Genomic DNA, 68,369 nt, shown 5'->3' with positions numbered 1-68,369 from the left:
CCGACGCGACTTCACCACCGTCCATCGACCAAAAGGTACCGTCCGTTTTCCACCCTGTCTCTTTTAGATTCAGCTTCGATCCACCATGCGACCCCGCTTCGGTGAGCGCTTTCGCAAGGGCATACCCTGACCTTCCAGGGTATCGTATGTGGTCATCTTGGGACCGACTGACGGTCGTCTCAACCTCCGGACTCGCGGGTTTCGAGGAAGACGACGACTCCGACTGCGGTTGGGATTTCTCCGGACTCAGTGATCCCAGTGCCATGCGAGACTTCATGTCCGCATGTGACTATTTCCTCTCCGGCTGCTCTAACGATGGCCACAGCCTCGGCGACGAGGGTTACGACCCAAGGAGCGAGTGTCTCCACATCGATCAGGGGGATCACTGCGAAGACAACCCCCTCGGCATGCTGCAAGATGACAACGCCCCATTGCCTGCGTCTCGCGTTGATATCCCGCGGGAGCTAGTTGTGGTCCCAGTCCCTGTAGGGGTCAGGACACACAACTCGAGCAATTCCGTGAGATGCAGGCCAAGCTCGACGAAGAAGCGGGGCGGCTTGTGCAACTCCGACAAAATATCGAGCAGGAGTGGGCAGGTCGAGCACTTGCCGGAGGAGCGCGTCATCGGGCCCGAGACGTCCAGCGCCGTATCGTTGATGATGCCAGGGCAGGGCTGCCCCCGGCCTTCAGCGGGGTCGACCAAAATCTAGCTGCAGCGGCGATGCTACTCCGAGCAATGCCGGAGCCATCCACTACCGAGGGCGACGTATCCAGGGCGAACTCAAGGGTCTCCTGGAAGACACAGCGGTCCGACGAGCCGAGAGCTCTGCCTCCCAAAGGCAAGGGTGCCCCTCGAAGCATCGCGCAACGACCTCCCGACACGTGCGAGAGGCCTTGGTCCGCACCGAGCGCACACGGGACGGGGCGCCCGCAGCACCGGATCGCCTCGGCGACGAGCAGCACCGCCGTGACCGTCGAGCCCGCCTCGAAGAGAAGGTGCGCCGAGGCTACCACCCCAGGCGCGGAGGATGCTACGACAGTGAGGAGGACCGGAGCCCCTCGCCCGAACCGCCAGGTCCGAGGGTCTTCAGCCGGGCCATACGACGGGCGCCGTTCCCGACCCGGTTCCGAGCCTCGACTTCCATCACCAAGTACTCAGGGCAGACAAGGCCGGAGTTGTGGCTTGCGTATTACCGACTGGCATGCCAGTTGGGAGGGACGAATGACGACAACCTCATCATTCGCAACCTCCCCCTTTTCCTCTTCGATGCTGCCCGGGCATGGCTGGAGCATCTGCCTCCTACGCAGATCTTCGACTGGGGTGACCTGGTCAAGGCCTTCGCGGGAAACTTCCAAGGTACGTACATGCGCCCTGGTAACTCATGGGATCTCTGAATCTGCCGACAGCAGCCACGGGAATCCCTGCGAGAGTACATCCGGCGGTTTTCGAAGCAGCGCACCGAGTTGCCTAACATCACCGACTCAGATGTCATCGGGGCGTTCCTCGCCGGCACCACGTGCCAGGACCTGGTGAGCAAACTGGGGCGCAAGACTCCCACCAAGGCGAGCGAATTGATGGACATCGCCACCAAGTTCGGCTCTGGTCAGGAGGCGGTCGAAGCCATCTTCTGGAAGGACAAGCAGCCTCAGGGAAGACATAAGGAAGATGCCCCCGAGGCATCCATCCAGCGTGGCCCGATAAAGAAGGCCAAGAAGAAGGCGCGAGCAAAGCGCGACGCCGTTGACGCGGATCTCGTCGCTGATGCCGAGCACAGGAATCCTCGGAAGCCTCCTAGAGGAGTCAACACGTTTGACAAGATGCTCAAGGAGTCGTGCCCCTATCAAAGTGCGACATGCTCTGGCGTTACTTCATTAAGGCGGGACCCACGACAGAAGGTGGGAAGGACCAAGGCAACAACAAGAAGGGGGGCGACAGGGAAGAGGAGTTCCCAGAGGTCCGTGATTGCTTCATGATCTACGGTGGACAGGTGGCGAACGCCTCGGCTCGGCACCGGGAGGTCTGCTCGGTGAAGGTAGCGGCGCCAGTCTACCTAGACTGGTCCGACAAGCCCATCACCTTCAACCAAGGCGACCACCTCGACTATGTGTCGAGCCCAGGAAGGTAACCGTTCATCGTCGACCCCGTCATCGGCAACGCTAGGCTCATCAAGATCCTCATGGCCGGAGGCAGCAGCCTCAACATCATCTATGCCGAGACCCTAGGGCTCTTGGGGATAGATCTATCCATGATCCAGGCCGGTGCAGCACCCTTTCACGGGATCATCCCCGGTAAGCACGTCCTGCCCCTTGGGCAACTTGATTTGCCCGTCTGCTTCGGACCTCCCTCCAACTTCCGCAAGGAAACCCTCATGTTCGAGGTGATCGGGTTCCGAGGAACCTATCACGCGGTGCTGGGAAGACCATGCTACGCCAAGTTCATGGTCGTCCCCAACTACACGTACCTCAAGCTCAAGATGTCGGGCCCCAAGGGAATCATCACCGTCGGATCCACGTACCGCCACACTTACGAGTGCGACATGGAATGCGTGGAGTATGCAGAGGCCATCGCCGAGTCCAAGGCCCTCATCGCCGACCTGGATTGCCTCTCCAAGGAGGCGCCTGATGCGAAGCGCCACGCCGGCAACTTCGAACTAGCCGAGGCGGTTAAGACCGTCGCCCTCGACCCCAGCAACGACGCCTGCAAGCAAGTCAGGATCGGCTTCGAGCTCGACCCCAAATAGGAAGCAGTGCTCGTCGACTTTCTCCGCGCAAATGCCGAAATCTTTGCGTGGAGTCCCTCGGACATGCCAAGCATACCGAGGGATGTCGCCGAGCACTCGCTGGATATCCGAGTCGGTGCCCGACCCGTGAAGCAGCACCTGCGTCGCTTTGATGAAGAGAAGCCCAGGGCCATAGGCGAGGAGGTCCACAAGCTGATGGCTGCAGGGTTCATCAAAGAGGTATTCCATCCCGAATGGCTAGCTAACCCTGTGCTTGTAAATAAAAAGGGTGGGAAATGGAGGATGTGCGTAGACTACACTGGTTTAAACAAAGCATGTCTGAAGGTTCCCTACCCTCTGCCTCGCATCGATCAAATTGAGGACTCCACTGCTGGGTGCGAAACCCTGTCATTCCTCGACGCCTATTCAGATTATCACCAAATCAAGATGAAAGAATCCGAGCAGCTCGCGACTTCTTTCATCACACCCTTTGGCATGTATTGTTATATTACTATGCCATTTGGCTTCAGGAATGCAGGTGCACCCTACCAAAGGTGCATGAACCATGTGTTCGGAGAGCACATCGGCAGAATGGTCGAGGCTTACGTCGATGACATCGTTGTCAAGACAAGAAAAGCCTCCGATCTCCTCTCCGACCTCGAAGTAACTTTCGGGTGCCTGCGTGCAAAAGGCGTAAAACTCAATCCTGAGAAGTGTGTCTTCAGAGTCCCCCGAGGCATGCTCCTAGGGTTCATCGTCTCCGAGCGAGGCATCGAGGCCAACCCGGAGAAGATTGCAGCCATCACCAACATGGGACCCATCAAGGATTTAAAAGGAGTACAAAGGGTCATGGGATGCCTTGCGGCTCTGAGCCGCTTCATCTCGCACCTTGGCGAGAAAGGATTACCCTTGTACCGCCTCTTAAGGAAGGCCGAGCGCTTCACTTAGACCCCGAGGCCGAGGAAGCCCTCGGAAACTTAAAGGCACTCCTTACTAACGCGCCCATCTTGGTGCCCCCCGCTGCGGGAGAAGCCCTCTTGATCTACGTAGCCGCAACCACTCAGGTGGTCAGCGCCGCGATCGTAGTCGAGAGACGAGAAGAGGGGCATGCACTGCTCGTCCAGAGGCCGGTCTACTTCATCAGTGAGGTGCTATCCGAGACCAAGATCCGCTACCCACAAATCCAGAAGCTACTGTACGCAGTAATTCTGACGCGGCGAAAGTTGCGACACTACTTCGAGTCTCATCCGGTGACTGTGGTGTCATCCTTCCCCCTGGGAGAGATCATCCAGTGCCGAGAGGCCTCGGGTAGGATAGCAAAATGGGCAGTGGAACTCATGGGCGAAACAATTTCATTTGCCCCTCGGAAGGCCATAAAGTCCCAAGTCTTGGCGGACTTCCTGGCTGAATGGGTCGACACCCAATTGCCGACAGCTCCAATCCAGCCCGAACTTTGGACCATGTACTTCGATGGGTCGCTGATGAAAACAGGAGCAGGTGCTGGCTTGCTCTTCATCTCACCCCTCGGGAGACATGTGCGCTACGTGCTGCGCCTCCATTTTCCGGCGTCAAACAACATGGCCGAGTATGAGGCTTTGATTAATGGGTTGCGCATCGCCGTCGAGCTAGGGGTTCGGCACCTCGACGCTCGGGGCGACTCGCAGCTCGTCATTGACCAAGTCATGAAGAACTCCCATTGTCGCGATAAAAAAATGGAGGCCTATTGCGATGAAGTTCGGCGCTTGGAAGATAAGTTCCACAGGCTGGAACTCAACCATGTTGCTCGACGGTACAACGAGACCGCAGATGAGCTGGCTAAAATAGCCTCGGGGCGAACGACAGTTCCCCCGGATGTCTTCTCCAGGGACATATATCAACCATCCGTGAAACTCGACGACACGCTCGAACCCAACGAGACCTCGGCCCAGCCCGAGGTACCCTCGGTCGCCGAGGGTGAGGCCTTGCGCATCGAGGGAGAGCGGAATGGGGTTGCGCCAAACCAAAATTGGCAGACCTCGTACCTGCAATATCTCCTCCGAGGAGAGCTGCCCCTCAACAAGGCCGAAGCTCGGTGACTGGCTCGGCGCGCCAAGTCGTTCGTTTTACTGGGTGATGAAAAAGAGTTGTACCACCGCAGCCCCTCGGGCATTCTCCAACGATGCATATCCATCGCCCAAGGACAAGAGTTGTTACAAGAAATACACTCGAGGGCTTGCGGTCAAGATGCAGCACCTCAGACCCTCGTCGAAAACGCTTTCCGACAAGGTTTCTACTGGCCGACCGCAGTGGCCGACGCCACTAGGATTATACGCTCATGCCGAGGGTGTCAATTCTACATGAGACAGACGCACCTGCCCGCTCAGACCGTGCAAACAATACCCATCACTTGGCCGTTTGCCGTATGGGGTCTGGACCTTGTTGGTCCCTTGCAGAAGGCATCTGGGGGCTTCAAGCACCTGTTGGTCGCCATCGACAAATTCTCCAAGTGGATCGAGGTCCGACCCTTAACCAGCATCGGGTCCGAGCAGGCGGTGACGTTCTTCACAAATATCATCCATCGCTTTGGGGTCCCAAACTCCATCATCATCGACAATGGCACGCAGTTCACTGGGAAGAAGTTCCTAGACTTCTGCGAAGACCACCACATCCGTGTGGACTGGGCCGACGTAGCTCACCTAATGACAAATGGGCAGGTGGAGCGCGCCAACGGTATGATTTTGCAGGGACTAAAGCCGAGGATCTACAACGACCTCAATAAGTTCGGCAAGTGGTGGATAAAAGAGCTACCCTCGGTGGTTTGGAGTCTGAGGACGACGCCGAGCCGGGCCACGAGTTTCTCGCCGTTCTTTCTAGTCTATGGGGCCGAGGCCATCCTACCCACGGACTTAGAATACGGTTCCCCAAGGACAAAGGCTTACAACGACCAAAGCAACCAGACCAGCCGAGAAGATTCGTTGGACCAGCTGGAAGAGGCTCGGGACGTGGCCTTACTACACTTGGCGCAATATCAGCAGTCTCTGCGACGCTACCACGCCCGAAGGGTTCGGCCCCGAGGCTTCCAAGTGGGAGACTTGGTACTTCGGCTGCGACAAGACGCCCGAGGGCGCCACAAGCTTACTCCTCCCTGGGAAGGGCCCTTCATCATCGCCAAGATTTTGAAGCCCGAGACATACAAGCTGGCCAACGATCAAAGCGAGGTCTACAGCAACACTTGGAACATTGAACATCTATGTCACTTTTACCCTTAAAATGTTTCAAGTCATTCATGTATCTCGCTTTCTTTACATGCATAAATAAAGTCTAACCATCAAGGAAGGATCAGCCTTGCCTCGGCAAAGCCCGACCCTCCCTCGGGGGCTAGAAGGGGGGGAACCCCCTCCGCGTCAAATTTTCCTCGGAAAAGTCTTTTGCCAGAACGTCTTTCGCGCTTTTCGACTGCGTCGATAACAAAATCCTAAAGACGAGCGAGAGAGACCTTGAACGGCAAGGCCGACCGAGCCGAGGGACTCCTACGCCTCCGGGATACGGATACCTCACTCATCACCTTCCGCGAAAAGTAACTCACGCTCAGATAAGCGATTCTGCTATCGAACAAGTCCTAACGCTCGAAAACTTTTTTGCCAGAACGACTTTTGTGCCTTTTTCGACTGCGTCGATAACAGAATCCTAAAAACGACGGGGGGCCACGTAAGCGGCAAGGCCGACCGAGTCGAGGGACTCCTATGCCTCCGGGATACGGATACCTCACTCATCACCTTCCGCGAAAAGTGACTCACGCTCGGACAAGGGATTCTGCTACCGGACAAGTCTTAACGCTCGAAACGAGAGGAAACAAAACGCAACTTTATAATCCGACGTTAAAATGTCTAGGCATCAGCAGCCGCAAAAAACATACGCATACTTCAAAGCAAACTGTTCTTGCAGGCTCAGACATCGGCAGGGGGAGGAGCAGCACCCTAGGCGTCATTTCCACCCTCGGCAGAATCTGGCCCGACCCCAGACGGCGACACGGGCGAAAAGACCTCCACCTCGAAGGAGGAAGCCAGCGCCGCACTTGGGCCCTCGACAGTCGCGTCAAGCCTCTGGACCTCGGCTAAGGCAGCCTCCTCATCGTCAGGTAAGCAGTACCCCTCGCTAACCCGCTCCAGATCCACGTCGTAGTGGGAAGCGAGCACGGCGAAGGCCCGCCTAACGCCGTGGTGCAGCGCCCCGCGGAGTCTGCTGCGCACATGGTCGCCCAAGGCCCGTAGATGACTCTGTGGGGAGCTACCCGAGGGGATGCCGTCGAGGCCGAAGGCCTGGTAGAGAGCCAAGATGTCCTCGGACATGGCCACACGATCGACCCTCCTTCTGCTCAGCCGCCTCGACAAGCGCCTTGCACTTCTTGACGGCCTCGTTAAGAGCCGTCTCGAACCCTGCAAACAGCAGGACAACATTCTTCAGACCCAAACACGCTGCTGCAAGGCCTCGGCACAAAGTGGGCAAAGCATACCTTCGGCCCGGGCACGCTGCTGCAAGGCCTCGGCTTGGGCAGACCGGGCAGATCCGACGACCACAGCCAGGCCCTCCGCAAGGGCCCCGACCCAAACGGTCGCCTCGGGTCTAGAAAGAGGGAAGCCCCCTCTACGTGAAATATTTCCTCGGAAAAGTTTTCCGCCAAAACGACTTTCGTGCCTTTCGACTGCATCGATAGTGGAATCCTAATGATGAGCAAGAGAGACCTTGAACGACAAGGCCGACCGAGCCGAGGGACTCCTACGCCTCCGGGATATGGATACCTCACTCGTCACCTTCCGTGAAAGGTAGCTCAAGCTCGGATAAGTGATTCTGCTACCGACAAACAAGTCCTAATGCTCGAAACAAGAGGAAAGAAACACAGCTTTATACCCAAAATGTTCAGGCCTCAGCAGCCACAAAGAACAAACACACGTACTTGGGATAGCAGTGGTACCTAGACTTAGACGTCGACAGCGCCCTCAGCGGTTGTCCCGACCTACGGTACATGTCTTAGTACTTAAAGCTATTACATCTCACTCTCAAGAGGGTACCATTACAAATGGGACTCCGGGTCCATTCCCGCAGGAATGAACAACCTCCACACCGGAAGGCCTGTGGGATAACAAACTCCATGTGGCTCGGCAGCGACCACTGCACCAGCAGCGCGACAACGACCTCCGTCTCGGGCGGCTAGACAGCAGCAGCGATGGCCTCAGGGCAAATGCTACTGCTGAAAGGCCCTCATTCGCGTCCCCTCACGGGGGACGAGAACCAGCCATTAAAGCCAAAGAGTCGGAGGTCTGGAGCGCAAGTGGCACTGATGGTCTCGCCGGCGGAAGCAACCACCGCTGCGGTGGGAAGCCTCACCAGCGACAGCCACCACTTCAGCACCGGCGACAGCAGCCACCTGCGCACGGCACGACCATCAACCGGATGGAGGACGGACAGCTGCACCCTGACCAGGCAGCAGCAGTTCGCCTTCCCCCGTAGGGCTGCAGGATGCCCTTCTCCCCGAATGTTGGAGGAAGAAGCGGGCCACCGACCCACGCGGAGGCAGGACCCAACTCAGCGCGCCCTCCTCCCCAGCCCGGATGATGAACATCCTTGAAGCTGAGGGCGGGGCAGAGGCCGCAGCCCGGCTTGCTTCTCCCCCACCATAAGGCTGGTAATCATCCCTACGGATGACCATTGGTGAGGGACTGCAGCCGGGCTGCGTGATGAAAATCCTTGAAGCCGAGTGGTGACCGGAGAGCGCCAACCCCCACGAGGTCGCGCTCCTCCAACAGCAGCAAAAAGAAGGCAACACAGGTGCACCCCATCTGGGGGTCGGAAGGTGGAAGGGCACGATGAATGCGAGAAGTGTGAAGGCATGGCTACTGCCCGGGAGATCGACCCCTTTTTAAAAGGCATATCTCCTCACTCGCACCCCAAGCGTCACGGGCAAAGTCTCCACCGACACGCTCCAGGGTTCTCACCCTCCGACGCGGGGGCCAGGTCCCACACGTCATGTGAGCTGACCCGAAACAGAAGAAGCCAAATCGCCGCACACGAAGCATGTAACCGCCCCGTGGTTATAAGCATTCCCCCATCCTCGCCGAAACCAGTGGTCGAAAGGGCGGGCCGCTACGCCAGAAGCATGCAACCGCACCACGGTTGTGCACCCTTTCGACTTCGTCGCATCCGGCGGTCTAGCATGGAGGCCCGGGCCCACATGTCATGTAACCGGCGCAACGGTTACTACGTGCAAGGAAACCGCACCGCCACTCTCGCCAATGCTGCGTCTTCTCGACTACAAAACCAGTTTCGCGACTCGAGGCAGCCCTGCGCGTGACCCAACAGTGGCAATTGAGTGCAACGATCACGGGTCAGTCAGCCGCAGGGTGAGGCACGACAGTTGATATGGCCAGAGGCGGGCCGACAGTAATTGAAGCAACAGGCGTGTGGAAGCAGCGGTCCAATCACCTATAGGCTCGCATCCTCTTCTAAAACAGCAGGGGAGCCCTCTCCCGCGGAGTAAAGACGACGCGCCCGTGTTCCGTTCCTCGAACGGCTCGCGCACGCGCAACAGACGCCCCGCGAATCGCCCGTCCCGTCGCATTTACTCCTTGGCAGGGCAAGCGACGCCTCCGGCAGGAGAAGCGGGCGTCGTTTCGCCTCCGTCATAATGACCGCGTCAAAAAAGGTGCGCCACCTTATTTAAATTCATGTCCTTTTCCTCTCTCTCTCTCTCTCTCTTGCCAAAGGGACCGGGAAAGGGGATATTCCGAAAAGGATCCTTCCCACGAAGGAAACGGGCCCTGAGCCCTCCTACTGATCAGGGGTTCGAAGGTTGCGCCCTTCGGGGTCCGGCAACCGCCCCACAGCACTCGGACTCCGTGCCCTTTACTGATCATGGGTTCGAAGGCTGGCCCCTCGGAAGGGTTCGACAGCCGCCCCAAAGCACGCAGAGCCAGGGATGACCCTGGGTACGTCCGAGGCTCGGGCTACGCTCTCGAGGTACCCTAGGACATTTCCGACACCAGCGGGAACGATTTTGTAACGGAATCCCACTGGAGGGAGTTATCGAGCCCTCGGACCCTATCGAATGGGTCCGGGTCCGGCAAATCACCTGCAGCTACTTTTGGAGCGTGCCTCCGGGCCACTAGCCGACCCTTATCGAACGGGGCTCGGGCGTTGAAAGGGAATTAGGCTTACACCTAGTTCCTATATAATTTTGGTGGTTGAATTGCCCAACACAAATCTTTGGACTAACTAGTTTGTTCTAGTGTATAAGTTATACAGGTGTCAAAGGTTCACAACATAGCCAATAAAATGACCAAGTGTTGGGTTCAACAAAAGGGCAAAGAGCCAACCGTAGGCCCTCTGGTCTGGGCGCACCGGACTGTCCGGTGTGCCACCGGACAGTGTCCGGTGCACCACCGGATAGTGTCCGGTGCACCAGGGGACTCCAGCTCGAACTCGCCACCTTCGGGAATTTTCAGGGGCTCTCGCGCTATAATTCACCGGACTGTCCGGTGTACACCGGACAGTGTCCGGTGCGCCATGGAGAAGCGGCCTCAGGAACTCTTCAGCTTCGGGAAAAGCCAACGGCTCGTCCGCTATAATTCACCGGACATGTCCGGTGTGCACCGGACTGTCCGGTGTGACTCCAGCGCAACGGCTATCCCGCGCCAACGGCTACCTGCAGAAGCATTAAATGCGCCGCAGCGCGCGCAGACGTCAGGTTTGCCCATACTGGCGCACCGGACAATGAACAGGAGCTGTCCGGTGCGCCACCGGACATCAAGGGTGGCCCAAAAGTCAGAACTCCAACGGTCAGATTCCAACGGCATTGATGACGTGGCAGGGGCACCGGACATGTCCGGTGTGCACCGGACTGTCCGGTGCGCCATCGAGCAGACTGGCTCCCCAACGGCCACATTTGGTGGTTGGGGCTATAAATACCCCAACCACCCCACATTCATAGCCATCCAAGTTTTCCCACTTCTCAACCACTTACAAGAGCTAGGCATTCAATTCTAGACACATACAAAGAGATCAAATCCTCTCCAATTCCACTCAAGCCTTTAGTGACTAGCGAGAGAGATTTGCCGTGTTTCTTTTGAGCTCTTGCGCTTGGATCGCATTCTTTCTTTCTCTTGTGCTCTTGTGATCAACACTCAAGTGTAACCAAGGCAAGAGGCACCGATTGTGTGGTGGCCCTTGCGGGGAAGTTTTGTTCCCGGTTGATTGAGAAGAAGGAAAGCTCACTCGGTCCGAGGGACCGTTTGGGAGAGGGAAGGGTTGAAAGAGACCCGGCCTTTGTGGCCTCCTCAACGGGGAGTAGGTTTGCAAGAACCGAACCTCGGTAAAACAAATCCACGTGTCACTCTCCTTATTTGCTTGCGATTTGTTTTGCGCCCTCTCTTGCGGACTCGTTTATTATTACTAACGCTAACCCCGGCTTGTAGTTGTGATTATTTTTGTAAATTTCAGTTTCGCCCTATTCACCCCCCCCTCTAGGCGACTATCAATTGGTATCAGAGCCCGGTGCTTCATTAGAGCCTAACCGCTCGAAGTGATGTCGGGAGATCACGCCAAGAAGGAGATGGAGACCGGCGAAAAGCCCACTACAAGCTACGGGAGCACTTCATCGGAAGAGTCCCGCACCAAAAGGAGGGAGAAGAAGAAGAGCTCCTCCAACAAAGGGAAGGAGAAGAAATCTTCCTCTCACCACAAAGAGAAGAAGGAAAAATCTTCTTCCCACAAGCCGCATCGGAAAGGCGACAAGCACAAGAGGATGAGGAAGGTGGTCTACTACGAGACCGACACTTCATCAACATCGACCTCCGACTCCGATGCGCCCTCCGTCACTTCTAAGCGCCAAGAGCGCAAGAAGTATAGTAAGATCCCCCTACGCTACCCTCGCATTCCAAAACATACACCTTTACTTTCCGTCCCATTAGGCAAACCACCAACTTTTAATGGTGAAGATTATGCTATGTGGAGTAATTTGATGCGATTTCATCTAACCTCTCTCCACAAAAGAATATGGGATGTTGTTGAGTATGGTGTACAGGTACCATCAATAGGGGATGAGGACTATGACACGGACGAAGCGGCCCAAATCGAGCACTTCAACTCCCAAGCCGCAACTATCCTCCTTGCCTCCCTAAGCAAGGAGGAATACAACAAAGTACAAGGATTGAAGAACGCCAAGGAGATTTGGGACCTACTCAAGACGGCGCACGAGGGTGATGAACTCACCAAGATCACCAAGCGGGAAACGATCGAGGGGGAGCTCGGTCGCTTCCGTCTTCGCCAAGGGGAGGAGCCACAAGACATGTACAACCGGCTCAAGACCTTGGTGAACCAAGTGCGCAACCTCGGGAGCACAAAATGGGATGACCACGAAGTGGTTAAGGTTATTCTAAGAGCTCTTATTTTCCTTAACCCCACTCAAGTACAATTAATTCGTGGGAATCCTAGATATCCACTAATGACCCCCGAGGAAGTTATCGGGAATTTTGTGAGTTTTGAATGCATGATTAAGGGCTCCAAGAAAATCAACGAGCTTGACGAGCCTTCCACCTCCGAGGCGCAACCGGTGGCCTTCAAGGCAACGGAGGAGAAGAAGGAGGAGTCTACAAGTAGACAACCAATTGACGCCTCCAAGCTCGACAACGAGGAGATGGCCCTAATCATCAAAAGCTTTCGGCAAATTCTCAAGCAACGAAAGGGGAAGGACTACAAACCCCGTTCCAAGAAGGTTTGCTACAAGTGTGGTAAGCCCGGTCACTTCATTGCAAAATGTCCTATGTCTAGTGACAGTGACAGGGGCGACGACAAGAAGGGAAGAAGAAAGGAGAAGAAGAAATACTACAAGAAGAAGGGCGGCGATGCCCATGTTTGTCGGGAGTGGGACTCCGACGAAAGCTCAAGCGACTCCTCCGACGACGAGGACGCCGCCAACATCGCCGTCACCAAGGGCCTTCTCTTCCCCAACGTCGGCCACAAGTGTCTCATGGCCAAGGACGGCAAAAAGAAGGTAAAATCAAGGTCCTCCACTAAATATGAAACATCTAGTGATGAGGATGATGATAAAAATGAGGAGGATAACTTGCGCATTCTTTTTGCTAACCTTAACAAGGAACAAAAGGAAAAATTAAATGAACTAATTAGTGCCATCCATGAAAAGGATGATCTTTTGGACTCCCAAGAGGACTTCCTAATCAAGGAGAATAAGAAACATGTTAAGGTTAAAAATGCTTACGCTCTACAAGTTGAAAAATGTGAAAAACTGTCTAGTGAGCTAAGCACTTGCCGTGAGATGATTGACAACCTTAGAAATGAAAATGCTACTTTAAACGCTAAGGTTGATTCACATGTTTGTAATGTTTCAATTACCAATCTTAGAGATGATAACGTTGACTTGCTTGCTAAGATTGATGAATTGAATGCATCTCTTGCTAGCCTTAGATTAGAGAATGAAAATTTAATTGCTAAGGCTAAAGATTTTAATGTTTGCAATGCTACTATTTCCGACCTTAGAACTAAAAATGATATGTTGCATGCTAAGGTTGTTGAGCTAAAATCTTGCAAACCCTCTACATCTAATGTTGAGCATATTTCCATTTGTACTAGATGTAGAGATATTAATGTTGATGCTATCCATGATCACCTAGCCTTAATTAAAAAACAAAATGATCACATAGCTCAACTAAATGCTAAGATTAGAGAGCATGACTTAGAAGATGAAAAATTTAAATTGGCTAGAAGCATGCTCTATAATGGGAGACACCCTGGCATCAAGGATGGCATTGGTTTCCAAAGGGGAGACAATGTCAAACTTAATGCCCCACCTAAAAATTTGTCTAACTTTGTTAAGGGCAAGGCTCCCATGCCTCAGGATAACGAGGGTTACATTTTGTACCCTGCCGGTTATCCCGAGAGCAAAATTAGGAGAATTCACTCTAGGAAGTCTCACTCTGGCCCTAACCATGCTTTTATGTATAAGGGTGAGACATCTAACTCTAGGCAACCAACCCGTGCCAAGTTGCCTAGAAAGAAAACTCCTAATGCATCAAATGATCATGCCATTTCATTTAAAACTTTTGATGCATCTTATGTGCTTACTAGCAAATCCGGCAAGGTAGTTGCCAAATTTGTTGGGGGCAAGCACAAGGGTTCCAAGACTTGTGTTTGGGTACCCAAAGTTCTTGTATCTAATGCCAAAGGACCCAAAACAGTTTGGGTACCTAAAGTCAAGAACTAAATTTGTTTTGTAGGTTTATGCATCCGGGGGCTCAAGTTGGATACTCGACAGCGGGTGCACAAACCACATGACCGGGGAGAAAAGGATGTTCTCCTCATATGAGAAAAACAAAGATCCCCAACGAGCTATCACATTTGGGGATGGAAATCAAGGGTTGGTCAAAGGTTTGGGTAAAATTGCTATTTCACCTGACCATTCCATTTCCAATGTTTTTCTTGTTGATTCATTAGATTACAACTTGCTTTCTGTTTCCCAATTATGTCAAATGGGCTACAACTGTCTTTTTACTGATATAGGTGTCACTGTCTTTAGAAGAAGTGATGATTCAATAGCATTTAAGGGTGTGTTAGAGGGTCAGCTATACTTAGTAGATTTTGATAAAGCTGAGCTCGACACATGTTTAATTGCCAAGACTAACATGGGTTGGCTCTGGCACCGCCGACTAGCCCATGTTGGGATGAAGAATCTTCATAAGCTTCTAAAGGGAGAGCACATTTTAGGACTAACCAATGTTCATTTTGAGAAAGACAGGATTTGTAGCGCATGCCAAGCAAGGAAGCAAGTTGGCACTCATCATCCACACAAGAACATAATGACGACTGACAGGCCACTGGAGCTCCTACACATGGATCTATTCGGCCCGATCGCTTACATAAGCATCGGCGGGAGTAAGTACTGTCTAGTTATTGTGGATGATTATTCTCGCTTCACTTGGGTATTCTTTTTACAGGAAAAATCTCAAACCCAAGAAACTTTAAAAGGATTCTTGAGACGGGCTCAAAATGAGTTTGGCTTAAGGATCAAGAAAATAAGAAGCGACAATGGGACGGAGTTCAAGAACTCTCAAATTGAAAGCTTCCTTGAGGAGGAGGGCATCAAGCATGAGTTCTCTTCTCCCTACACGCCACAACAAAACGGTGTAGTGGAGAGGAAGAATCGAACTCTATTGGACATGGCAAGAACCATGCTTGATGAGTACAAGACACCGGACCGGTTTTGGGCCGAAGCGGTCAACACCGCCTGCTACGCCATCAACCGGTTATATCTTCACCGAATCCTCAAGAAGACATCATATGAACTCCTAACCGGTAAAAAGCCCAACATTTCATATTTTAGAGTTTTTGGTAGCAAATGCTTCATTCTTATTAAAAGAGGTAGAAAATCTAAATTTGCTCCTAAAACTGTAGAAGGCTTTTTACTTGGTTATGACTCAAACACAAGGGCATATAGGGTCTTTAACAAGTCCACTGGACTAGTTGAAGTCTCATGTGACGTTGTGTTTGATGAAACTAACGGCTCTCAAGTAGAGCAAGTTGATCTTGATGAGATAGGTGAAGAACAGGCTCCATGTATCGCACTAAGGAACATGTCCATCGGGGATGTGTGTCCTAAGGAATCCGAAGAGCCTCCAAGTACACAAGATCAACCATCCTCCTCCATGCAAGCATCTCCACCAACTCAAAATGAGGATGAGGCTCAAAATGATGAAGAGCAAAATCAAGAAGACGAGCCACCTCAAGATGATAGCAATGATCAAGGGGGAGATACAAATGATCAAGAAAAGGAGGATGAGGAAGAACCAAGACCGCCACACCCAAGAGTCCACCAAGCAATCCAACGAGATCACCCCGTCGACACCATCCTCGGCGACATTCATAAGGGGGTAACTACTCGATCTCGGGTTGCTCATTTTTGTGAACATTACTCTTTTGTTTCCTCCATTGAGCCACACAGGGTAGAGGAAGCTCTCCAAGATTCGGATTGGGTGGTGGCGATGCAAGAGGAGCTCAACAATTTCACGAGGAACGAGGTATGGCATTTAGTTCCACGTCCTAACCAAAATGTTGTAGGAACCAAATGGGTCTTCCGCAACAAGCAAGATGAGCATGGTGTGGTGACAAGGAACAAAGCTCGACTCGTGGCCAAAGGGTATTCACAAGTCGAAGGTTTGGATTTTGGTGAAACCTATGCACCCGTAGCTAGGCTTGAGTCAATTCGCATATTATTGGCCTATGCTACTTACCATGGCTTTAAGCTCTATCAAATGGACGTGAAAAGTGCCTTCCTCAACGGACCAATCAAGGAAGAGGTCTATGTTGAGCAACCTCCCGGCTTTGAAGACAGTGAGTACCCTAACCATGTCTATAGGCTCTCTAAGGCGCTTTATGGGCTCAAGCAAGCCCCAAGAGCATGGTATGAATGCCTAAGAGATTTCCTTATTGCTAATGGCTTCAAAGTTGGCAAGGCCGATCCTACACTCTTTACTAAAACTCTTGAAAATGACTTGTTTGTATGCCAAATTTATGTTGATGATATTATATTTGGGTCTACTAACAAGTCTACATGTGAAGAGTTTAGTAGGATCATGACACAGAAATTCGAGATGTCAATGATGGGGGAGTTGAAGTATTTTCTAGGATTCCAAGTCAAGCAACTCCAAGAGGGCACCTTCATTAGCCAAACGAAGTACACTCAAGACATTCTTGCTAAGTTTGGGATGAAGGATGCCAAACCCATCAAGACACCCATGGGAACTAATGGGCATCTCGACCTCGACACGGGAGGTAAGTCCGTGGATCAAAAGGTATACCGGTCGATGATTGGTTCATTGCTTTATTTATGTGCATCTCGACCGGACATTATGCTTTCCGTTTGCATGTGTGCAAGATTCCAATCCGACCCTAAGGAATCACACCTTACGGCCGTAAAACGAATCTTGAGATATTTGACTTATACTCCTAAGTTTGGGCTTTGGTACCCTCGGGGATCCACCTTTGATTTAATTGGCTATTCGGATGCCGATTGGGCAGGGTGCAAAATCAATAGGAAGAGCACATCGGGGACTTGCCAGTTCTTAGGAAGATCCTTGGTGTCTTGGGCTTCAAAGAAGCAAAATTCGGTCGCTCTTTCCACCGCCGAAGCCGAGTACATTGCCGCAGGACATTGTTGCGCGCAATTGCTTTGGATGAGGCAAACCCTGCGGGACTACGGTTACAAATTAACCAAAGTTCCTTTGCTATGTGATAATGAGAGTGCAATCAAAATGGCCGACAATCCCGTCGAGCATAGCCGCACTAAGCACATAGCCATTCGGTATCATTTTCTTAGGGATCACCAACAAAAGGGGGATATCGAGATTTCTTACATTAATACTAAAGATCAATTAGCCGATATCTTTACCAAGCCACTTGATGAACAATCTTTTACCAGACTTAGGCATGAGCTCAATATTCTTGATTCTAGAAATTTCTTTTGCTAAGCTTGCACACATAGCTCATTTAAATACCTTTGATCATATCTCTTTTATATGCTATGACTAATGTGTTTTCAAGTCAATTTCAAACCAAGTCATAGGTATATTGAAAGGGAATTGGAGTCTTCGGCGAAGACAAAGGCTTCCACTCCGTAACTCATACTTCGCCACCACTCCGAGCAACTCTCTCTTCTTTGGGGGAGAAATGAGCATCAAGGAAAAGGACTCCATCCTTGGGGGAGAGAGTAAAAGCTCAAAAGCAAAAGGACTGGACCTCGTCTTTGGTATAATCTTAACTCATTTACTTATAACCAAAGGGGAGGAACTTACTTCAAGGGCTCTAATGATTCCGTTTTTGGCGATTCATGCCAAAAAGGGGGAGAAATGAGCCCAAAGCAAAAGGACCGCACCACCACCACCAAATTCAAAAACTTAGTGCTTTCCAAAAGTCTTTATCATTTGGTATCCTATTGTGTTCAAAAGGGGGAGAAAGTAGTATTTCAGAAATGGTATATCAAAACCCTCTTGAACACTAAGAGGTGGATCTCTTTTAGGGGGAGTTTTGTTTAGTCAAAGGAAAAGCATTTGAAATAGGGGGAGACAATTTCAAATCTTGAAAATGCTTTGCAAACTCTTATTCATGTACCTTTGACTATTTGCAAAAGATCTTTGAAATGGATTTACAAAAAGAATTTGCAAAAACAAAACATGTGGTGCAAACGTGGTCCAAAATGTTATATAAGAAAGAAACATTCCTTGCATATCTTATGAAGTAGTTACATTGGCTAAATTCCAAGCAACCTTTGCACTTATTTTATGCAAACTAGTTCAATTATGCACTTCTATATTTGCTTTGGTTTGTGTTGGCATCAATCACCAAAAAGGGGGAGATTGAAAGGGAATTAGGCTTACACCTAGTTCCTATATAATTTTGGTGGTTGAATTGCCCAACACAAATCTTTGGACTAACTAGTTTGTTCTAGTGTATAAGTTATACAGGTGTCAAAGGTTCACAACATAGCCAATAAAATGACCAAGTGTTGGGTTCAACAAAAGGGCAAAGAGCCAACCGTAGGCCCTCTGGTCTGGGCGCACCGGACTGTCCGGTGTGCCACCGGACAGTGTCCGGTGCACCACCGGACAGTGTCCGGTGCACCAGGGGACTCCAGCTCGAACTCGCCACCTTCGGGAATTTCCAGGGGCTCTCGCGCTATAATTCACCGGACTGTCCGGTGTACACCGGACAGTGTCCGGTGCGCCATGGAGAAGCGGCCTCAGGAACTCTTCAGCTTCGGGAAAAGCCAACGGCTCGTCCGCTATAATTCACCGGACATGTCCGGTGTGCACCGGACTGTCCGGTGTGACTCCAGCGCAACGGCTATCCCGCGCCAACGGCTACCTGCAGAAGCATTAAATGCGCCGCAGCGCGCGCAGACGTCAGGTTTGCCCATACTGGCGCACCGGACATCAAGGGTGGCCCAAAAGTCAGAACTCCAACGGTCAGATTCCAACGGCATTGATGACGTGGCAGGGGCACCGGACATGTCCGGTGTGCACCGGACTGTCCGGTGCGCCATCGAGCAGACTGGCTCCCCAACGGCCACATTTGGTGGTTGGGGCTATAAATACCCCAACCACCCCACATTCATAGCCATCCAAGTTTTCCCACTTCTCAACCACTTACAAGAGCTAGGCATTCAATTCTAGACACATACAAAGAGATCAAATCCTCTCCAATTCCACTCAAGCCTTTAGTGACTAGCGAGAGAGATTTGCCGTGTTTCTTTTGAGCTCTTGCGCTTGGATCGCATTCTTTCTTTCTCTTGTGCTCTTGTGATCAACACTCAAGTGTAACCAAGGCAAGAGGCACCGATTGTGTGGTGGCCCTTGCGGGGAAGTTTTGTTCCCGGATGATTGAGAAGAAGGAAAGCTCACTCGGTCCGAGGGACCGTTTGGGAGAGGGAAGGGTTGAAAGAGACCCGGCCTTTGTGGCCTCCTCAACGGGGAGTAGGTTTGCAAGAACCGAACCTCGGTAAAACAAATCCACGTGTCACTCTCCTTATTTGCTTGCGATTTGTTTTGCGCCCTCTCTTGCGGACTCGTTTATTATTACTAACGCTAACCCCGGCTTGTAGTTGTGATTATTTTTGTAAATTTCAGTTTCGCCCTATTCACCCCCCCCCCTCTAGGCGACTATCAGGCGTTCACTCGGATCACCCGTTAGCAACTCACTGGAAACACCATGTTCGGTGCCCCCCGAGGGTAACATGGCGCTTTCCCCCCTTCCTCCTTGCGGAAAGGCGACGAAGGGGCATACAATAAAAGTCGAGACAGTCCTTGATCGTCCTCTCGCTCCATGCAGAGGCTCGAAGGCTGCTCTCGCACCAGGCTACGGCCGAACCGTTGACCACGTCAACAAACCAGCGTGAAAACTCGGAGCCTGACCGTGCACCCGGGCCACGGCCAGGCCGCATGAGGGAACAACAAGGCCGACTGAGGCATAGCAAAGAGAATTAAGACCTCAGAGGTGTCAAACCACTCCTCCGAGGCCTCGGGGGCTACACCCGACGGGTGCGCTCGCGCGCACCCACCGGAACAAAATATAACCGAGAAGGGTCGGTCCCCTTGCAAAAATCCGGCAGAACCTCTAAGCGAGTGCCCACACTCCCTTAGAGGCTCGGGGGCTACTGTCGGGCACCGTAGTTAGGGGTACCCCCAATGCTCCTTAATCCGGCTGGAAAACATCTTCAGAACAAACCATACACGGCTGATAAAGCGCGGTTCAAATCAAGGCCACGTCTACCGAGGGACGCGACCTCATCCGAGCCCAGCCTCGGGCGGGAACAGTAGTCCCAGACGGATTCACGCCTCGCCCGAGGGTCCCCTCAGTCAGCATACGCACCCTCGGCTCGCCCGCAGCCCAGCTCGGGCAGCCTTTGTCGTGCAGCGACCTTGGCCAAATCGCCTTACCAGCCGACCGTATCGCATGCGCATTTAATGCGGGGATCGCCTGACACCTTATCCTGACACGCGTGCCTCAGTCGGCAAGGTCGAAGTGACCGCAGTCACTTCGCCCCTTTACTGACCGATCTGACACGAAAACAGCGTTGTTCGCCCCGCTCCGGCTACTGTGCCAACCACCAGGGTAAAACTGAGTCATGATCTCCCACGAGTTCGGCCTCGGGCGCAACAGGGAGCTCCGCCTCGCCCGACCTCAGGCCTCAGCCTCAGCCTCGGCCTCGGGAGAAGGTCTCCGCCTCGCCCGACCCCGGGCCTCGGCCTCAGCCTCAGCCTCGGGAGGAGTCACAACCTCGCCTTACCTCAGCCTCGGCCTCAGGAGAAGTCTCCGCCTCGCCCGACCTGGGCCTCGGACCGACTACGCTACAGGGGATACATCATTACCCTACTCCTAGCTAGTTGCCTCAGGCTACGTAGGAACAAGACAGATGTCCCATCTAAGGTTACTCCGGCAACAGGTAATGATGGTTCCCCGCGTGCGCCCATGACGTCGGATTGCTCTCAACCCCCTACGGAAGCAAGGAAACGTCAGCAGGATCCATGCCGCACCGACAGCTGTGCTTCTACAGGGCTCAAGGCACTTCTCCGACGGCCACGTTAGCTTGTGTACAGGGCTCAAGGCGCTTCTCCGCCAGCCACGTTAGCACATAACTACACCCCATTGTACAGCTGGGCATCTCCTTGTATCTATAAAAGGGGATGTCCAGGGCCTTCCTAAGGCACACGACGACACGCGAGGCGACGCGACGTTGAGGGGGTTCACGTTCAGGTTCACGCTGAGATACATTCACGTTGACACAGGACGTGGACATAGGGGGGACGCAGAGACTCTCTCTCTCTCGCTCTCGCCCTCGCTCTCTCGCGACGCTTGTAACCCCTAATACGAGCACCCCGGTGCAAGATAACATAAATCTCATTTCCCTCTTGTGTTCCATCTTGCATCAACCCATCTGGGCAGGGACATGTAACAACAAATTTACTGGTCGGTTGACGGTCCGATATAATGGAACATTAATGTGATATATAGTACTATCATATTGTTACTACTTTATCCAATTATCTTTGGTGTGTTCAATGGATAGTTAAATGATGCTAGAAATTTTACAATGGTATTTAGATGGATATACTTGACATTTGTATAATATAATATTTTGATAGATGTTTAATTTTTGTGGGTACGGGTGACCCATACCCACGTGGGTATGGGTATGGGGGTAAATCCATACCCACCAGCGTATATGGGTGACCCGATGGAGTTATTTTTTTGTCGTGGGTATGGGTATGGGGTGGTAATACCCAGTGGGTATTTATCCATTGTCATCTCTATTCGAGTGTGCAGCACAGTCGCAACAGCAAGACGAAAAATGTGATAGATGTCGCGCTATAGATCGATAACATATTCCGTTGGCTTTAATCCATATCATATTGTACTATTTGTACAATATTTTTGTCTTTATAAATTATAATTGCAACAATCTAAACAACCAATTTTAATTCAAAGCGAGAATTCGCGATAATCTCCGTCATATGCGCCTTTTGTTCTTAACTAGTTTCGCTTTTGCAGATCCGATGCTGATGGTTTTCAACCGCTTTGTCCCCAACCACTTGACTATAAAGTGAAGACATTGCGCCGTATAGGGGGTATCGGCTTGTATTGTTGCCAAGTTTCATAAGCTGGTCGTGTCGCACAATCATAATTCCTTGTAGTTTCCTACTATTACGACTTTATGAGCCACAAAGAGCGGCAAAGACACGAAAGGTCTGTTTGTTTCAGTTTTTTCAACTTATGACCACAAGCTGTAGACTGTTAAATGTTCAATATTTTAGTCCGTTATTATGAGAATTGATTTAGTTAAAACCATATAAAATCATATAATCGATTAAGTTGTTGCGATAGTATAAGGGACTATTTGATTCGTGGATAACTGTGTCACACTTTGTCTAAGGTTAGTCGTTTAAATTAAATAACTAACTTTAGACAGAAAAGTTAGACAAAATATGACAAGTTAGTCAGCGAACCAAACATACTATTAAACCGTCACTTTCTAAACCCTATAAACTCTTTTAACTTTCTTCACACATAATATTCATGATACTTAAATTGTCTTCATAAGCCATATTATAAAAAAAAATCGTCAAAAGCAACCGAAACAAACAGGTCCGAATAACGGCGAAAGGAAGGTGAAAAAAAAGGAGATCGCTGTAATTATTGGAAAAAAGACCACTGATACACAGCACAGTAGCACCATGCCCCTTTTCCGTGCTCGACAAAGTGGTACCGAAACGGCTGCAAAAAGCGAAAGGCAGGCGCACTCTCGCCTCTAGTCTAGAACCCGCAGTAGTAGAGTTATGGGCCACTGTTGCGGTGTTGCCACAGTACGCACTAGACAGGGACAGGATCTGCGAGATTAGAAGAAAGCATTTTATAGCGGTACTTTGTTCTCTGAATGAAATTTCAAAGAATAAATTATCTATATGAATGATAATCGAGATAATAAAACTTACCTATAAAATTATATTAAAACCGTGCTCATCAGTTTACTTATAGTTTGTCTAAAATACTGTTTATACACTGTTCTGCACTGTAGACTGTAATATTCGTAAACTATAATTTAAATATAGGTATAAATATATGTGAGATGTTAGAGATAGTTTAACAATGAAGGATACAAAATTATAAACGGCAGTAACGAGAGAAATCTATAGTTTTAAAGGGATTATTATAAATTTATATGGCAGCGAGGGAATTCTCTCGGGATGTAAATGGTTGGAAAAAATCCACACCGATTAAATTTGTCTCGCTCGATTTCATATTTTTGGACAAATGTCAAAACAGTACGAAAAATGGGAAGAGAAAAACAAAAACGGAACAAAAACAGTTTAGGCCATATCTTGATCATTTTCGTATATCTCATATTAATACACGATTATATCGTATACAAATACGGTATACCTCATTTTTATGTTGTTACAGGTCCACTGCCCTGTCCACACGATGTATCCTATATTTCCATATGCAAAATGATACTCCCACCATTCCAATGTATATTCATAATAATTATTATTTTTTCATGTGATATTGTTTAACATATAATATACTTTAAATATGGCTTCATAGTTTTCATTTTTTTCTAAAAAAATTAAATAAGACAAGTCATTCAAACTTAACAAAAAAAGACAAACGAATTATAAATTGGGACGGAGGGAATATCCCATAATTCTGTATGCAAAACTAAAGAATGACAAGGACATAGAGTGCAAAAACCATAACCACTATGATTGAGAAAACAAATATATTGACAGTGATCCTAGTGGTATGGACGACCATATTGATCTTTGAGCTGTAGTAGGGGATTATTTTCAGCTTGAGTATTTGTATCATGCGCGGTTGATTTTTATAAATTGTCAGTGTGCTTGTGCAATTGTGCATGCCTACTTAATGAATTATACATTGATATTAACTTGTTACATGTTTTTATAGACATATTGTCAATTTATTGCTATGTGATTATGTTACTCATATTAATATAGTTATTATCATGTAATTGTTGTTTATTGATGATATTATATATGGTATGGACGGTACTTCCATTTCATATTTCCGATTTTCAATTGTTACTGATGCATCACTGTTCGAATTAGTTTGTTTTCATCATTCCACATATTTCGTGATCAATCCCGTTTCCAACCATTCTGAATCCAAATCCGTTTCCAAATCAAAAATATAAAAATAAAAACGAGAAATGATTTATTCTGACCGTATATATCCTAGTCTCTACTAATCATTAAGACGATAGTGTAGACCAGGCACAACCGTGCCCCTGCCTGTATCCCAACCGTCCGATTGCGTCTATCCCCACCGTCCAATCCCACTCCCGCAACCGCAGTCGCCCCCGCTTCCATCCCCGACATGCGCGCAGCCGCCCCCACGCAGCCGCCCCCACCTCCTTCCCCGCGCAACGCACAGCCGCCCGCGCCCCCGCCTCCTTCCCCGCGCCGCCGCCCGCGCAGCGCAGCCGCCCGCGCTGTCGCCCCCATATCTGCTCTGTGCGTGTTAATAGTATCTGCTCTGTGCGTGTGGTGGGGAAAACCGCATCTGCTCCAAGGTACTACGAGCATCGCCTCCCCTCTTCTCCCCACCCCCAACTCCTTCGGTTTCTCGTATTCTCCGCGACTCCGTGACTCCGCGAAACGTCCCTCTATGAATCGTGGATTTGTGCTGGTTTCTGTTCGATCCGGTAGGTGGTTTTCTGAAAATCCGGGAATCTTTCTATAGGGGAGTTGATCGAGAAGCGTTGGTGGACATGGGTCAAATCCAGTACTCTGAGAAGTACTTCGACGACACCTACGAGTACAGGTAAGCACGAAACCCTCGCCGCCACGATGTGCACCTTTTCCCGTATCTTCCGTCCGCTGTGGGTGGCAAACCCTAACCCCTTTCTCCGCGTTGGCACGTCGTCCTCCCGCCCGAGGTCACCAAGCTCCTCCTCAAGAACCGCCTCCTATCTGAGGTAAACGCCTGCAGTTCCACCTGCATTTCTATTGATTGCGTTATTGCCCTGTTGGTTTGGTTATCTGATGCCTAGATGATTTTTTTGGTGTGGGAATTTTCCCCCTTCTCTTCTTTGCAGAACGAGTGGCACGCAATCAGAGTGCAGCAGAGCCGCGGGTGGGTGCACTACGTGATCCACCGCCCGGAGCTGCACATCATGCTGTTCCGCCGCCGGATCAACTACCAGCAGCAGCAGGAGGCGGTTGCCGCGCAGATGCTGGCCAAGTGAGCCCCCGGTGGCCAGTGCGGCGACCAGGAACGTTTAAACCCTAACCCCCTTTCCATCTCTAAAAGGGGCGTCGCTGTTTTGTTGATCAATTCCTCTATGCTGTTAGTTGGAAACTTCGGGTGTAGTTGGTCGATTTGCTGGTGTGTGCCTTGTGTTCGTGGAAATTCCTGTGAAGGAACTGTCATGTGTTAGGCTATTGTCGTGCCCATTTTCTTAATACTATGTGTTGACTGTGATCAAGATGGCACTCCTGCAATGATTATATTTAATCTGTTTAATGTGATCTTTGTAATGGTGTGATCTGGTTAGTAGCACTGATATCATGTTTAATCTGTTATGTGTGATGATCAGTATGGTCATGGTGATTTTGCCCAGTGTGTTAGGAAAGAGTAGATTAAATGATTGAAATCGTACATGAACGAGTTCTGTTTATTTAGTGTCTTATTATTATAGCACGTGATGCCAATGAATTTCGATGTTTGCAGGTCTCGAGGTCAAGCCTGGTTCCACTGTTAAGTGTGAGCCTGGATATGGTTTTATGCTGCACCTTTTCCAGGTAAAACTTGTTGCTACTGTACTTACTTTCATCTGTACTTATTGTGAAACCAATTTAATGGTCTATGTTATCATTCAAAATTGCCTTATGTTGACACTATGTAGTGTCAACATATCATGTTTCAGTTGTTTGATATAATGCTAAAGTGTTAGCATTATATCAAACAACTGAAACATGGTAAACTTCACTGCCTTGTGTTTGTTTGACCTATTTACCTTATGTTGTTTTACTGCACATATAGATTATAAACACAACATCCCGCTATGGCGCTATTAAGTATTAACTGTTCATTGGCTCAGCTGGAAATAAAATCTAAACCAACGGACACTCAGGGATGGGACACTATGATTACATAACTAATGCTAACACTTTATCATGGTCAATTAACACATAAATCACATACAAGTTATTCTTGAGTTTAAATGGGTTCAAATTTACAATGCTGTTATCTATCTGCAATCAACAAAATATTTATTACATGAAACTTTAATCAGCTTGACCTTATAACTGGAGACTGGAAATTTCAGATATGTTTTGTGGTCCTAAAAATTATTAATTTACCATAGTCTACATTGTTACTCCTGTTGTTGGCATGTCCCTTTATTTGTGCTCATTATAGTTATGTATGACTTATATAAATTAGTGTTTATGCTTCATAAGGGTTAGTTTGTTAACGTTCACTCGTATTTATGGATCTGAACTTTAATGAGTGGTTTTATTAGACATTCGGATGCTTGATCTTTCAGTTATTCTTGAGTTTAAATGGGTTCAAATTTACAATGTTGTTATCTATCTGCAATCAACAAAATATTTATTGCATGAAAGTTTAATCAACTTGACCTTATAACTTTGGTGTTCATTAAACTGCTATCTATCTGCTATCTATAGTGTGTTTTTCCTGATCACAATGATTTGTATATATAATCATCGTTCTTATTGGTACATAGCCATATTCATACTACTTGTAAAATGTATATGCTCATAGAGTATATACATGAATGACCGGAGTATCTGATTGCCTAATACTTGTTGCAGGAGAACCGATTGAAGCAAGTGCAAGAAATGCAATCGAATTGTGATAAAGGCCTCAAACACATGAGCTGTGAAGCTCCTCTGCTAGGACCTATGGCTGAGCTATGGTTAGTTCATCATGACATTTTGACCAAAAATTGGTTTGCCTTTCCTTGCTTTATCCATTCCACTCAATGCTTGAGCAAGTGTCTAACTGAAATATGTCATCAGGAAGCTGAAGAACCCAGATATTTCTGAGAGCGAGTGGGCGGTGTAAGCCGCCGCTGCATCAATCTACTCGACCTGCAACATGGCCATGAGAACGGAGAACGTGTCTTGCTTCTGACCTCACACTTATAGTTGTAGTTTAGTTTCTTGCTTTTGCTGATTTTTACCTCAAAAGTTAGGCCTCTTTTATTACCTTTAGTCTTTGTGAATTGTGACCCCTTGTCCATTACACTAGCGACACATAAGTTTGGAGGGATCTATCATTATTTTTTCTTTTGCACATTTACGTCTGCAAATATGGTTCTATTTGTCACTTCCTGTTGTCCTGATTGGTCAGACCTTTTGGTTTCATAACTAATCATTTGGTTGAGTTAAACTGTCATTGACATCCTATAGGTCATTCTGTTCTGTTTCCATTATGTTCCAGAAGGATATAGAAACCACCAACAGGAAGCTCACTCGAATCAAATCACACTTCATCTTGCAATATATACCATGTCGAAGCTTGCCATTTGCAGTATATCAAGGATATATAAAGATAGAGATATTTTCAGTCAACTTTGTTGGTACATAGAAATACTTAAAAACATTTGTGGTGATACACATCCTGGAGCCCATCAAACTGATTATGCTGATATACAATTACCTTGGACGAGAAGTTCAAAAAAATGCAACACATGGGCACCTAACTATGCTTAACAATTCACAAGTACTCAAAAGAGCTAGGCACATATGTATTCTCCATTTGTCTCATCCTCATGTGCCCGTGTTTTAGACATTTCGGAGTGAGATGATCCTGAAAGTAATGAATAAACATGTTGTATTTTGTCAGCATCAGTTCAAGCGATTCATGGGACAAATACATGATAAAAGTGATAACACTTCCTATCTCTATGTTATTCCTTTTAATATTAGTAGAGATAGATATATTTACTTTTACCATCAATTGTGTTGTGATAGCTATTTTCTGCCAATGTGTATGATAGGATATGTCATACGTGAGTTGATATATGTTAACTGAATTGGCAAAACACTTGATATATGATAAAATATGTTGACCCCAATGATCCTACCAAGATCTTCCTTTAGCATGATATATGTTTTATATAATTTTTTTACTTCCCGTCGTAACGGACGGTCACTTATCTAGTCTCGATATAGAATATTAGCAGAGAGAGTGGCAAAGGAAAAGGGAATCGCCACCACCACCAGGGCCCAGGCACCAGCGTATGACCCCAAAATAAAAAGCAGGGCGTGGGCGTGGGACGGGCAGAGCAGAGCTGCCTCCAGACGAGACGAGGAGGACGCGGCGCCGTTCGGGCTTGGCAGCAACCAGCGTCTAGCGCAGTGCCCTTCTGTCTCCTATCTCCCCGGAGTCCCCGCTGCCCAGCCCGGTCTCACTTTCCAGTCTCCGAGACTCCGAGTCTCGCTCGCACCCCGTCCCCTGCAGCCTGTGCTCTGGGTTGGAGGGAGGTGAGCTGCGAGGGAGCGCGGAGGGGGCGAGGAGATGGAGGCAGATTCGGCGAGGAAGAGACTTGCATTGCTGGCCCTGCTTCTCCTGGCGGCGCCCGTCCGCCCGGCCTCGGCGGCTCCGGTGGAGGATGGTATGCTTGCTTCACCGATGTTTTGCTCTTAAATGTGTTATTTGCTGCCGCAACCGCTCATTTGGAGCCGGCTCGATTCGCATCGTTGCGCAATCTTCAGCCAGAGCTTCGAGGGCGGTTGTCTTCTGCCTGCCTCCGCGCCAGATCTCACCGGCTGAGAAAAATGGGGGTTTCAGCTCCGTTCTCTTGACAGACTGTTGAGCTTACGAGCATACTCTGCAAAAAAACAATTTAGGAGGGTAGCGGAAAAGTAGTGTTGGCACTAGTGTTTGCCTGTCTGATGTAGTACAAGAACGTTACTTTGTGCACTTGGTTGGGTTTAGGCCTTAGGGGGGAGGCGCTCCGCAAACTGCAAAGCGATGATCCTCCTCCTTTCCTAAGCACAGTAACATCTTTCTAAATGGTTGTTCACAGGCAGCGAGGATCAACCAGATACTAGGTAGCTTCAAACACAGTGCAGTTATGGGCATACTGAGTTCAGACAAAAAATGTGAACCGCTGAGCTGTAAAAATTTCGCGCCCTGTTGCTTGTGCCAGCTCTGCCCCAAAACGGAAGTGGACCAAATCTTTCATCTCTCTCTGCTATATACTGCATGAGCTCGCTCTTGCAGTTCATCCACTTATTAAGGCTCGCACTTGCTGATGCGAATCATGTGATGTATTTTTGTGTTTCAAAATGGGTGGTGACAGTAAAGTGAGCTGCCTTGCAAGCTGAGAAAGACGTTCTGCTGGATGTGAAACAATGCAACACACACATACAAACGTAGTTTACACAAATAAATCCATGGTTTTTTTAATTATTTTAAAGTTGAAACACGCGCCTACTCACTTTCAATAGGTGTTTTATTTATGGCACCACCGCTAAAGGGCGAGATCAAAGTCAAAAGGAAATCCGGGCTGCTGTAGTAAACTCAGATCTAGAGGGAGCAGCAAGGCACAGCTGACCTTTGCATACTGCTGCAGAGCGCTCATTGAACCCTGTTCGCGAGGGTCAAATAACTTGTTCAGAGGATGGCCCAGTGCCGTGGAGGTCCATGCCTATCTTTTTATGTCGTACCTTCATCACCACACATCCACGCCATGATCTATAGTGCTCTGGACTTTGGACCACTACATGGGGTACCCAGTTGGAGGACAGTTGGTAGATGTTTCACTTTCACGGCCTCACCACATAAGATCGATGGGCATAGTCACATGGCCGTCCTTGTGAGAACAATGAAGCATGGTAAAGTGGTCTAGTAGTAGTACTACCCCGATGAACTGCGTTGGAGGTACAATAGAAAAAAATCGATGTGTTTTCCTAGTGCTTTGTCAGTAGGCACTGCTGAATTTGGCGTTGAAAAAAATGATTACTCGGGGAGGGGGGTAGTTTAACTGTTTTTCTCCATTTGCCTGAGACTGTACTTTTCTCATTCATGTTTAAGGCTATGGCCAGCAGACCATGCAAAACACTGTTTTGCTGTTTACAGTGTGGAGTTTGAAATGAGAGATGAAATGACCTTCTCAAACTCTACTGTGATTGTTTGTTCCATCTGAATTTGCATAGTGAGCACAAAATAGTCCCAGTAAGAATTACTCTAGATGAGATCCGTGTTGGGTTTCCTCACTGTGATACTACCATGCAGTAGTAAGAATACCCTAGATGAGATCCGTGTTGGCTTTCCTCACTGTGATACTACCATGCACTTGGCTGGGTCTATTCAGTGTCATTTAATTCTTTATGGACTGTAAAACCGTTTACCACCTACTATGCCATAAAGGGAGTTTATCACTTAGCGTACTAGATTTCACTGGTCAAAATTAATATTCATCCTATGCAACAAATGCAAAGCTAGTATCTTATTATAATTTCTTCTACCAGCATAGTATCTTGATCGCAAAGTTACACAAATCATGGAGCAGATATTAAGTAGATAATATTGTTTTTTATGTTAAGCAGAGAAGTGAGCAGTATCGTGATTGTAGTGAAATTATTACTAAATTTACACTTACAATGATTAGTGATCTCTTGGCTTCTTGCACTACAGGCCTGCTCAGCAATGGTGACTTTGAGACAGCACCAAGTGGTGGTTTTGTAAAATCTGCTTCTGTTGCTGAGGGTGCATCGTCAATCCCTGGTTGGACGATCAACGGCACGGTTGAACTCATTTCAGCAGGCCAACACCAGGGTGGCATGATCCTGATTGTTCCACAGGGTACCCCTCCAGAGCTCCCCCACCCACCCACCACACACACACACAGTAGTTGTGCTTAAACATCTGTATTTCCGTGGCAGGGGACCATGCAGTAAGGCTAGGGAATGATGCTAGCGTTGGGCAGGTGGTGGACGTTGAGAAGGGTTCGGAGTATGCTATCACATTCAGTGCTGCCCGGACATGTGCACAACTGGAGGCACTGAATGTTTCCGTGCTAGGTGGCGTGTCTCAGACAGTAGACTTGCAGACGTTGTACAACATAGAAGGCTGGGATGCGTACGCGTTGGCTTTTCAGGCGACGGAAGAGCAGGCACATCTTCAATTCATGAACCCTGGCATGGAGGATGATCCAACTTGTGGTCCTATCCTAGACAACGTTGCCGTCAAGAAGCTCTTCACCCCAGACAAACCAAAGGGTATGAGACTTATTAGAAGTTAACACAAAATTGCAATTTCATTCCAGCTGTGTGTTATGGTTGATTTCAGCAAAGTCTTGCACAATCTGAAGTGTTCTAGCTCATTTCTTAGGCTATGAGATGTTGTTTCTGTTGTCAACAGATAACGTGGTGCTGAATGGAGACTTTGAGGAGGGTCCATGGATGTTCCCCAACACGAGCTTCGGCGTGCTGCTCCCAACTAACCTTGACGAGCAAACGTCTGCCATACCTGGTTGGATGATCGAGTCAAACCGCGCCGTCCGCTACATAGACTCTGATGAGTACAAGGTTCCCCAGGGAAAGCGTGCCATTGAGCTTCTGTCAGGCAAGGAAGGTATCATCTCCCAGATGGTTGAGACCACCCCTCAGAAGGTTTACAGCCTGACGTTCACACTGGGCACGGCGGGGGACTCGTGCCAACCACCAATGGCCGTCATGGCATTCGCGGGGGATCAGGCCCAGAACTTCCACTACTCCCCAATGGGCAACGCCACCAGCCAGGCTGCGAATGTGACGTTCACTGCACGCGCTGAGAGAACACGTGTGGCGTTCTATAGCGTGTATTACAACACGAGGAGTGACGACCACAGCTCGCTGTGTGGCCCGGTGATTGACGATGTCCGGGTATGGGCATTGAACGCCGCGGCTGGGTTGAAGGCAAGTATTGGGCTGGTTCTTGGCATTGTTGGTGTCGTTGGCATGGTGTTGTTCTGAAATCTGAATCTCTCGGTGCCAGTGGTCTTGGGAAGTATGGATGTATAACTTCTTCTGTTAGTTGGAGGCTTACTAGTTTTGGTAGTAAGCTTGAAGTTTGTTGAGTGATATGAGCTTAGGTTAAAAAGCTACGAGAACCTACATGGTATTGCTTGTGTTACTTCATTGGTGACATGCAGTTGTATGGTATTGTGTGGCTTGTTTGCCCTAGCTTGTAATATGAGATGTCAGAATTATTCGAAGATCATCTCTTCAATATATTAGAAAAGAGTAAAGTGCAACATCAATTGTCCAATGTTTATCTTAATATATACCGTACCCCCCCCCCCCTCAGTATACTCCATCTGTTCTTAAATATAAATAAAACAATTTTTGGGGTTGTATTAAGTTATTTTTTAAAAAATAATTAAAACTATAGGACAAGGCATTAAGATTCGTAACACCAGGTTTTTAGCTTATGTCTTTGTCTTGAGGCTTTGTATTTTGTTTTTTTCCTTCAATGTTGAACACTTGTTCTCCTTTGCGATCCTCGTCATCCTTATATAGTTGTCACCTTCCTCAACCTTTGGGTATAGACTTAACATGTCTCATTCACAATATTTAGAGTAGATTTAGTATATCAGTTGTTTCAATTATTAAAACAATATATTCAACATTTCACTAGGCTCACGGGTCTCAAGATTTCATATTGGCTGAAGAAGACAAAGCTCAAAACTTCAGACCAAAACTAGATTTCTAGTCCATTGCCTTGGCCACCACATTGCCGCGCGTGGTGGTGGTAAAGGGAACATATAAGTGCAAATGAGATTTTGGTACATAGAGTGCACATTAACTGACAAAGTTTACAAAAAATCTAAAAAAAAGCATACATATTTTTTGCATCCTATTTCAATTATATACAAAATATCAAGTTTAAATTCGTTATACTTTAGCAGTAATAAAAAGATAAAATTTCTGATAATTTTAAATTAGAAAATTGGCTAAAATGATCTCTTTTTTATTACAGCTAAAGTATAACGAATTCGTACTTAAAATTTTGTATATACTTGGAGTGGGATGTAAAGAATATGTATGATTTTTTTTAGATTTTTTTTGAACTTTGTTAGTTTATTAGCATCATATCTACACCAAAGTATTATATGCACCACATATGTTCTCAATCCCTTTCTATGGTTTTCCATAAAGCCGGCGGTCTATCATTGTCGACACAATGAGCTTTGCCTTTTGATGATCCAAAGTGAAAGAATCAAAGAAGTATTACCTACCGATTACGACAAAGAAGCCTCTGCATGAACCAAAACAATGAAGCAGAAATAGGTTTGCTCTGCTTCCTTCATGAATCCAGTCTTTGATGGTCCTTCGTCGTCCTTGAATTCTTCATCAAAATCACCTCGTGCTTAATGTTAGATAGGTGTTATCTGGCTCAGTCAAGAAGAAGACCAAGCCTGAGAATATCCCTAACCCTAACACGCAGGGAAAATAAGGAGAAGATGGAGGATGTCCAGACACCGGCGTTCCCCGTACCGGATCCCGCAGCGACAACGAGTGTTGCTCTCAACCTCTGCACCGAAGATACGACTCCTACCAAAGACTAGATATAGTTAAACTTCATCTATTATCAAGATTTTGATGGACGATGGGGACCGGGAGCTTCATTAGACCTTAAGAACTAGTTTGGAAGTCCAAAAACTGGAGGGGATTAAATGGCTTAAATCATCTCATTCAAATTGAATAAGAAAGATATTTTAGCTCCTTCAATCTCATCCGGTTTTGTAGCTCCCAAATTAGCCCTAAGTGTATTAACAATCTATCACTCAGAGTTTGTTTAGAAGCAAGGATACCGAAAGAGATTGAATAGGCTAAAATCTCCTTACTATTCCATCTCCGTCCTACTTACTCAAATTCTTCCGCACTACCATAGAGAACATCAAACTTCCCTGGTTGCTAAGCACCTCAAACTGTTGTCGCGACTCTCCACCGCTAGCCCCTATGAAAACATCGGGGCAAGAGAACAACCGAGAGAGAGGAGGAAACACTGTCGTCGACGATGCGTGGTTGAACAGGAGAGGGAGAGGAGGCGGCGCTCCGGATCACGACTTTAGATTTGTATTGGTTATTGGTAATAATTTGTGACATAATAATAAATAATTTATGAGATATTAAGATTGATGCTAATATATTACTCATTTTCATATAATTGTTGTGCACTAATATTTTATCAAATTAATGTATCGTCCCAAGGAGTAGACATTGTGTTATTTTTTAAAAGTTAGGAGCTTCAAATACTCTAAAAACATCATCGTGCTTCTTCAATGTGCGGAAACTCCGCGTGGAGCAACGACTGTACGTTGCAGCGCATCAATACGATCCGGTCCCTTCATTAGAACGGAGGACGGATCCCAGTACACCGGAGCGAGTAAGACAGGAAGGGCAGAAATTACTGCCAGTTCCGGCTCCTCAGCCCAGGAATATTGAACGGGCTCGATTTGTCAGACACTGGGCCTTCGGCAGTTTATATCGTAAAGCAGGCAACGCTGATTGCCTTCTAGCATTGCTGCTTCTGGGCTAGGCCCATCTTAAATCTATTTTTGTTTTATGTTAATTACGTTTCTTATTATAGGGTAACAAGATCAAAATCAGGCTGTTGTGGACGTGTGGTGGCGGCGTTGGCGTCTCACAGATCCCAGAAATCCTCATGCAGTACACGGCACAACAGCGTTCATCAAATATATGTGGCCATGGAGAAAGACGATCTGACCTGCTTAACATAACATCGAAATAGCATAAATTTCGTCCAGAGGTAATAAAACAAGCATTCGAAACTAGTTCGTCGTACTTCGTACCATATACACCGTTTGCTTGGCAAGCACTACTGCATGCATGATTGTGCCCGGTGCGGAAGGGAACACGTTTGAAAACGATGGAGCCCGGATCGTAGAACGCGCGCACTCGAAACCGAACAGAAAAACAAGTCAAGAAGCATGCGCGGACACGGACGATGGTCCCAGGCTCCCAGCTCGGCAAAGCATGTCGCCTGTGTCTGTGTGGCTGTCTCCTGTGTGCCATGCGCCCGTGGCCGTCCCTTGGATTCCTTTCCGCCGGCACGCGTGACCGCTCCGGCCTCAACGGCTAGCTGCTGCTGCTGCTACGGCTGACCGCTGGCCCGGGCCGTGCATGCGCCTTCAACTTTTAACGGCTACTCCACTCAACGACCACCAGTCTGTCTGGGGCTGGGCTTGGTTTGGTCCCCACCGCCCGCCCCGCCGAATTCGAACGTTTCCGAAGCTGCCCTCGCGTCACCTGAGCCCCCACACCCAACGGCTACATTCCTCTCGTCCCACAGTCCCACTCCCACCCCCACCTATAAATCCGCGTCCCCGCCTTCACTCACTCCCCCACAAGCAGCATCCGCACACTCCCAATTCCCCTCGAGCGCCGCAGCGAGCCCAAGAAGCCGACCGCCGAGCCCCCTCTCCAGTCCAGTCCGCGGTCTCGGTTTCTTGCTTGCCCGGCGCCCAATCTTCAGAGAGAGCTCCTTCTCGTCGTCTGTCTCCATGGCCGCCTCGACCAAGACCGTCGCCGTCCTCCTCGCCGCGGTGCTCCTCGCGCTGGTCGCGTCCGCGGCAGCCAGCAGGAAGCTGGAGGAGGACGCACTTCTGGGAAGCCTGGCCCCAGCCCCCGCGCCGGCCGTTGGCGGTGCCGCGGGGCTGCCTGGCGGCAAGCCGGGGGCGTGGGCCGTCGCCGCTCTGGTCTCTCTCGTCGCCTTCCTCGTGATCTGAGGGCGTGGGGATCGTGCTGCGCATCGCGGGAGATGGAGGGACGAATCCTGCGATCTGGATCGCAGAGAGAGAGGAGAGGGGGATATTTATGTTCGTTCTGTTTGTTCTAGGGTGCCTCTCTTTTGCCTGTATAAGAGAGGATCATGATTTTTTTTATATAATAATACCGTTTATTTGTCATTCTTTTTATAATATATGTATTCCTTCTGGGTTGAGCTAGCAAATTTTATTATGCGCGACAGAATCTGGTAGTGGCAATTTTGTGTCCTAGTGATTTTTATTTTGTCAACCGGCTAAAACATTGGGACGGGTCCCTTCCTAGATTCCTGCACTGTACAGACGTTCTTTCTAGGCGAAATTTCGGTCGACCGACCATTACCAAAAGGCAAATGTTTTTCTACGCTTGTAATGTAGCCCAATAAGTGCCTGATCCAACCGGCCCAGAATTTGTTTGCCTTTTAATGGCAGCCCAACTGGGCCAATGCAGGACCCAAATTGTCTTCTAAGCCCACAGAAGCTTTTGAATCCAGCTGAAGCTGATTATCTCGTGCTGAGATCATTCGGCGTTCGATTGGGCGATCTGAATTCATCAGGCTGCTATCCTGTCGTCCCTCGGGACCATTCCCACGCCACCGCGGTCCACGGGACACGTCGCGCGTTCCCGCCGCGGCGCTCTCCAAACGTCCGGGCACCTGGCTGGCTGGGTCGCTCGTCCGCGGCAGCCTTTTCGGTTTCTCGTCTCGGATTGAGAAAGCTGGCTGTGGCGCCCCTGTGAACCAGCCTGATGAATTCCTGTGAACCAGCCTGATGAATTCAGATCCAGGCGTAGATAGATAAGGACGCACGTGTTTTAAATCCCGGGGGGGGGGGACTACTATGGGGGAGTGGCAGAGAACATTCGAGGTGATGGATGGGTACCACTAGCGGCCTAGCACGTGATGCGTAGTAGCAGTAATGAGTCTCACGATTTCATCTCATCTCCGTCTCCATCCTCTGCCTGGCCGCGCATTATCGCCACCTTAGCTTGCCCACGCTGCCGGTTGTTGAAGAGACACAGACACCTCATGTTGAAGAGCCACTTTGGCAAACTTCTTTCGTCGCACAAAACAACCGGGAAACCTTAATTTGCAGACGGACTTGATTTCCCGAGCGAGAAGCAATCGCCAATTCTCCGTAGCTGAGCAAGTAGTCTACTAATTAAGCGATAGTATCAGCCTGCATCCGACGTCCAACCAGATAGCAACAAGCGTCCCCAACCTACCTACCTACCTACGGCAGAAGCACGCCGATCACATTGCAATTGCAATTGCAATGGAACGGCGCGCACATTATTTGATATGACGGCCGGGATAGGGTGGCCGAATGACGTCGGCTCCATCGAGCTTATCTTTGATCGCCATCAACGTGGTGGATCTGCGCGGCCGTTCGAAAAGGAAGCTGCACCTCTGACGAGACGTGGGTGAGCCAATAATAGGTGTCTACAATGACAGTTGCGCTTATTACCCGTACGCCTTAATAACAAGTGAGAGCAGCAACACCAAAGAGCTTCCTTCCGTAAAGGACAGTGTTCCGCAGTTGAGCACAGAGGGCTACTAACTACTTGCTGCTGATGACCATATGATCATGATCATCAATCATCATCATTTACCTAGGACTTGATAGCATCCGGCTTTCGGCTGTCACTAGCTTTACCTAGTAGTACACGATAATATGACGTCGTTCCAAAGATAATTTACACTTCTACTACGTACAGTCTTGTGCTAGCTTCTCCAAGTAGCATGGAGTGGATGACGACGACTGGTCTCAAAAGCGACACGGCTCCATCTCCATCAGGCTGGTGCCAGTGCGGGCGGCAGCGCGGGCGAGAAGAGGCCGCTGCCGCCCGCGCGCGGGCGATAGGCGGGCGAGAGGCCGGCGCCGGGCGATGGCGCTGGCGCCCGGCGAGAGCGGGCGATACGCGCTGGAGCGTCCGTCCGAGCGAGAGGCGGGCGAGAGGGAGGCGAGAGGGAGGCGAGGCACTGGCGGGGCGAGAGCGCGGGCGAGAGCGACGTGGCGCGATCTGACTGGTCCACGTGTCGCGATCTGATTGGTCCACGTGTGCTAGCCGTTGCAACTAGCCGTTTTTGACCGTTTGGAGTCCAAAAAATTCGAAAAAATTGCAAAAAATTACAAATTTCATCCCCAATCCCTCTATATATATCCCTACCCGGGTGGAGCTCATTTCACACACCATTTCATCTCATTTCTCTCTTCCAAACTCGCCTTTTCTACTCATCTTCACGTCATGTCTTCCTCGAGCACAAACTCAAGTGAAGGAGCCGAAGGGGGAATGTGCAATGCATTGCAAGCAGCCATGGAGGAGGCTATGCTCAACCTCAATGAAGAGTCGTCGAGCAGGCCCAAGCGTCGTCGACTCTACATCAATCGTGATCGTGAGTCTGCCCATGATCGGCTTCATCAAGACTACTTCGCCGATGACTGTGTGTATCCTCCAAATTACTTTCGTCGCAGGTATCGCATGAGGCGACAACTTTTTTTGAGTATTATGCTTAGATTAGGTGAATACTCTCCGTATTTCACCCAAAGAGAAGATGCTCTGGGTCGACTCGGGCTCTCTCCCCTACAAAAGTGCACCGCAGCTCTGCGCTTGTTAGCCTATGGATCCGCTGCAGATTCGATAGATGAGTACTTAAAGCTAGCTAGATCAACTGCATTAGAGTGTCTAGAGAAGTTTTGTGAGGGTATCATTCATTGTTATTAGGGCTGGGCATTCGGTCTATTAGGGTAATTCGGTTCGGTCTATTCGGGTTTGTGATATTTCGGGTTCTGAAAAATGAGAACCGAAATTTTTAAAAATATTTTAGGAATCGAACCCGAATAGACTCACAATTTCAGTTTGGTCTATTCGGTCCACCGAATAGACTCGAATTATAGAGAGACTAGTATATTTTGTTAAAATATATACAATGAATAATTAATTGAAAGTACTATTACTACAACAAGTGACTATAAAAATTAGCATACAAAGATATATATACTATCGTTAAGATGATATCATTATTTCTAGCTAATAAGTTTATGAATCATATAATAATACCATCACATATTAAGAGCTGTTTTATATTTCGGGTTATTAGGTCTATTCGGGTTTTAAAGGTTAGGAACCGAACCCGAACCCATACCCCGAAATATAGCACATATAGGAACCGAACCCGAACCCGAAAACCCGAATAGACTGACAATTCGGTCTATTCGGGTTCAGTTTGGGTTCGGGTTCGGTTTTCGGTTTTAAAATGCCCACCCCTAATTGTTATGAGGAGGAGTTCTGTCGTCGACCAAATGTCGCGGATATTCAGCGTCTACTAGCAAGAGCAGAAGAGCGTGGCTTTCCAGGCATGCTAGGAAGTATCGATTGTATGCATTGGCAGTGGAGGAATTGTCCGGTCGCCCATGCCGGTCAATTCACAAGGGGGGATATCAAACATCCCACCATCATCTTAGAAGCTGTTGCATCGTATGATCGGTGGATCTGGCATGCTTTTTTTGGGGTGGCCGGGTCCAACAATGACATTAACGTACTGAATCAGTCGCCATTATTCAAGGATGTCCTTCAAGGTCAAGCACCCATAGTGAACTTCATGGTTAATGGACATGAACACAATATGGGATACTATCTTGCCGACGGCATCTACCCTTCCTGGCCGGTGTTCATCAAGGGTATTCCGCTTCCACAAAGTGAGAAACATCAGTTATTCACAAATGCTCAAGCAGCATGGTGCAAAGATGTTGAGTGCGCTTTTGGAGTGTTGAAATCTCGGTTCAACATTATAGCAGTTCCTGGACGTTCTTACTCTCAACGTACTCTTGGTTTGATCATGCGTGCATGTGTCATTTTGCACAATATGATCATCGATGACGAGCGTGATGCCGATTTAGACGAGACATATGAGACAGTTGATTCTACAGTCGGTCCGTCGATCTACTACAATGCAACCCCGAGCCTAGCAGCTAGGATTCAAATGGACAACGAGATGACGGACACATCGATGTATACACAACTACTAAATGATTTGGTTGAACATGTATGGGGACATAATAATCATTAGATTTATGTAATTTTCTATTAATTATTATGTATTTTTAAATCGTCATGTAATTTTATTTTAATTATTACGCAATTTGTAATTTTTAATTCAATAAAAATATTATGTTGTGTGTTTTCTGAGCGTTGAAATAAATCCGCGTGAATTACTTAATTCTGAAATAGAAAAGCTGATGTGGCTATAGCCTGAAGCTGTAGCCTGCTGCAGCCTGTGCACTGGAGCAGCAGAGGCGAGAGTGGAGGCGAGAGCTGACGTGGCAGGGGCGAGAGGGAGAGTGTGCACTGGACTCAGCCTGAGGTAGATCACGCGCGATCTCTTGCTTTCCCTCCCAGACGGATTTGCCGTGGAATCGGCATCCGCTACATACATGCCAGTCTTCGGACACCACACAGCCACTAGCTAGATCGATAGCCATGCCCAAAACAAGCGGCTGCTCTATCGATCGTGAAATGTCGTCAGGTGTACAAATCCAAATAGGGAATCGCTTCGACGTAAGTACATATCAGAGTAGCAAAGTCCAGCTACAGGGGTGCTCGGGCGAGATACTCCACAGCCACAACACCTGAGTCCTGACCAGGAGAGTCCCGCGTATCTCGACCACTTGAAACAGAGTCACCCAGTGCGTCACCCCCTAGCCAGCTAGGCCGCCAGGCTAGCATTCCAATCGTACGAATCTGGTACCAGCGCACTGTGATGCCCCCGTCTCATGTAATTTTGGATTTGATCATAGTCAAATCAACTTAAATCTGACTGAATTTATATAAAAATGATTAACATCAACATTTGAGACCTTAAATATATATATATATATATATATATTGAAAAAAACATTTAATATTAGATTCTAGGGGTACCTATTATTACTATAACCATTGATAGTATATTTATACATAAACTTAGCTGAATCTAAGATAGTATTATCATTAAGTACTGTTATAGGATTATATATATATATATAGGGTAGGTATAACGGGAGCCCTGGGCTTCCAATAGTTAAAGGAAGCCCAGGTCGATCATCCCTGCAACCTGGTTCAACCCAGCGCACCGACTGGACCAGGCTGTTGGTTGCACCACCCGCGCCCACGTCTCTGCGCGCAAAAAAGGAATGCATGCATGAGTCAAACACATCCCCTTGCATGCGCATAAATTTAGGAAATATACGTGTGACGATTTCTATTTTTAAATGCTTTATTTCCTCCATAAATTTAGGATCTCTGTAACAGCCATGCAACTAGACTCGTAAGGACCATTTTATGATATGTACTGCTACTAAATATGCTATCCTGTGTAGATAATTATTCAATTCAGTATACTATGTAAAAATCTGTTACCAGCTGCATGCACACGAATTTATGATAAAAATAATGTGCAACGAAAGGAAATAAATTGCACGCATAGAAACAAAAAATTGTATTTAATGTTTTATTTCCTTCATAAATATAGTATCCCTCCAACAGCCATGCAGCTAAACACATTAGATCTAGTTTATGATATATATTGATACAAATTATACTACATGGTTTAGCTATTTATGCAATTCGTTACACTGCGTAAAAAATCTGGCATGTTATTCACTGGTGGACGCATCTCCGGGTTGGAGCGTAATAACCTTAAGTTTTGAGCATAAGATCCTTCAATTATAAGCGTAAGTACCGAGCCAATGTGAGAGGTTGATAGATATAGTAGGTTGTTATTACGATCCTATTTTTATGGCAGATCCAAAAAACATGGCAGCCGCATGCATGCGGTTATACAGATCCAAAAATTATGGCAAGATGCATGCATGAGTCAAACACGTTCCCTTGCATGCGCGTAAATTTAGGAAAGATATCTGTGGTGGTTTCTACTTTAAATGCTTTATTTCCTACATAAATTTAGGATCGCTCCAACAGGCATGCAGATAGATCGTAATAACCATTTTATGATATATACTCATACTAAATATGCCACACTGTGTAGGTATTTATGCAATTCGTCACACTACGTAAAAAATCTGCATGTTGTTCACTGGTGGACGCATCCCCGGATGGAGCGTAAAAACCTTAAGTTTTGAGCATAAAATCACTAAATTATAAGCGTAAATACCGAATCAATGTGCGAGATTGATAGCTCTAGTAGGTTGTTATTACTATCCTATTTTTATGACAGATCCGAAAATATGGCAGCCGCATGCATGCGGTTTCTATTTTTATACAGATCCAAAAATTATGCCAAAAATCGTGGGAGTTTCCATTGCATGCGCGCAAATTACGAACAGCATAAATCAAGGAATTGCCTTTCCAATGTGCATGCAGTAAACTGATATACGAACTCTGTGTTTAAGCATAAAATCGTACAGTTTTTGGCGTAAATAATACATGTGATAGGCATAAAACACAATAATCGAAAAGAAAACTGCGCCGGATCAAAGGATGTCACGCGCGATCATCGCTGCGCGCATCTCGGGCCTTCCATGACGCCGCTCGCTCGAAGATCGCGCCTCATGCGTCGCCGTCGCTACTCGCACATCGACGGGCGTCGCTTGCTCGCCGGCCTTGGAAGTGCCGCCTCCTCGGGACCTCGGGGACGCCGCCGCTTGCCCGCACAAGGGCCCCGCTGTCGCTCGCCCTCTGGATCAGGGAGCCGCCGCCACCGACCTGAGAACTGCCGCCACTACTCCGGATCGAGGAACCTCCGCCACCGTGCGTCGAGGTCATGGAGTTGCGGCCACCGGCTGGGGATCCACCGTCGCGCACGCTCTGGCAACCGCCGTCGTCGCACGCGGCGTCGCTAATGAATCGGGGTGGAGCGTAAAAAACTGAACCCTAGCACTCCGGGTCTTGTTTTATAGACGTCTGGATGTGGTCCGACTCGACCGGATTGCACCGTCCGACCTGGGCTTCCTCTAGTTATTGGAAGCCCAGGACTCCTAATATATAAACTATATATATATATATATATATATATAGGGAAGAGGTAATGGAAGCCCTGGGCTTCCCCTACTAATGGAAGCCCCAGCCAGGACGCGGTCAACCCAGCACCCGCGCAGCCATGCAGTCAACAGCCAGGAATCCAGGACGATAAGCGCGTAAGGCAATATACAAATGCATATGTATATGAATAAAGATGCGTAAACCATGCATAAAGGAATCTTTTGACGCCCGAAACACGTGGAATGAATATGACACTGTGGACAGCGTTTACGACTGCATAATGACATGTACTTGACAGCATAAATCATGCAGTATGTGGTTCTGGTTCTGGCTCGGGCGGATTCCAGCGTAAATCGTGAGCTAAAACAGCGTAAATGAGTTCGAAATTTAGCGTAAATCCTATTTCTGTTTTATAACAGCAAACGGGGCCTAAAATTACGGCGTGAAAATCGCGTGCAACCGATCGTGCGCGGGTCCTTGCTTGAGCCGATTCCAGCGTAAACCGTGAGCTAAAACAGCGTAAATGAGTATAGAATTTAGCGTAAATCTTATATATGTTTTGTAACAGCAAATGAAGCCTAAAATTACGGCGTGAAAATTGTGTGCAGCCGATCATGCACGGGTTCTGGCTCGGGCGGATTCCAGCGTAAAACGTGAGCTAAAACAACGTAAATTAATACGAAATTTAGCGTAAATCATTTATCTGTTTCGTAACAACAAATAGGTCCCGAGATTACGGCGTGAAAATTATGTGCGACCGAGTGCGCAGGTTCTGGCTCGAATGGATTTTAGCGTAAACGTGAACCTAAACATCGTAAATTAGTACGAATGTTAGCGTAAATCGTATATCTGTTTCGTAATGGCTAATGGAGCCGAAATTTAAGGCGCGAAAATCACGCGTCACCGGACGTATGCGGGTTTTGGCTCGGACGGATTTATGCGTAAAATGTGAACCAAAACAACGTAAATGAGTACGAATTTTAGCGTAAATCATTCATCTGTTTCATAATAACGAATGTAGACCGAATATCTCTCTCTGCGCACGAGGTTGTCATAAAATGCATCAAGAAATATCGTAGATTGGAGTAAATACAACAAGAAGTGATCTGAGGTAATTGTGGCGTAAAATGCAAGCTAACCATCTACAGGAGAACTGTTTTAGATTTTACAATAAGATATAAGAGATAATTATTGCTGTACTCAACTATGATAATGTCGTGTTTACATTTTAGTTGTTGGTACATACACGCAAAACTATGTTCCACCGTAACACCATTGTTAGCAAAAAAGTGAGTTCAAAAGGCTCTTCCAGCTTTCCTAATGTGGAGAAAACCATCGAGGTCCATATCTGCAAACGTAACATGAACTGTTAATATGATCTTTCCTTGTTAATATGATCATCTTTTCTAGCTTGTTATGACTAACATAACCTACAGTCTAAACTGAATGCACACTTGAGTTAGAAGATCAGATTACCAAAAGAAAAATCTCTTGAGTTAGAAGATCAGATTACGACGAAAAGGTGCAAATATACACACCCTGCTACATTAAAACTCAGCTCTCTTTTCATCTGAATCCTTAATCTAAAGCCATGCTACACTGAATCTCCTGCTTACCTAATTTCACTTCAGTTTTAGACTATGCAAACAAACAGATGCATATGGCTATAAGCCCCTCTCCATCCAATTACTTGAAAAACGGTTTCATTTTTATGCAATATTAAGTTATAGAAATCAATGAAGGCCCTCTCAAATTCCAGCAAAGAAATGTTTAGAAAATTAGAATCAGGCAGTGATCATAAATAGTAGTAATTGATAAAAGTCTATCTACTATAGCATACGGCACTGACGATCACAACTAAAAATAGTATTGATAATTGAACCTGTACACATACATGAAAGATGCAAAAGTCTATTAGGAGAGGCAATAATTCCTCAAAATTGATCAAATTAGGTTACACCATGCTAATAAAAGTTTGAACAATTATTCTGATTCCAGAAAACCAAGAAACCATTCAAGCATCTTCAAAACACATTATCATAACTGATAGAGGGTCGCGACAACTGAGCTGATTGAAAGTGTGGATGTACACACAGACTACCCAATTCAGAGTTATAGCCGATACAGAATTGGGGTGCCTATATCTTTTTTATATAAATCATGTAGTTGCTCCTAGGTTTGTCCAGTTTATTTAGGGGAAATATAACTTGGATCTACGTATTTACCAAAAGAACATAAAAATGATATAGAACTGGTGGTCTACGTGTTTATAATGCGGAGCGTACACGAGATCTGGTAATTGAGCATAATAACACATTCAAACTAGCATAAAAGACGTATTTAGGAATAAAAATCACAAGAGCAGGGCGAGATGAGTAAAGAATGCACCAGAACCAGGAGGGGCACTTGGCGATGAGGTTGTCGCCGGCGAGGATGAACCCGGGGATGGAGATGAAGCCCTTCTCGAGGAAGACAGAAATGGTGTACGGGCCCGTGACGGGAAGTTCGTAGGGCGCGGAGGCGGCGCGGGCGTGGTCCGGAGCGGGCGAGGGCGTGGATGGATCGCTGGTTGTCGGCGGCTGGGCGAGTCCGGAGGGGGCGAGGGTGCGAACGGGTCGCCGGTGCCCGGCGGCTGGGCAAGCCCGGAGGGGGCAAGGACGCGGACGCATCACCGGTGCCCGGCGGCTGGGCGAGTTCAGAGGGGGCGAGGACGCAGACGGATCTGAGCGAGGATGGAGGTGGTGGCCGGCGGCTGGGCAAGGACGCAGACGCTAGGGTTCGGCCGTCGCGAGAGTTACGGGAGAGATGAGCTGAAAAATGAGTGCTTGGTTCCTTGATTCGTGGGCCCGATAGACGTAAGCTGCCCAGATTGCGGGGACACGATCTTTTCGTGGGCCCGGATGCCGCGAAACATGCGCACACCAAAAAGTGTGTAAAACGTAACAAGATTGAGCATAACGCGTAGTTATAATTGACGTAACTAGGTGGTACAGTCAGCCAAAAAAGCGTGCGCGCCTGGTCGGTACGGTGCGGTCAGCGCACCTGGTCGAGGCTTCCATTAGTTAGAGAGAGCCCAGGGCTCTAAATACTATATCTATATATATATATATATCGGCAAAGAGGGCTCGACGAACATTACATCGGCAAAGCCTTCTTTCCTGAGTACTTTTTTTCGGGCACTCGGCACAGACTTTGCCGAGTGTCAAGCAGTACTCGGCAAAGAAAAGTCGCTGTCACGGCGCCAGAGTGTCGGAAAGACTTTTTTGCCGAGTGCTCGACAAAAAACACTCGGCAAAGAAAAGTCGCTGTTATGGCCCCAGAGTGTCGGAAAGGCTTCTTTGCCGAGTACCCGACAAAAAGCACTCAGCAAAGCTCCCGCCACTCGGCAAAGGCCCGGATCCGCTAGTGTCTGCTGTTGTTAGCGTAAACTTTTAGCCGTTCTTGTTTTTTTGTTTTCTGCAGTGGATGTGCTTCGCTAGTTGTCTTGTCGTCGTTCGTGTTGGGTCGGTCAGTTCATATTTCAGACAACTTGCCCACGTTGTTCCAAGTGGACGGTCAACGACTCAACGGACGAGCTTTCGTCGACGGGACAGACGTCCTGTCAGGAAGCAACACCACAAAATGTAACGGCGCCGCCCTGCCGTTGTTGCCAGGGATCAGTTCACTTCACGGCAGTGCCCAGCACTCAGCAGTCGATCGAGCGTGATTAGACGTGACCGCAACAGTAGCTATGTTATGCTTGTGCCTCGCCAATTGTATATATTGCTCCAGGCTCGGCGGCCCCGGCGGAGGAGTACATGTACAGCACGTACGCAAGTTGTTTACTCGATCGGTGAGAGTGTTCACCAACTAACTGCTGGCTAATCCAATGCGTTGCATGACATCACCACACATTATATTGGTTGTGATTGTGTTGGAACCGTCTGCGGCATGTCTTGCTTGGCTTGAGTTTCTAATAGATGTGGGCAATGCATGGATGTTAACGTTACTACCTAGGAGATCCTAATAGATACATCATGTTCATTTGCGTTAAGAAAAAAAAATGAACACTAAAAATTCTTTTGATAATCAGGTGAAGTTAAAGAAAATAATTTGCTATGAATACTTACTCACATTTGAATCTGATTATTAATGAGTTCAATTCCATTGGATCACAAAGGTAAGTGATGCATATATTTGTGAGAAAGATTATCTCTATGCTACCACATGGCAAATATGCAAATATCATCACCATCCTTCACAACATAGAAGACCTGAGCATAATGACTCCGATACTTGTCACTTGTAAATTGGTGTCATTCGAGATGTCATACAAGATGGATTAACAAGAAGCCACTTTAAAAAAAAATACAAACATAGCTCTCACATGTGATAAGCGTGAAAAAGATGAACAACAAGATACAAATTAAAACATCAAAGATCAAGGTTAAGATCCTCAATTGAAGTTAAAGACAAGGATAATTATAATGAAGATAATGATCAACCCTCCACCTCCTCTTACGATATCGGTTAAGAAACAATCAAACGAATCGACAAGGTGATGAAGAACATTTGCCAAATAAATCTAATGGTTGTACCTACCTAAGGGTCTATTTCGTTTAGCCATAGATTCCTAAAAAAACTCATTCCAGTTGTGAGATGTGAGAAACTTGTTGTGAGTTGAGGGCTATGGGAAAGCTAAAATATGTTTAATTAAAACAACTGACAACTATAGATTCTGTAAGAGCATAATAACTTGGTAACATGCATGGCAGGAATTTAGGAAACATAGGGTAGGATGTGAATCTGAATTGAATTAAAGGAACATGTAGGTTTTTAGGAATATATTGTATCGATTTACAAAGCCGAACAAAACACACAATAAGATGAATGCATCCTATTCACAACTGCAAAAAGAACAAAGATATAAATCTATAGCACTATATAATTAACGAGATTAAACTTTGCAAAACTCACCTAAACAAATTGTGCCCAGACTTAACACATCATCAAAACCAACAGTGCATATCCCTGGATAACTCCCTCTCCCTTACCCAATCAAAACCAACGGATAATATTATTTAGATCATCCCACATCCCTCCCCCTCCCGCTCCGCGCGACCCTGACGTCCCCAGCCTCCCCCTTCCCCCACGACACCGCCACTCCCTTCCCTTCCCCTCCCCACTGGCGTCGTCGTCGATTCCTCCTTGAGATCGTAGCTTTAGCACAGGTTATATGCTAGTATTATTATAATTGCGACAAGAAGGAACACTTTACCAAACAAGCCCACATCCAAGAACAAGAAAAGGAGGTGCAAAACCAAGGGCTCTTACGCCAAGCAAGACTTGAGATGATTCATCAACTAAAGATAAAGACCAACGCAAAATACACGACAGCTAGCATCCATATCATGCTATTCTCACAAATGCCTTGTGGCATGAGGTAGCTTTAAAAACTTAGTGGGATGGTAGTGTTAGTGACGATGAAAACCCCTCTTATGAAGAAACAAAATCTACATTAATCAACAAAAAGGAATTAGTGATAATAAGAACAAAGGTACAATAATTTAAAAATCAAAGATAGAGAATTGTGACGATATAATAACAATATTGAACTGATTAAAGATGCTAGTGATTTAAAAGAATGATTAGCTAGCTCTCAACATAAAATTATGAAAATTTTGCTTGCTAAAATCAAAATATTTAGAAAATTAAATAACAATATAACAAATAAACTTGAGGCTACCGGCAGTACACCGATGTCTAGGTCTACTCTCGCTAGTCATATACGCACGTACTAACCTGGATTTTGCGGGATTGGGATACTCTGAATTTGTGGATGAATCACTGACACGTGGGACTGAGCAGGACTGGGTCCCACATGCAGTGAACCAACTGCACAAATTCAGAGGACCTGCGTCCGATTTTGCGTGTCTTCGCTTTGTATATCGAAGAGCAGTGTCATTTCCACCCAATAGTGGTGGTGCAGAATTGCCCGGGCCACCGAGATAAAATTATATATGTATTGTGAGTCGTGAGAGTTGGTGTCTGGGTGACCAACCAACTGACCAACATGTGTAAAGATTTGACATATCGTCAACAAATATTAACCCGTCAATCCATTCTTCTTTAATATTTTTTATATATTTTGACAGACTTTGTGGAGCACCATATATATAGCGCGCGCCGCTCTGTGGATGATTTGGACGCGCAATAATCGTATAGGCCGGGGCGCCGTGGTGGCGTGGCGGCATCGATGCATGGTTCATGCACCGCCTTTGCATCTCCGACCCCCCGGCCCGAGCTTTACTTGCTAGCCGTACATTCCCATTCCGCCAGTTGTTGGGCGGTGAGATATGGTGGTGCGTTTGCCTATTCGTTTGTGATTTGTCCATGCATGCACGTCATGGCCGGCCGAGCACAGCACTTTAATTCCAGGGATTATTGTTGCTGTCTCGCAAACGCAAAGCCAGCCGCGCCCGTGAGTAGTTGGCGTGGTGTGCCATCGCTAGCGCTGCCTCTCAATCACACTCAGGTGATATGATGTGTGCTACCACTCCAGCTAGAGCTAGCAGAACACCGTACCGGGGCCAGATATCGGATCCGGCAGCGACGGCGCGCGTCCATGCTGGTGGAGCGGTCGTAAAGCGAGGCGCCACACGCAAAATCGACCGATGTCGTCTCGTGTTCTTCTTTCCGTGGGGTCGTCATGCATGGCACGAGCACGACGCACGACAGCGTGTGTGAGCGCAAGCTGCGCTTCGTGCACTTGCGCCACCGCACCGCATGCATGCTGCCCGCCCGTAGTGCGCGCCGCCTTCAGCGAAACATCCATCCATCCAGGGAGCGTGCATGCATGTGTATAGTTTCATTGTTTTTTTTTTTACCAGCGTCCCCTCGACCGAGAAAAGTGCCGGCGGCGGGTTTGACCAGCGAACCAACATTCCCTCCCCGTGTTCTCATGTACTACAGTACAGTACAGGAGTACTTTACAGTGCGATGCAATAAACAAACACAAGTGTCCGTCCGCCCAAGTACTGCTTCATCTTCATGCATGCACGTTGCAACTTGCAGCCAGCAGCAGGTCGGCGCTGCAGCACCTGTTCGAGTTCCCGTCACCCGCGGGTTTATCCGGAAGCGCGCGAGACGCGACGCCCAAGCTCATCACGAGAGAACGACATCGTCCGAGCGACGAACCAGATAAGCATCACGTTCACATAATCACATGTGATCACTCGGGCTCCAACATCGACGAACTAGCTAGTAGTAGTAGTATATTACTCAGCAAATGCTGGTGAGATCCACTAATCCTAATCCGCTCAGCCTCTCTGCAGCTCCGGGATCAGAATGTCTGTCGCCTGGGCATGCCGGGCCCCACCAGGCAGGCATGCATTTCTGGCAGGTGCGCAATACAATACTACTTCAATTGTCACTAGGCGTACAGCTGCGGTAGGGGTGGGCATTTTAAAACCGAAACCCGAACCCGAACCGAACCCGAACCCGAATAGACCGAATTATCGGTCTATTCGGGTTTTCGGGTTCGGGTTCGGTTCCTATATGTGCTATATTTCGGGTTATGGGTTCGGGTTCGGTTCCTAAGCTTTAAAACCCGAATAGACCGAATAACCCGAAATATAAAAAACCTCTTAATATATGATGATATTATTATATGATTTATGAGTTTATTAGCTAAAAATTATGATATCATCTTAACGATAGTATATATATCTCAGTATGATATTTTTTATAGTCACTTATTGTAATAATAGTACTTCCAATTAATTATAAATTGTATATATTTTAACAAAAGATAATAGTCTCTCTACTATTCGAGTCTATTCGGTGGACCGAATAGACCGAACCGAAATTGTGGGTCTATTCGGGTTCGGTTCCTAAAATTATTTTGGAAATTTCGGTTCTCATTTTTCATAACCCGAAATTTCAAAAACCCGAATAGACCGAACCGAATTACCCTAATAGACCGAATGCCCAGCCCTAAGCTGCGGCAGCAAATGCCGACTTGTTTAGTATGCGGGTACGGAAATGTTTACTGGAAAGGTGTCTGAAATCATGAGAAAGCTTTGACTAGGGTGGACTTGTTTATGGAATCGAAGCGCCCGTTGCCCCCCCCCCCCCCCCCCCCCCCCCCCACCCAGCTGGCCAGCCACACCATCGCGCGACCCGAGGAGGTTAATTACTAGTAGTGCCGGTACTATACCTTACTTGGTCAAACTAATAAACATTCTATAAGAATATAACCTCAAGTCTCCACATAAAAATGATAAAGTGTACTTGGATACTTAGAGTGATTTCACGTGTAATTCACACAAGTGCAAGTGAAATGAAAGAAACACTATCATATTGTGGATTTTATGGTCCAAATATTTTGGAGGATTATATGTGGGCATATGGTATGCCTCTATAAATTTTCATGAATTTTTTAGGCTATTTGTGTATTATTAATTTCTTTCTACAAAAAATCAACAAAATGCACACAGCTATCCGGATAAGATATCTGGATATCCGAGAAGATTTATCCGAGAAAATATTCGGATATTCGATATCCGACGGATATCAGACATATTGTATTCGAATTCGATATCCGAACAAAATATCCGTATTCGTATCCGATATCCGAAAAAAAGTCTGGATATCCAAAAATTCCATCCGAACCAGTGTTCACCATCTTCGAATCCGGATCCGGACGGATATTTTCCGAACCATATTACATCCCTACTTCCTGTTGAGCACCAATTTGAGCGCGCGGACGGTCCGACCCTGAGGTCGGACGGTCCGCGGTCCGGACGGTCTGCGCCTGTGGGACGGACGGTCCGCGCGTGCGCAGAACAGATTAGGGTTCCGAGTTTTGTGCTACGGTTGTTAGCTGAAATCATGGGATAAGCTCGGAAATTAGTTTGTAAAGGGTCCAGCCCCCCTCCTCTATAAATAGAGAGGTATACGACCGATTTGTAATCATCATCAATCGAATCAATACAACTTCTATTTCGTATTTTACCTTAGGAGTAGTTCTAGTTTAGCCCTAGTTTAGCCTTCCAATCCCCAAATTCTCCACCTCTCCTCGACTCTACGTCGATTAGAGGAGTCTAGGTCGGTCTACCCGAGCCTAGACACCACCTAGGATCTCTCCTCCCCGACGGGGTCCCTCCCGGGAGCGAGATCCAGGCGCCGCCGGCGATCCTCCGCCGCCCCTGCGCACGCGCGGACCGTCCGGCCGTCAGGCAAGGAACCCGAGCTCCTGCACCAGGTCGCGAACCGTCCGGCCCTGCGCCGTGGACCGTCCGCGCCTGACCAGAGAGCACCGCCGCCTCGCGCCAGGTCGCGGACCGTCCGGCCCTGGGCCGCGGACCGTCCGCGCCTGACCAGAGAGCACCGCCGCTGGTTCTCTTGAGTAATTGGCGCCCCCAAAAAGGTGTCAACATACTTTTTGGCGACTCCGCTGGGGAAAACACATATAGACCTATCAAATCGGCCCTCATTGGCTGGTTCAAAGGATAGCTCTGAGGTTTCCACCAGCAATATCATCACACCGACATGGGAAGCCTTGCCGGCTGAAGAACAGCTCCTGTTCGAGGAGCGCCAGGAGCAGCTGATCCAAGAAGCAAAGGCGAAATTCCTGGCTGACTTCAAAGTGGACAGGAACAACAAAGTCATTCGGCAACGGGCGACAGATCTGGCTTCGCTCCGACCTACTACGATTACCCCAAATGTAAGTAGCACCAACGAACTCCAATCTCTTAAAGCTTACATAGACGAACAGCGAGAACAGATGCAAAATATCATAGGGGTTATGCAAAACGATTGTAGGAGACTAGTACGTGCATTTGATAAATCTAGTGTAGCAAATTTTCCTTCACACGAGTTTGAATTAGGAGATAATACACGTAATACATCGGTTAGAGGTTGTCACGACCAGTCACAACCCCCTTTTGGGATGCCGATGGACACGTACCCTGAGCAAACGCAAATCGGCAGTAAACCAGCCGATCTACACATGTCCGGACCGTCCGCTCGCGAGCGCGGACCGTCCGGGTCAGCCACAGCCGGGCCCATTTTTAATGAGTTACCTAGACACGCACCCGAGCCACCACATAGGGCACCGAATTTAAACTACCCAGTCGGACGGTCCGCATACAACGACGGACGGGCCGCACATAATTACGGACGGTCCGGGCCAATGTCCGGACAGTCCGCATATGACCTTTTTGAGGAAGATTGTTACTTGAATCCTCACCCATCCCAGCAACACTCCCAATCACAATATGCAATGCACCAGCCCATTAATTCAAGACTTAGAGCCCAGGAAAGCTTTCCGGCCCCACCTAGAAGGCCGGAAAGAAACGATCAAACATATGAGCCATATAGGGCAAATGGAAATGCACCACGTAGCTCAAACCAATGGGGGGAACGACAACATACTAACATGCAACCAACCCCACCTATGTTTGACCAGAGAGCTGGTGGTCTTGCACCGGCTGCCGTTGATATAGTGAGGGAAGAAATAGCCGGGGCGTTCCGAGATAAGCTCGGAGTAAGCATGATCCCTGGAGGGCAATCATATCGGAAGCCTTATGACAGCCGATTAGATCACCACCCATACCCACAGGGAACCAGGATACCCGAGTTTGCAAAGTTTTCGGGTGACCAAGGAAAGAGCACGCGTGAGCACATAGGCCAGTTCCTAGCACAATTAGGAGAATTGGCCGACACCGAAGCATTCCGTGTGCGTTTATTTTTATTATCCTTAACAGGGACTGCATTCACATGGTATGCCACGCTCCCTCCTAATTCCATTTTGTCATGGGGAGACTTAGAGCAAAAATTTCATGAACATTTCTTCTCTGGTGATTATGAGCTAGATTTAGTAGACTTAGTGACCCTACGACAAGAAAAGGATGAATCGGTTAGTGATTATATCCGGAGATTCCAGGATACGAGAAACCAATGCTTTCAAATTCATTTAACAGAAAAACAACTGGCGGGAATAGCCTTTGATGGATTGCGCTATTATTTAAAAGAGAGATTAGAAGGCATCCAGTTCTTTACTCTAGCACAATTACATCAGAGAGCTTCGGCTTGTGAAAGCCGAAGCAAAGAACTAGTCAGAACGGTTCATCATAATGTCCCTATAGTAGAACACAATCAAAGTAGTTCGGACGATGAACCAAAGAAAGTTTACACTGCCGAAATAGTTTGGCCCGAGCAGGCCAAATCTTCGGCTTGCTTCTCCTTGCAATCAGTTCAAAAGGAACGACATGAGGAGGTTAAGTTTACATTTAATGTCGGCAAATGTGATAAGATATTCGATGAATTACTAAAAAATGGTAACATTAAAATTGATTATATCGTTCCACCTGCCGACAAACTAAAGCGTCGCGCATACTGCAAGTGGCACAACTCATTTTCCCATGCCACTAATGATTGTAATGTGTTCCGACGACAAATTCAATCGGCCATTAACGAGGGACGATTGAAATTTCAGGAGGACACGGAGCCCTTTCCAATGAATGTGATCGACTTTAATAGCAAAAAGGTCCTAATTCGGCCCAACACAGCCGATAAGGGCAAAGACAAAGAAGTCATCATCGGCAACGCACAGGAGGCCGATGGAAACAACAAAATTTCTTGCAGGAAAGTGATGGCCGAGAAGACTCCTGATGGAGGGGAGACACTGAAGGTAACCATCACAAACTCCAGCGCATGGGGGCAAGCACAGACAAGGGGATATGCGCGAGAACCCATACTACGCATCGCGGACGGTCTGGTGTCTAGGCGCGGACGGTCCGTAACATCACCGGACGGTCCGAAGCGTTCCGGCGGACGGTCCGGCAACGTCGAAGAGCCGCGGCGACCACGTACCTTCAAACCACGACGACCAGAAATAGGTACGTGGAAAACTAACACGTTCAAGGCAACTGGTCGGTTGGTAAAATCTAGCCCGACCTTTGATCAATTATTGTCTAAATATGTGAAAAAGAAGGCTGGCTCCAGCGACCGTCCACCAAAGGGACCTCGCTTACCCACCCAGGTGCGACGGCAGGTTAGGCCGATTGGACCACCACACCAATCGGAAAGGACGGGAGGTCATAATGTTCAATTAAGACCTAACATACCTGCATGGACACCTCCACCACCATATCTACCTATGCCATATTCATACACATACATACCTCCACCATACGTCCCAAATCAAATGTTGGGCATGCCACCATACCCACTTAGGATGCCACAGTACCCCGCTTGGGGGCACCCCAAACATCTGTATTCAATAGGTTGACACCTCCAGTACAAGACCGATTGAGAGCCCCTCAATCTGGTCCACAAGCACAGGCCCAGCAAGATTGCCGAACAATTTGGCCCCAAAGGCTGACTAATCCGGCAGGGGGGCATACAGCTACAACCTCCAACAGTACGAAAAAGGGAGACATCATTAAAATAGGAACGACAGATGTCGTCGTACAACAAAATAACGAAGGGCCAATGATTTTTGGTGAATCGGCCAACACAAACAAAAAAGAAAGTACGACTGTCAATAAAATAGCCGATCCAAAATACTCCATGCCCCGATGGTGCCCATCGGGATTGACACGATCGCAAAAGCGAAAATTACAGCGCCTTAGAGCAAAGGAGAATCAGGAGAAGGAGGCGGAAAAAATATTCAATGACACACATCCGCAGTATCCGCCACCACAAAAGAGATGGAGACCAAAGGCCGTTGAGGAAAATCAAACGGCCATAAAGACAGAAAATAAAACAGCAACTGTGCAGCTCTTTGCAGGTATAGCAGACAGTCCGGCTATAAAGACCGGACCAACCGTACAGGGCTCGGACCGTCCGACCCCTGAGGTCGACTCATCCGCAATAAACCATGACACCTGCAACGACGTGCCGACACCCATGGAGGAAGATGACCTGTAAGGAGAAGACCTGGTCGACTACGAAGCTACGCCAGAACACTTGGAAAATTAGGGAAAGCTAGGTGACGGATTGGTCAGGATCAGTATGATGCTCGACGGTGTTGGGACCGACAGTTCGATCAAAGCTAAAGGGGTCACGTCCGAGACCAAGACCACTGTGTACCATCCTAGTAAGTGGCAAGATGCCTAAGAAAACCGATGTGATAACATCGAGTTAGTTACTTTTAGTTCGCTCAGCTCCACCAAAAGGCAGGGGGCATATGTTGAGCACCAATTTGAGCGCGCGGACGGTCCGGCCATGAGGCCGGACGGTCCGCGGTCCGGACGGTCTGCGCCTGTGGGCCGGACGGTCCGCGCGTGCGCAGAACAGATTAGGGTTCCGAGTTTTGTGCTACGGTTGTTAGCTGAAATCATGGGATAAGCTCGGAAATTAGTTTGTAAAGGGTCCAGCCCCCCTCCTCTATAAATAGAGAGGTATACGACCGATTTGTAATCATCATCAATCGAATCAATACAACTTCTATTTCGTATTTTACCTTAGGAGTAGTTCTAGTTTAGCCCTAGTTTAGCCTTCCAATCCCCAAATTCTCCGCCTCTCCTCGACTCTACGTCGATTAGAGGAGTCTAGGTCGGTCTACCCGAGCCTAGACACCACCTAGGATCTCTCCTCCCCGACGGGGTCCCTCCCGAGAGCGAGATCCAGGCGCCGCCGGCGATCCTCCGCCGCCCCTGCGCACGCGCGGACCGTCCGGCCGTCAGACAGGGAACCCGAGCTCCTGCACCAGGTCGCGGACCGTCCGGCCCTGCGCCGCGGACCGTCCGCGCCTGACCAGAGAGCACCGCCGCCTCGCGCCAGGTCGCGGACCGTCCGGCCCTGGGCCGCGGACCGTCCGCGCCTGATCAGAGAGCACCGCCGCTGGTTCTCTTGAGTAATTGGCGCCTCCAAAAAGGTGTCAACACTTCCTTTAGCACAAACTCTAGTTTAATCGGTAAAACTGTTTCGTGTCTTTTAGTTTTACAGGTAGCTTTTTTTAAGTAAAATTACGCTGTTTTGGTAATCCTGTTTACCAAAACAAATCTCTACAACTATTAAGAGCCATTTGTAGACTGCCCCCGCTCCCGTCCAGCAACGGCCTCCCGCACCGCACGGCAGCACGCCGCAAACCCCTGCACAATAGCTGCTGTCCAGCCCCCGCCCCTGCTCCCCCACGCTGCGCGCGTCCGTGATGCCGGGGATCTGCAACCCCCATCCCCGAGCCGACCTCGCAGTAGCCGCGTCGCGCCACGCGGGCGCCCGCGCAGGTCGCCTCGGGGCAGCCGCACCAGTACGTGACCCCGTCGGCGCCGCAGACCGGGTCTGGGCGGAAGCACCGCACGGGGCACAGCGGAACGTCAGCTTCCCCGTCAGCTACGGTGGCCGCGCAGGGGTCGCCGGACTCCGCCGACGCCGACCCGGCGGCGGGCACGGGGGCAGAGGAGGCTAGGGTTTGCGCGAGGAGGAGCGAGAGCGTCGCGAGGAGGATGAGGTGGACGAGGCGGGAGGACGGCATGCCGGGCGTCGCCGGCGAGGGGCGAGAGTCAAGGCGACCTTCGGGGTCCGTCAGGAGGAGCCCGCGGCGGTGGGGACGGTTGAAATTACGGCCGTGGAACCCCGTCGGCGCTTTGAGAAGTTTCCGTTGGCGACGCGTCGGCGTCGACGACGTGGTGGGTGTGGTGGGTTGGACTTGGCTGGACCGCGTTGGCATTGGGTTGGCCGCCTGCTCTTGTTCCTTTTTGCCTTGTGAGTTGTGACCTGCAACGAGTGATCCGTCAAAATACTCTATATTAGCAATAGATTTAAAAACAACGTTAAGAGAATTTGTAGGATTTCTCTCGTTCTTTGTTTCTTTGTATACACAATAAAAGTACGTGGTTTTAGCTTCTAAAGTCAAACTTTTTTAAAAAAATCGATCAAGTTTATAGAAAAAAACATTTGTATCTACAATATCGCCTGATTGTATCAGAAAATCGTGACTGACTGTTTCCCTTGCCTAATTTATTGTGTTTCCTTTTTATTCTGTGTTTTCTTTCTGAGGGCATGCATGATTATATTCCTCGAGCTTCCGATTAACCTCGAGCTCTGGACATCACAATTAAAAACTGTTCTCGTAGCTCGTGCCGACAATGGCGACCTCTGTTGAGCGGCACCTGCCCCCCACCCGTGGTCGACCATTGTGCCTCCCAAGAGCTTCAACATGTTCTGCTCCGGTGGCCCAGGAGGCAAGCGTCGCACCCGCCCCGATTTTGATTCCATGGAAAAATACAACATTCCCGCCAGACTGGCGATCATCGTACCTCCTGTGCCTCGAGGTGGAGCCAGCCGTCTGCGACTCGCGTGGCGAGGCCACATCTGACGCGTGGGTGCGGCGCCACCCGGCGCTTGTCCGGCTCACGGGCAAGCACCCCTTCAACTTAGAGCCTTTGGTGTCGTGGCTGATGGCGCACGACTTCATCACCCCGGCACCGCACCACTACCACTACTAGAAAAATGTCGGCTAGAAACCGACGTTCTTACTCTAATAGATCAACGTTCTTATGTTAAGAATATCGGCTTACCGACATACGTGGTGGTGGGGCTCGTGACTCTCGTGAGACGCCCCGCCAAGCTGACCATGGAGTAGCTGGTGACGGAGTTCGAGGCCTTGGAACTCCCCGTGACGCTGGTATGCGCGGCCAACCAACACAAGGAGCATAACAGGGTGTGCCAGAAAGTGGGCTTGAACTGGCCTCAGTGCCATCTCCACGTCCATGCAGTGCGGCACGCGCCTCTGCGACATGCTGTGTCACTACGGCGTCATGGGCGCCACGGACGACGTCGTCAATGTGTGCTTCAATACTGATTCGTTAGAAATACTAAAACATTTATAATTTGGAACAGTCTTACCACATGGATTTAACATATCATAGTGATGTTTGTATTTCTGTATCTATGTTTTATACTAAATTTTAACTCCCGTGGCAACGCACGGGCATCCACCTAGTTTATATTGAACACCGGATAAATAAGTAACCATAATGCCTTTGTTTTCTTCGTCTCTTTTTTCATGGGAGAGGACTTTCCATTCGCTCGTCTTCTTCCGTAAAACTGCATGCGCATCCCTGTGGCCTGTGGGCATCCTGGCGGCAGCATCCGCGCACCGGTGTCTGTCCCGGTCGCATGACCCGTCACCCGACGACGGCGCCCCCAGCATGACCTGGCCCCGGCCGCAACTCTGATGACGACGCCCCTCGGCGCATACCCGATACCGGCCTGCGCGGGATCCCAGCGGCGGAGGCTCGGCCGTGCACCTTGAAACCGGCGCCGCAGTAGTCCTACTCCTACGCATCCACGGCGACGCTCTGCCCCCGCAGGGGGTGGGCGTTCGGGTTACCCGAAAATTTCGGGTCGGTTAATTCGGGTTTTTAAAATTTCGGGTTTTGAGAATCGATACCCGAAATTACAACGGGCTTTGCAATACCCGAAAATTCGGGTACCCGAAATTTCGGGTTCGGGTTCGGGTATTCCCGAACTACCCGAACTATTGTGTCGGCTTCATAAAAACACATACACTCTATTAAATTAGTATAAAAATATAGTTTGAATAATGATATACATGGACATATAAAACACAAGCAATCTACAATCACAAGTTTTGCGCACATACACATAATTATAAATGTACAAATTAATAATTAAGCATGACATGAGTACATGACGCATGAAAGTTCGGGTAATTCGGGTATTTCGGGTACCCGATTGTGATACCCGAATTACCCGAACTAAATTCGGGTTTTGTAAGTTGCTACCCGAAATTCTCGAATAAAATTCGGGTTTCGGGTATTTCGGGTTCGAGTATTCCGGGTTCGGGTTACGGGTTTTTTGCCCAGCCCTCTCTGGCCCTCTGCCCCACCCTTCCATCCACGGCGACGCTCTGCCCCCGCACCTCACGCCGCTCACAACCATGTCAAGACGGGCCATGCCCTGGTAGCCGCGCCTAGGCGAGCTGTGCCTGAATACCCGTAGAATTTTAGTCCCTACGATCCCCTACTATCTCTACAATGGACGTGTTCTCTTTGTGCATTGATAAAACTAGCCTTTTTACATTATATATTTAGCATGCGTAAGATAAAATTAGTATAAGCTATTTTTTCGGATTTATTCCATACTACATCCCTATCTATCTATGAAGACAAAAAAGAATTTGATTAAAATGCATTCCCAGTCTTCCATATATTGTGTCGCTTGATCCCTAAACTCTCAAAACCATAAAAGCGAGTACTAAAAATTGGCCGAACCATCCAAAATATATATGAGCATCTACGTCGGTGGAATTTAGATAGACCGGTCATTTCCCCGATTTCTAGAGTTTAGAAATTCAATAACATAACCGTAAACGCCCCGGCAGCTGCGTTAGGTCACGCCGCTCACAACCATGAACCATGTCAAGACGGGCCATGCCCTGGTACGGTGGCCGTGCCTAGGCAAGCTGTGCCTGAATACCCGTGGAATTTGGATAGTCCAAATCCGGATTAGATGGACCGGCCAAGTTTTAGTGTCCATTTTTCTGATTTCTAGAGTTTAGAAATCCAATAACATAACATATCAAGTTCAAGGACCACAAAATATATTTTTACTTAATAATTACATATGCAATAGATCTACTATTATTATAACTATCAACATGAGAATTCATATGACTTACAAAAAAAAATACTAGAATCATAAGATTTATTTACAAGTTGTACCTCATGGTAACTTGACTATCTGTAATACTTTTATGGTGTGATAACTTGGTACCCCTATAGACAATGAATTTTGACCATATTACTGATTTTTATAGCGACACATTGTAAAATAGCAAGCAAGATCTCAAGGAAATCAAAACTAGATGCAATCACCCTTTTGGGCTAAATGCAACAATAATGGATGTAGTGCTCTCATATACAGAGGAGATGATTTTTATCCTAGTTGGAAACAACTTTAGAAAAACATTTAGTAAGTTTCCTACTTAAACCCCGATTAAAAATAAACCAATTCGGAATCTACGAAAATCGGCCTAATTAGCTTTGAAACTCGGTTTGGCCGAATTTTTGTAGTGTAGCCGGCCTGACAATAGAAGGTGGACTTGTCTGCCATGCGAGACCGTGTGACTGACTTTAACGACTCAATGTTTAGTTGTTGACATGATGTGCTTCTATGTTCGGACACTTTTTGAGTGTCAGCCGAGCGGGAATGGTTGCTCCAGCGTCCAGCGTCCCGAGCACAGGCCGTTCTTGCCCAACCTGGTGCGCCGGCCCCATCAGCCATCAAGCGAAACAGGCCGTTCTTGCCCAACCTGGTGCGGCAGCTGTGGTGCAGATCCAATCTACGTTTTGTTCGATTCAGATGTGTATTAAATCGTGATGTAACCATTATTTAGATTAGAAGAGATTTTTGTTTTCTGTTTTCAATAGTTTTAGCGACTTATGAGAAACTTTTTTTTTGTATGCTCAACTGAGCGCATATACCGTAGGGACCGATGGACCCGGCCGGAGAGGCACAACACATGATGACATGACCGCCTTTCTTTCCGACGACACAGCCGCCTAATCTCCGGACCTGCCTTCGACGCCGATCTCTGGTCTCAGTGGCTCACGGCAACAGGGAGAATAATTTAGCGAGACACGGGAACGGGTCGTGAGGAAAAAAAGCCTGGCAGCATCATGGCCGGTGCCGTTCGGACCCCAGGCATGGCAGTTATTGATGAGCCGAGTCACCGACCTGCCAAGAAAGGATACCGGATCAAGGGCAGGTCCATCTCATCTTAGCTATAGCTCAGTCAGACGTCGTCCCTAACCAAACATCATCTTCACTGCCTCACTCTTATCTGAACAGTGACCAGCCGGCTGGGACTGGGACGAGGGCCGGGGCGCCGTGGGACACGGCTATTGGCCGACGTGCAATCGCCGGGCATGCGTTCCCCGTTGAGCCATGCATGCAGCGCGGCCGGCCGGTCCTGCCACCGGTGGATCGCGTCCGGACACGTCACGGCCCGGCCCCGGACTGCCCTGGCTCCATCGGCACCATGCACCCAAAGCGATGCACCCCGGCCCTGATGCATCATTTTCTTCTCCCTGTCAGATGGGACCCCATCCCGGCACGGCAGCCAGCCAGCCAGCCAGGTCAGGTGCAGTCCCTTCCCTTCTCGCTTCGCCCCCGGCTAGACCTCAGGCTGATCTATATATACACCCCCACGAGCTCTCCCACTTCTCCCCCCACATGCACTTGCTGCAGGAGCAGCCGTAGTACACACGCACACCGCCTCGACTCGACTCCCACCTCCCCTGTTCTCACCGTGCTTGCCCTGTTTCGACCTCTGCCCATCCGCGCTCGCGTGCCCGCCGTACAGTACAGGCCAGACAGCCATGGTGGTGCTCGCCAAACCGCCTGTCGTCGACCAGATCCCGCTCCTGCGGTCCCCGGGCCCCAGGGACAGCTTCTCGGGAGTGCCGGTCGTCGACCTGTCCAGCCACGGCGCGGCGCGGGCGATCGTCGACGCCTGCGAGCGCTTCGGGTTCTTCAAGGTCGTCAACCACGGCGTGGCCGCGGCCACCATGGACAGGGCCGAGTCCGAGGCCGTCAGGTTCTTCGCGCAGGCGCAGGCGGACAAGGACCGCGCGGGGCCGGCGTACCCGTTCGGGTACGGCAGCAAGCGGATCGGGCTCAATGGCGACATGGGGTGGCTCGAGTACCTCCTCCTCGCCGTCGACGCCGCGTCGCTCTCCGACGCCTGCCCCGTGCCCTCCAGCGCCGCGTTCCGGTGAGTATATATTTATATACATGCGACTGCGAGTTTGTTCCGTTCTGCCATGGCCATGCCAGCCAATTGACCGCTACTCTCCACCCGCATGCAGGAGCGCGCTGAACGAGTACGTCGCGGCCGTGCGGAAGGTGGCGGCGCGTGTGCTGGAGGCGATGGCGGAGGGCCTGGGCATTGCGGACGCGGACGCGCTGAGCTCCATGGTGAGCGGCGCCGGGAGCGACCAGGTGTTCCGCGTGAACCACTACCCGCCCTGCCCCGCGCTGCAGGGCCTGGGCTGCAGCACCACGGGCTTCGGCGAGCACACCGACCCGCAGATCATCTCCGTGCTCCGCTCCAACGGCACCTCCGGCCTGCAGATCGCGCTCCGCGACGGCGCGCAGTGGGTCTCCGTGCCCTCCGACCGCGACGCCTTCTTCGTTAACGTCGGCGACTCGTTGCAGGTGGGCGTTTTGATTTTTTTTTTTGGCACGTGACACCAGTTCCCTTGCTGCGTGGCCCGCGCGCTCGAGTGTGTTTTCGTGTCCGCCGTTCGTCTACAGTGCCGCACCAACGAGCTCGCTAGATTCTGCGGTACTATTATAAAATCTAGTGCCGCTCGTGAACCAAGTCAAACTGAAAAGGCCACCCCGCCCACGGCCCACCCACACACACGGGATGCCGGCCAGGAGGCCAGTCAACTCACCATGGCCTCCGGGCTCCGGCTCCCGTCAGTCACCACGCACGAGCATTAAAATAAGTGAACCAAACCACACCACACCACACGACGGCAACACACCTTGATCCGCATGTCTCACAGGGACGCGCGCGTGCTGTGGTGTCTTGCGTGCAGGTGCTGACCAACGGGAGGTTCAGGAGCGTGAAGCACCGGGTGGTGACCAACAGCCTCAAGTCCAGAGTTTCCTTCATCTACTTCGCGGGGCCGCCGCTGGGGCAGCGGATCGCGCCGCTGCCGCAGGTGCTGGCGGAGGGAGAGGAGAGCCTGTACAAGGAGTTCACGTGGGGCGAGTACAAGAAGGCCGCGTACAAGACGAGGCTCGGCGACAACAGGCTGGCCCAGTTTGAGAAGCGTAGCAACATCTAGCTAAGCTAGCAAGGCGCGCGGCCCGGGCATGCACGCCGCGTCTTCACAGGACAACAATAACAACCACCATGACGAGCGAGTTACTTGCAAGAAATGATGACAAGGAAGAAGAAGAAGAAGAAGGTGAAGACGATGATGTGAACAGCCAGGGAGCGTAGTGACTACTCCAGTAGCTAGATTTTTTTGTGTGGTGGGTGCAGGGTTTCCGCAAAGTTGCTAATGGCCTGTTCTGGTGCTTGCGGTGGGGTTAGTTGCCTATTTCGGTATGCTGGAGCTGGACGGGCGATGAGCCGCCGCCTGTAATTAGGGTTAACCATGATAGCATGCAGCGAAGCGAAGGGGACGATCCTCTCTGGCTCCGTAGCTTCCCACGTTTGCTTCCTTGTGCTTTCCCTTTCCTGGTTTATATATATTTTCGTATATTTAAGCATCAATTCGCGCGTATGTATTGTGGTGTAAATGGAGGTCTGTGTGTGCGCCTGTGTGGGCCTCGTTCTGCCTGCTCCGCCTCCATCCACTGATCCACGGCCATTCCTTTCCTGTCGAGCGGTCGCTTTCGGGCACAGGACTTCCTTGCGCACTTTTTGGCCGTTTAAATGCACTGGTGGCAAGATCTCTGTATTCAATGGATGTGTTTATTCAAAGCACCGGCCGGCTCCCTTCCTTTTCACTCGGCTTTTTGGTCCCCTGCGTGGCCTGAGGACGCTCGCATGTACATCCAGTTGCTATCGGCTTGCATTGGATAGCTTGGAGAGCTGTCTTAGACCAAGTATAATAAGGCTGACCAGATGGTATAATAAATTGAAATAGATGGGCTAAGCGTTGCAAATATAGGTCAGATTTTTTCGTTCAGTATGAGCACGGTTCAAAAGCAAAGCAAGAGTCCAAAGTATGGTCCATCACGAAAGCGGGCCTCGACCGAACCTTCAATTCTAGCCTTTCAAGCCCCAGCAAGACACGCATGTATGTGTCAGGCCTATTGCTTACTTTCTTTAATTTAGTAAGCTATAAACTTTATATGATTATAATATTTGGACTTTATGTTGTCAAATGATGCTCGCGTTGTTTAATATTTTTAATTTGGTAAGCTATACATTTTATTCATTGTACTGTTTGGACTTTATATGGTTCAATATTGGGCCGGCATAACCCGATCCCGATGAAGATACTACGTGCTTTAGGACCGAGTTGGATCACTGCTTCTACTTTTTGGGTAGGCCCTACAAGACCCGAAAGATTTTTAGAACTTCTGATTCTAAGCCTATTTGGTCCGAAGCACGATGAGTCCGGGCAATTTCCAACACTAGACGAGCTCCAAATAGCTTCATATGACTAAAATTCTAGGTGGTACGATGGGAATACAAAAGAGAGAATAAAGTAGGTGCTTCGTGGGAGCTCGACCCAGCGCATTCTAACAGGAGAAAGAGCATACTTGTAGTCTAATGCGGGAGTTAAGGTTGGCTCTTTCTTTTTACAGTGAATCCATATGATTCATCTCTGAACATTAAATATTTTCCGCTTTAATTTAATCCACTTAGAGCCATCTAAGAATATGCTTACTATATGTATTGATTTTATTGTTGGCTCTTGATAATGTGGCAGAAGTATGGAGACTTCGGTTGGTTCTTCTATTATCCTAGCTCTAAAAGGCCATGTTTGTTTACCTCTCGACTATATAATCTAGCTTAAATAAGTTAAGAGACAAACAAGCTTAAAGCAACACGAATTACTGGGATGGATTATATAATCTAGATACCTAGATTATAATAATACATAAGCATATCATTACTCCCCTATGTCGACATGAGTTAGTCATTTTAGATTTGTCCTAAGTCAACCGCTATCAACTTTGATAGGTTATGTCAAAGGTTTCATAAGATTTTACAACATAAAAACAAAGTATTATATTCATCATTACTTAAACTATCATAGTGTGCAATTCTTTTAGTTTAAAATAATTTAATCTTATAAAGTGGATTATATAATCTATATAAAATAAGCTAGATTATATAATTCTACAAGGAAACAAATTGGCCCTAACCCTGGCAAAGCTATCGATGCTTAACCAAACAGATTTAAGGCTAATCGCAATGATACTTTTATATGAGTATCATCCTAGGCTGTCACATAGATATTTTTAATGACATGGTAGTATTTTTAAAAGAGATAAAAGTGAAACTCTCTTAACAATATTATTAAGAGAGTGATTAAATGCACTAGAGCTAATAGTTAGTTAGCTAAAAAATTGCTATCGAAATTAGCTAGCTAACAAACAACTAGCTAACTAATAGCTAATTTACTAAAAATAGCTAATAGTTGAACTATTAGCCAGACCCTTTGGATATCTTCAGCTAATTTTAACGGTTAGCTATTAGCTCTAGTACATTCAAACACCCTATAAAATTTTTCATGAGTCATAAAACTAAATTATATAAAACGTACGACGAAACTTTTATGAGAAGTATATGTTTTATTCATGTTTCACTTTATTTATATGACAGGGTAATCACGAAGATAATGTTATAAGATTTAGTAAAATTGTCCGAAGAACTTGTTTGGTTGATGGAACAATCCTAGACGTTCGTTTGCTGTGTGGCCAGCTCTTTACTTGGGAAGTTTCGAACCACACAATCCTTAACTACGTGCAGTGTGTGATTGTGTGCCTGTATATGCCGATCAATAATCGAGCAATGATATTTGTCGCTGAAATATTACCTGTATCAAAGGAGTAGGATCTGTGTGCATCATATCGATTGTCATGTTGTCTATGGGAGTAAATTACCATGAAGCATGAAGTTGATACTAAGCTATAGTGCTGCTCTTATGATTACCTTGGGCTTGGCCAATTTTATAATGAAGGCTAACAGTATTATGACATCAAACGAACAAATTATGATTACAAAAATATATATTACGACATATCTATTGGTACTAATTGGATGTCATAAATATTGATTTTTTTCTTTATATTTGGTCCGATTTTAAACCATTTAGTGTAGGATAATTTCAGAAGTCGATTGATTTATCTTCCCAAAACTTAGTCAAACTCAAAATCATTTTGCTTAGGTTAGTTTGAGAAATATATGTATTTCATAACCGAGGAGCAATGAACTTTTTTTTGTGGCTCCGTGATTAAGGCCAAGAGACGATAGAACAGGCTGTCATTCGCGCTCGCGCACGTGTTGAAGGCGTGGTACAGCGAGACGTACGTACTGCACCGCAGATCTATAACGTCACGTACGGCGCGGTACGGGTCCCTCTCTCACACGGCGAACAAGTGTAGGAGGACGGGTAAACCAGTAACCGAAGGAGGTGGGGCCGTGGGGGCCTGGCAGCCTGGGGAGAGGAGCCCCAGAGCCGCGGCCTGCAGGACAGAAACCTCGCCTCGCAGCGGGACTGTCGACCACGGAAGGGAGGGACCGCCTGGTGCCTGGACCCGGACAGCGACGCTCTGCCCGGCCGCTGCTGCGCGCTGGCCAATCGGAAACTGCGACGACCGGCCACGCTTATGTGGCGGGCTGGCGGCGCTGGTGCCAGCTCACAGCCCAGTCGCCGCCGCCTGCCTGCGTGCCCGTGGTCAAAAGCTAGCTCGTGCCAGCGAGGACGACACCGCTTTCAATTCGCCAACGTACAGTACGTGCCGTGCTCCACGTCGTTAATGGCATGCAGCGTACGATCTTGCATGCCACCGGTACCAGTGTGTGTGTGTGTGCAGTGTAACAGCCATAAAACACGTCCGATCTAGAGATTAGAGAGTGATCGATCGAGACCAAGAGCTGGGCTGCCACGTCTTGTGTATTGCATGGCAAGCTACGCTGGCTAGTGACTATCCGCAACGCTTGCGCGCCCTCTCCTCTTGCGTAGGGGGCCTCTACGCCCGCAGCGGCTGACGCTAGAGAGCCCCCTACGCGCTACAGCCGTAGGGGTTGGCACGCGTATCTCCCAGATCAAGGGGATCATTGTTCATCCTCTACAGCACTGTGCTGTGAGGCCTCGAGTAATTGTTAGTAGATAAAAATTTGGTAATAAATATAGAAAATGATATTTTATAGTTGTAGTGAAGTATAGGAGGAGTTTTTAGTGGGAACCGCTGCGGAAGATGAAAATATAGAGAGTGAAATGTTAATGATGTTACCCAAAAAGTGATATAAGGGAAAAAAAATTAGGAGTAACGCTTGCAGATTTTTTTAAGCCGTTGCTAGTGATGATCGGGGTGGGGGGGGGCACGGGGATTTTTGCCGCTGGCGCTGCCACTCTCGGCTAGGGCAGTAGGAGCACCACCGGAGGAGGTGTTCTGTCCGCCTGTGAACCATTGTTGCATTGCAGTCTTCTTTGCGGCAAAGTTCATGACAGCAAACGAGTATGAGTGTATATGTACTTTGACCTCGTGCACCATCGTTCACCACGTACGCAGCAGCAGTAACCCAACAAACAACCGGTTGTTATGCTATCTCCATAAGCTTCCTCGTACTCAAGTCTTATTTTAAACTCTACTCTATCTATAATACAAAACAATGTTTTGCGTGACCATATACACAATCAGTTAGCTATAGTCTTAAGAGCGAACCCGTCGTCACTCCTGTATTTCAGGTTCATCATACATGTTTTTGCATTTTATTTTTTAAAACAACCGTAGAAGTGGCCCGGAAGCACAGGCCACGTTCATTTTCATAAGTATAGGTTGCACCTTCTGTGTTGCCAGTTTGGTATGGCTTCTGAAGCCGTTTTATGATAAACAACATAAAATCAGTTGACTTCAACTCTTCACCCAAGAAACCCTTTTAATGATGCTCTCATTGAGGACAAGTGAAAGGTGAAACCGAAAGTAGTGGCTTCGTCTGATTTCACCTTACACTGATCGGCTTTGCATGAAATTCTATAAGGATATGTTTTTAAGAAGACTCTATATACAGTTATGCCAAATAATTTACCAAAACAGATTTAGCTCCACCAATAAAACTCTTTATGGAGCTGAAGCAAAAGAGAAAACA

At 48.2% G+C, this 68,369-nt stretch overlaps 5 protein-coding genes and 1 long non-coding RNA gene across 7 annotated transcripts; 5 read left to right on the top strand and 1 right to left on the bottom strand.

Annotated features, from left to right (window-relative positions):
- The first annotated feature begins 24,528 nt into the window (after window positions 1-24,528).
- LOC109945322 (cyclin-dependent kinases regulatory subunit 1-like) lies at window positions 24,529-25,212 on the top strand. Its single transcript, XM_020551175.1, has 3 exons — window positions 24,529-24,598; window positions 24,692-24,753; window positions 24,874-25,212. The coding sequence occupies exons 1-3, from the start codon at window positions 24,547-24,549 to the stop codon at window positions 25,021-25,023; spliced, it is 264 nt and encodes an 87-aa protein (XP_020406764.1). The 5' UTR covers window positions 24,529-24,546; the 3' UTR covers window positions 25,024-25,212.
- Window positions 25,213-26,610: 1,398 nt separating this feature from the next.
- Window positions 26,611-27,010, top strand: LOC118476736 (uncharacterized). The gene is made up of 2 exons (XR_004857346.1): window positions 26,611-26,718; window positions 26,822-27,010. It is a non-coding gene; the product is annotated as an uncharacterized lncRNA (long non-coding RNA).
- Window positions 27,011-28,006: 996 nt separating this feature from the next.
- Window positions 28,007-32,055, top strand: LOC100276100 (uncharacterized). Of its 2 annotated transcripts, none has more exons than XM_020549617.2 (4): window positions 28,007-28,422; window positions 30,450-30,617; window positions 30,710-31,033; window positions 31,176-32,055. In XM_020549617.2, exons 1-4 carry the CDS (start codon window positions 28,326-28,328, stop codon window positions 31,766-31,768), a joined length of 1,182 nt encoding a protein of 393 aa, XP_020405206.1. In that variant the 5' UTR covers window positions 28,007-28,325; the 3' UTR covers window positions 31,769-32,055.
- Window positions 32,056-35,162: 3,107 nt separating this feature from the next.
- On the top strand, window positions 35,163-35,742 carry LOC100274757 (uncharacterized). The gene has a single exon (NM_001331232.1). The coding sequence runs from the start codon at window positions 35,323-35,325 to the stop codon at window positions 35,545-35,547; it is 225 nt and encodes a 74-aa protein (NP_001318161.1). The 5' UTR covers window positions 35,163-35,322; the 3' UTR covers window positions 35,548-35,742.
- Window positions 35,743-56,540: 20,798 nt separating this feature from the next.
- Window positions 56,541-57,051, bottom strand: LOC103652480 (agrin). Its single transcript, XM_023302107.1, has one exon. The coding sequence runs from the start codon at window positions 57,024-57,026 to the stop codon at window positions 56,541-56,543; it is 486 nt and encodes a 161-aa protein (XP_023157875.1). The 5' UTR covers window positions 57,027-57,051.
- A 4,694-nt stretch (window positions 57,052-61,745) lies between these two features.
- Window positions 61,746-63,800, top strand: LOC103651195 (gibberellin 2-beta-dioxygenase). The gene is made up of 3 exons (NM_001361242.1): window positions 61,746-62,294; window positions 62,389-62,737; window positions 63,127-63,800. The coding sequence occupies exons 1-3, from the start codon at window positions 61,900-61,902 to the stop codon at window positions 63,376-63,378; spliced, it is 996 nt and encodes a 331-aa protein (NP_001348171.1). The 5' UTR covers window positions 61,746-61,899; the 3' UTR covers window positions 63,379-63,800.
- Window positions 63,801-68,369: the final 4,569 nt, after the last annotated feature.

Source organism: Zea mays, chromosome 3, assembly GCF_902167145.1.
Source record: "Zea mays cultivar B73 chromosome 3, Zm-B73-REFERENCE-NAM-5.0, whole genome shotgun sequence".
Taxonomy (NCBI): domain Eukaryota; kingdom Viridiplantae; phylum Streptophyta; class Magnoliopsida; order Poales; family Poaceae; genus Zea; species Zea mays.
Note: the sequence above shows the minus strand (reverse complement) of the source record. Positions and strands in the feature narration are given on the sequence as shown.

Coding starts and splice junctions, on each gene's coding strand:
- LOC100276100 (XM_020549617.2), top strand. CDS start 28,326: ATGGAGGCAGATTCGGCGAGGAAGAGACTTGCATTGCTGGCCCTGCTT. Junction 28,423..30,449: donor GGCGGCTCCGGTGGAGGATG/GTATGCTTGCTT, acceptor CTTGCACTACAG/GCCTGCTCAGCAATGGTGAC. Junction 31,034..31,175: donor CACCCCAGACAAACCAAAGG/GTATGAGACTTA, acceptor TGTTGTCAACAG/ATAACGTGGTGCTGAATGGA.
- LOC103651195 (NM_001361242.1), top strand. CDS start 61,900: ATGGTGGTGCTCGCCAAACCGCCTGTCGTCGACCAGATCCCGCTCCTG. Junction 62,295..62,388: donor CCCTCCAGCGCCGCGTTCCG/GTGAGTATATAT, acceptor ACCCGCATGCAG/GAGCGCGCTGAACGAGTACG. Junction 62,738..63,126: donor ACGTCGGCGACTCGTTGCAG/GTGGGCGTTTTG, acceptor TCTTGCGTGCAG/GTGCTGACCAACGGGAGGTT.
- LOC103652480 (XM_023302107.1), bottom strand. CDS start 57,026: ATGCCGTCCTCCCGCCTCGTCCACCTCATCCTCCTCGCGACGCTCTCG.
- LOC100274757 (NM_001331232.1), top strand. CDS start 35,323: ATGGCCGCCTCGACCAAGACCGTCGCCGTCCTCCTCGCCGCGGTGCTC.
- LOC109945322 (XM_020551175.1), top strand. CDS start 24,547: ATGGGTCAAATCCAGTACTCTGAGAAGTACTTCGACGACACCTACGAG. Junction 24,599..24,691: donor CGACGACACCTACGAGTACA/GGTAAGCACGAA, acceptor TTTCTCCGCGTT/GGCACGTCGTCCTCCCGCCC. Junction 24,754..24,873: donor AGAACCGCCTCCTATCTGAG/GTAAACGCCTGC, acceptor TCTTCTTTGCAG/AACGAGTGGCACGCAATCAG.